Genomic DNA, 68629 nt, shown 5'->3' with positions numbered 1-68629 from the left:
GTGTACCTAATATGATCTCTGAGTGTATGCATTATTTGTATACATTTATGTATGCGAGTGTGGAGTAGTAGCCTTTTAAAGATGGTCAAACATGTATATTTACATTCATATTTGAAATGCTATCGCATTTTATTTTATTATATTTCAATAATAAAAGACATTTTTTTGGCCTAATCTCAGATTTCGGTGTGGTACCTGTTCCAAAACCTGGCCATCAGCGCGGATTACCCTTCTCTTCCACTACCGCCTGCGGAGTGGGGCAGCCCGGGGGACAGTGATCATGCGACCCTTTGGACAGGCGTGTCGGCGCTGCAATGGGGCCTTTCTGCTCCCAGGATTCTCCACGGCAGAAGTAGAGAAAGTCCTGCTCAAGCTGATTGGTAAGATCAAGAAGAACTGCTACGGTGAAGAGGAAGAAGACAACAGCTATTGCTGTTCCTCTGAGAAAGTGTGGACGAAGCCACACGAGAGTTCGCTGTGTGAGGCCTGTCGTCAAGGGATCTGTTGTGAGGAAGACTAGTCTCCACGGAGACTTTGTGGACAACAAACGGAAACATTTTGTATTTTTGTAATTCACTCTACTCATCACTACGTGATAATGTCACTTGTCTTGCTTGTCTGCAATTGTTACAAAATGCAGCTGCTAGGCTTTTAACTGGGACTAAAATAATATAGGCGGCACGGATGGTGCAGTGGGTAGCACTGCTGCCTCACAGCAAGGAGGTCCTAGGTTTGAATCCCAGTTGGCCGGGGCCTCTCTGTGTGGAGATTGCATGTTCTCCCCGTGTTTGCGTGGGTTTCCCCCACGTACTGTTGTACAGTCCAAAGACATGTAGGTTAGGCTGATTGGAGAGTCAAAATTGCCCATTGATATGAGTGTGTGAGTGAATGGTGTGTGTGCCCTGCAATAGGCTGGCGACCTTTCCAGGGTGTATTCCTGCCTTTAGCCCAATGTATGCTGGGATAGGCTCCAGAACCCCTCCGACCCTGTTCAAGATGAGCGGGTTAGGATAATGAAGAATAAAATAATATATTTTATTGGTTACTTACAAGGCACTTAATAGCCTAGCTGATACATACACTTCTGAACTTCTTTTATCTGCTTTTGCACAGGGATCTTCAGCATGCTCTGCTCTTAATTCTAAAGTCTAGACTGGTAACAAAAGGAGAACAGGCTTTTGCCATCAGGGCACCTGAACTGTGGGATTACTTGCCTAAAACATTCAATCAGGTTATGGGCCTGTGAAGTAATATAATGGAATTGTATGCATTCTGGATCAAATATGCACTATCCTTGGACTGTAGCTTAAAGTCTTCCCTGGTACTTGTTCTACCTGTATGTGGGATTGATGTTTGTATCATAAATTGCACAATAGTGTCTTTAATGTGCTCAGCTGTAAGACTGTTTGATGAAATAATTACACTTCGTAGACATATCTGCAATAAAATGACTGGATCTCACAACTGCAATGTCGCCTTGTTGCCACATGATGGTGGTAGAGAACTAACTATCTGCTATGGTCGCAGAGGTCACGAACTTACTGTATTGGTGCAGCAAAGTATAATTATATGTGATTAAACCAACTCCATATGCATCAATGCTGAACAGCAAAGGACAGACTAAATTCACAAATTCACAAAAGAATGAAGGAAAATCACTGCTGCAAGTCTCAAAGCAGATGTTTAGACTGGGAATTGCTGCTTGTGGGCATTTGTATTTTAAATTGTATTCGTGAATATTAACTCGTCCAATAGTTTAAATATTCAAATAAATGTTGCTGAACTAAAGTATTTGTCTTATCCAATTTCAATGTTTGCATGCCATGACTTCCTGATGTCTGTGATGTCATGTGACCTATCAGCGTCATCGGAGGCTGGATATCTTAATTTCAAGTTTCCCTACAAGCGATACTAATAGACAGACGTCAGGAAGTCATGGCATGCAAAGGATATGCAACCAAATACAGAACATGACTCTTTTATTTGACATTATGCTCATTTGTCTCAAACATTGAAATGGGGGACTACATATAGAAAGTGCTGCAATTACTACATGGTGAAACCAAAATGTAGAAAAATACATTTACATTTACATTTACATTTACATTTTTGTCATTTGGCAGACGCTTTTAATCCAAAGCGATTTACTAGTGCATAGGTTCTACCACAAGTCAAAGCATCACATCCAGAACTAGGAAAATACACCTGGAATGCTGTTCTAAACATATAGTCGTCATCATGAGTGCACATTTTTTTATTTATTTTTGAGGGGGGGGGGGGGGGGGATCAGGAGGGAGGACTAAGGTAGAGTTGGAAAAGGTGTGTTTTGACTCTGCGTCGAAATAGGGGGAGGGATTCTGCTGTCCTGACAGTGGTAGGCAAGTCATTCCACCACTGAGGAACCAGAACGGAAAACAGGCGTGAACGTGCAGCTCGACCGCCGGGTGCACGTAGAGAGGGAGTATAAAAAATATAATAAAAGCTCTGAGTCTGTGCTTTGACCATTTGCAAATTGTTTGATTAACAGAGAACAAACAAAGAAAATAAAATATGGAATCAGAAAAAGCAGAACACGACAATGTGATTCCAAACTTTTCAACGGTAGTGCAAGTAAGGACATAACTGGGGATGTGCAGTGAGCAAAACTATCACACTTCTGGTGCTCTGTGTGGCAGAATTGTGCCCCCATAGGTTTATACTGGCATCGCTGTCTCTATATATTACTATACTATCAGGTATGAGCATTCATAGAATGTGTCTCATCCGGAATTAACTTGTAAAATTAAGCAATATCACATGAGAGGGAGTGCTAGACAATAGATGATGCTTTAAACATTCAAAAGCAAAAGACTGACTAGTTAGCTGGCTACCACCCTAAAAAATAAGGAATGCCCCCGCCCCATCATAAAATCTGGACATACATGTTTGAGAGGTTACTGTATAAGGATAAACAACTTGAGAATTACAAGTTCTATCTGGGTTCTGAGTTTTGAGATATTGAGCTTCAAATATTCCAAAGTGAATGGGCTCCATCCAGATACGACTTTTAAATGTTGCAAATTCATTCATTATCCTAACCCGCTTATCCTGAACAGGGTCACGGGGGGGCTGGAGCCTATCCCAGCATACATTGGGCAAAAGGCAGAAATACAACCTGGACAGGTCGCCAGTCCATCGCAGGGCCCACACACCATTCACTCACACATTCATACCTATGGGCAATTTAGACTCTCCAATCAGCCTAACCTGCATGTCTTTGGACTGTGGGAGGAAGCCGGAGTACCCGGAGGAGGCCCACACAGACACGGGGGGGCGGGCATGCGGGCCCCGGCCGACGGGGATTGGAACCCAGGACCTCCTTCCTCTGAGGTGGCAGTGCTGCCCACTGCACCATCCGTGCCACCCCCAAATTAAGATAAAAGCACAAATATAACAGCCTCATAAAAGCAAACTAGCTAGCTAAATGAATATAACCAGAAATAGTCTAATAGCCCTTAAAAGGTTCTCCAATTTAAGTTAACCTAATGTTAGGCAAATATTTCCATTGTCTTGCCTGCAGGCCACACTCCATATCAGCTAAACAAAGCTACGAACGCCACATATGAACCGTGTTTATATGTGGTGTCTTGTTTTTCACTTAAATAGTCTATAGTATGTTGTAGGACAAATATGTTATCATAAATACAATGGAGTATAACATTTATGCTGTTTACGAGTAATAGAAACCTGACGTTTTGTGTACCGAAAGTGGTTTAACAGCAACAACGGAAAACGGATAGTTACGTTTCTAAGTTTCGTTTTCCATATTCCAGACGTAACGTGAGGGATGGACAACAATATGAGCGTATTTAACCGCTCGCAGACTTGAAGAAGTACATTTCAGAATTTGCTGTTTTGAAAGCCAACATCTTACGAACAGAAGAGGAACAGGATGGATACAGGTGCGTCTGTTGATAACAATTCTTTATTTAGGTTGGGAAATTATTGTTCGACATTTTTGTAACGATGAATATAACTGAATAAACAACGATTAAACATAATAAAGTAGCGACGTATGTCGAATATATGTTTAATTCTCCAGAATGGACTCCCACGCTGTGGAGTGATACTTTCAACCGAATGTTGCATGAAGAGTTGGACTACAATGACACCTGGGGATTTAAATTCAACTACAGCCTGCAAAATAATCTCTCTAACGAGGAGAGGAGGAGAGGGTGGAAGATCTACTGCAACTATGCCTACGGAAAGTACGTATGGCTGTTTTTTTTACATTTTATTTTTTTATAGAGAAAACATGAATGTACATACTGTTACTCAGGACTGTACACTTTATTTAGTATTAATTTGACTTATTTTGGACTTCTGCTGCCGTAGCCTATCCACTTAGAGGTTCGACGTGGTGTGTGTTCAGAGATGCTCTTCTGCATATCATTACATTACATTATATTTCATTAATGGCATTTGGCATCTTATCCAGAGCGACATACAGTTGATTCGACTAAGCAGGAGACAATCCTCACCTGGAGCCTTGCTCAACACCCAGTCATGCACCTTAACCACTAAGCTACAGGCCGCCTCTCTCATTAACAACGCGTTTCTGCCCACGGAACTGCTGTTCACCGGATGTTTTTAGTTTTTCGCACCATTCTCTGCAAACTCTCGCTCTGCTTTTATGCATTTAGTTGCTGCCACTTAATTGGCTGATTAAATATTTGCAAAAACAAGCTAGTGTACAGGTGTACCTAATATGATCTCTGAGTGTATGCATTATTTGTATACATTTATGTATGCGAGTGTGGAGTAGTAGCCTTTTAAAGATGGTCAAACATGTATATTTACATTCATATTTGAAATGCTATCGCATTTTATTTTATTATATTTCAATAATAAAAGACATTTTTTTGGCCTAATCTCAGATTTCGGTGTGGTACCTGTTCCAAAACCTGGCCATCAGCGCGGATTACCCTTCTCTTCCACTACCGCCTGCGGAGCGGGGCAGCCCGGGGGACAGTGATCATGCGACCCTTTGGACAGGCGTGTCGGCGCTGCAACGGGGACTTTGAGCTCCCAGGATTCTCCACGGCAGAAGTAGAGAAAGTCCTGCTGAAGCTGATTGGTAAGATCAAGAAGAACTGCTATGGTGAAGAGGAAGAAGACAACAGCTATTCCTGTTCCTCTGAGAAAGTGTGGACAAAGCCACACGAGAGTTCGCTGTGTGAGGCCTGTCGTCAAGGGATCTGTTGTGAGGAAGACTAGTCTCCATGGAGACTTTCTGAACAACGAACGGAAAAATTTTGTATTTTTGTAATTCACTCTACTCATCACTACGTGGTAATGTCACTTGTCTTGCTTGTCTGCAATTGTTACAAAATGCAGCTGCTAGGCTTTTAACTGTTACTAAAATAATATAGGCGGCACGGATGGTGCAGTGGGTAGCACTGCTGCCTCACAGCAAGGAGGTCCTAGGTTTGAATCCCAGTTGGCTGGGGCCTCTCTGTGTGGAGCTTGCATGTTCTCCCTGTGTTTGCGTGGGTTTCCTCCCACAGTCCAAAGACATGCAGGTTAGGCTGATTGGAGAGTCTAAATTGCCCATAGGTATGAATGTGTGAGTGAATGGTGTGTGTGCCCTGCGATGGACTGGCGACCTGTCCAGGGTGTATTCCTGCCTTTCATCCAATGTATGCTGTGATAGGCTCCAGCCCCCCTGTGACTCTGTTCAGGATGAGCGGGTTGGGATAATGAAGAATAAAATAATATATTTTATTGGTTACTTACAAGGCACTTAATAGCCTCGCCGATACATACACTTCTGAACTTCTTTTATCTGCTTTTGCACAGGGATCTTCAGCATGCTCTGCTCTCAATTCTAAAGTGTAGACTGGTAACAAAAGGAGAATGGGCTTTTGTCATCAGGGCACCTGAACTGTGGGATTACTTGCCTAAAACATTCAATCAGGTTATGGGCCTGTGAAGTAATATAATGGAATTGTATGGATTCTGGATAAAATATGCACTATCCCTGGACTGTAGCTTAAAGTCTTCCCTGGTACTTGTTCTACCTGTATGTGGGATTGATGTTTGTATCATAAATTGCACAATGGTGTCTTTAATGTGCTCAGCTGTAAGACTGTTTGATGAAATAATTACACTTCGTAGACATATCTGCAATAAAATGACTGGATCTCACAACTGCTATGTCGCCTTGTTCCCACATGATGGTGGTAGAGAACTAACTATCTGCTTTGGTCGCAGAGGTCACGAACTTACTGTATTGGTGCAGCAAAGTATAATTACATGTGATTAAACCAACTCCATATGCATCAATGCTGAACAGCAAAGGACAGACTAAATTCACAAATTCACAAAAGAATGAAGGAAAATCACTGCTGCAAGTCTCAAAGCAGATGTTTAGCCTGGGAATTGCTGCTTGTGGGCATTTGTATTTTAAATTGTATTCGTGAATATTAACTCGTCCAATAGTTTAAATATTCAAATAAATGTCGCTGAACTAAAGCATTTGTCTTATCCAATTTCAATGTTTGCATGCCATGACTTCCTGATGTCTGTGATGTCATGTGACCTATCAGCGTCATCGGAGGCTGGATATCTTAATTTCAAGTTTCCCTACAAGCGATACTAATAGACAGACGTCAGGAAGTCATGGCATGCAAAGGATATGCAACCAAATACAGAACATGACTCTTTTATTTGACATTATGTTCATTTGTCTCAAACATTGAAATGGGGGACTACATATAGAAAGTGCTGCAATTACTACATGGTGAAACCAAAATGTAGAAAAATATAATAAAAGCTCTGAGTCTGTGCTTTGACCATTTGCAAATTGTTTGATTAACAGAGAACAAACAAAGAAAATAAAATATGGAATCCGAAAAAACAGAACACGACAATGTGATTCCAAACTTTTCAACGGTAGTGCAAGTAAGGACATAACTGAGGATGTGCAGTGAGCAAAACTATCTCACTTCCTGGTGCTCTGTGTGGCAGAATTGTGCCCCCATAGGTTTAACCTGGCATCGCTGTCTCTATATATTACTATACTATCAGGTATGAGCATTCATAGAATGTGTCTCATTCGGAATTAACTTCTTTAATTAAGCAATATTACATGAGAGGGAGTGCTAGACAATAGATGATGCTTGAAACATTTATTTGGCTCTGCCAACAAAAATAGTTCCTTTGGAAATGTATTGGCTACTGTAAGTGTCACTGTTGCCAGGCAATGCTATTAACAAAAGCAAAGACTGACTAGTTAGCTGGCTACCACCCTAAAAAATAAGGAATGCCCCCGCCCCATCATAAAATCTGGACATACATGTTTGAGAGGTTACTGTATAAGGATAGACAACTTGAGAATTACAAGTTCTATCTGGGTTCTGAGTTTTGAGATATTGAGCTTCAAATATTCCAAAGTGAATGGGCTCCATCCAGATACCACTTTTAAATGTTGCAAATTCATTCATTATCCTAACCCGCTTATCCTGAACAGGGTCACGGGGGGGCTGGAGCCTATCCCAGCATACATTGGGCAAAAGGCAGGAATACACCCTGGACAGGTCACCAGTCCATTCACTCACACACTCATACCTATGGGCAATTTAGACTCCCCAATCTGTCTAACCTGCATGTCTTTGGACTGTGGGAGGAAGCCGGAGTGCCCGGAGGAGGCCCACGCAGACGCGGGCATGCGGGCCCCAGCCGACGGGGATTCAAACCCAGGACCTCCTTGCTCTGAGGCGGCAGTGCTGCCCACTGCACCATCTGTGCCACCCCCAAATTATGATAAGAGCAAACTAGCTAACTAGCTAAATGAATATAAGCAGAAATAGTCTAATAGCCCTTAAAAGGTTCTCCAATTTAAGGTAACCTAATGTTAGGCAAATATTTCCATTGTCTTGCCTGCAGGCCACACTCCATATCAGCTAAACAAAGCTACGAACGCCACATATTAACCGTGTTTATATGTGGTGTCTTGTTTTTAACTTAAATAGTCTATCTATAGTATGTTGTAGGACAAATACGTTATCATAAATACAATGGAGTATAACATTTATGCTGTTTATGAGTAATAGAAACCTGACGCAGGTTTGTGTACCGAAAGTGGTTTAACAGCAACAACTGGAAACGGATAGTTACGTTTTTAAGTTTCATTTTCCATATTCCAGACGTAACGTGAGGGATGGACAACAATATGAGCGTATTTAACCGCTCGCAGACTTGAAGAAGTACATTTCAGAATTTTCTGTTTTGAAAGCAAACATCTTACGAACAGAAGAGGAACAGGATGGGTACAGGTGCGTCTGTTGATAACAATTCTTTATTTAGGTTGGGAAATTATTGTTCGACATTTTTGTAACGATTAATATAACTGAATAAACAACGATTAAACATAATAAAATAGCGACGTATGTCGAATATATGTTTATTTTTCCAGAATGGACTCCCACGCTGTGGAGTGATACTTTCGACCGAATGTTGGATGAAGAGTTGGACTACAATGACACCTGGGGATTTAAATTCAACTACAGCCTGCAAAATAAGCTCTCTAACGAGGAGAGGAGGAGAGGGTGGAAGATCTACTGCCACTATGCCTGCGGAAAGTACGTATGGCTGCTTTTTACTTAAAAAAAAAAAAGGATTTATAGAGAAAACATGAATATACATACGGTTACTCTGTACTGTACACTTTATTGAGTATTAATTAGACTTATTTTGGACTTCTACTGCTGTAGCCTATCCACTTAAGAGGTTCGACGTGGTGTGTGTTCAGAGATCCTCTTCTGCATACCATTACATTACATTACATTACATTTCATTAATGGCATTTGGCATCTTTGTAATGTTTCTGTATTTGTCCTGTATGTATTCATGTTTATTATTGTTAATTATTAATTTGTCATAGATCATTGGTTAGTGTTTTCCATTACAGTTCTCATTTGTCTTCCCCTGTTTTGTCTGCGTCTGAATATTTTCTAGCCGAGTCACTCCCCTGTGTGCGTGTCCCACTATTCGGGTGTTTACGGAATTTTCGGGTTTTCAAGAAATTCCTTCCCAACTCGCGATTCTTACTTCCTGCTTTTTCTTGGTAGTTAAATGTTGTAACGCACGATTCTTACTACTACTAATCTAGGTTTTGTCCAGTACTAATCTGATTAATACACTTACTGACTGTCTAACTAACTAACTAACTAACTAACTAACTAACTGACTAACCATCACTTTTATTGGGTAGTTTAGAAATATTCACGTAACTAACTCACTAACGCATTCTCTTAGTATTTCTGCACTGTTCTGTAACTCCACCTCCCCATGCTATCCCTGATTACTCGTTTAGTTTCAGCGAAGTGTTCGCACCTGTCTCTAACTATCACTACGTATTCAAGCTATGCAAATGTCTACTCCCTAACCCGGAGCCGTATGTTTTACATGTTGGTTACGTGTATCCAGTCCGCGTCTTCGTCTCCCCTCTATGATTATGTTACTACCCCATTATGTTTCCCGACCTGTTGTCTATTTGTATAGCCCACCTTTTCCCCAGCCCCGCCTAGATTGTTACCTTCCCTCATGTATTTAAACCTCAGTCTCTGCATTGTTCCTTGTCAGAACGTTGATCAGTCTTAGTGCTGAATACCGCGTAAGCTGAATTCTTGAGATTCTTGATAGACACCCCTTTGCCTTTTGATTTCCGAGCCTGCCTTGCCCTTTTGTTTTGTTTGCCTTCCTGCTTTTCTGGTTTTTTGACATTCTGCTTTGTTTTCTGATTTCGATTTTTGCTTTCGCCCTTCTATACTTTAGCCTTTTGATTTTCTGGATTTTTGACCCCCTCGCCTGTTTTCGACTATTCTTTTGCCTTTCGTTTTTGTCATTGTATTGGATCTCCTGGCTACGATTTCGGACTAATAAACAACGATTTTGGATTATCTTGTGGTCTGTGTTTGGGTTCTCAGAGCCGTACATAACAATCTTATCCAGAGTGACATACAGTTGATTAGACTAAGCAGGAGACAATCCTCACCTGGAGCCTTGCTCAACACCCAGTCTTGCACCTTAACCACTACGCTACAGGCCGCCTCTTTCATTAACAACACGTTTCTGCCCACAGAACTGCTGTTCACCGGTTGTTTTTTGTTTTTCGCACCATTCTCTGCATACTCTTGCTCTGCTTTTATGCATTTAGTTGCTGCCACTTAATTGGCTGATTAAATATTTGCAGAAACAAGCTGATGTACAGGTGTACCTAATATGATCTCTGAGTGTTTGGATTATTTGTATACTTTTCTATATGAGTGTGTGTAGTAGTAGCCTTTTAAAGATGGTCAAACATGTATATTTACATTCATATTTGAAATGCTATCACATTTTATTTTATTATATTTCAATTATGAAAGACATTTTCTTTGGCCTAATCTCAGATTTCGGTGTGGTACCTGTCCCCAAACCTGGCCATCAGCGCGGATTACCCTTCTCTTCCACTACCGCCTGCGGAGTGGGACAGCCCGGGGGACAGTGATCATGCGACCCTTTGGACAGAAGTGTCGGCGCTGCAACGGGGACTTTGAGCGCCCAGGATTCTCCACGGCAGAAGTAGAGAAAGTCCTGCTCAAACTGATTGGTAAGATCAAGCAGAAATGCTACGGTGAAGAGGAAGAAGACGGCAGCGATTCCTGTTCCTCTGAGAAAGTGTGGACGAAGCCACACGAGAGTTTGCTGTGTGAGGCCTGTCATCAAGGGATTTGCTGTGAGGAAGACTAGTCTAGATGGAGACTTTCTGAACAATGAACGGAAAAACATTTTGTATTTTTGTAATTCACTCTACTCATCACTACGTGATAATGTCACTTGTCTTGCTTGTCTGCAATTGTTACAAAATGCAGCTGCTAGGCTTTTAACTGGGACTAAAATAATATAGGCGGCACGGATGGTGCAGTGGGTAGCACTGCTGCCTCACAGCAAGGAGGTCCTAGGTTTGAATCCCAGTTGGCCGGGGCCTCTCTGTGTGGAGTTTGCATGTTCTCCCCGTGTTTGCGTGGGTTTCCTCCAGGTACTCTGGTTTCCTCGCACAGTCCAAAGACATGCAGGTTAGGCTGATTGGAGAGTCTAAATTGCCCATAGGTATGAGTGTGTGAGTGAATGGTGTGTGTGCCCTGCGATAGGCTGGCGACCTGTCCAGGGTGTATTCCTGCCTTTCGCCCAATGTATGCTGGGATAGGCTCCAGCCCCCCGCGACCCTGTTCAGGATAAGCGGGTTAGGATAATGAAGAATAAAATAATATATTTTATTGGTTACTTACGAGGCACTTAATAGCCTAGCCGATACATACACTTCTAAACTTCTTTTATCCGCCTTTGCACAGGGATCTTCAGCATTCTCTGCTCTCAATTCTACAGTCTTGACTGGTAACAAAAGGAGAACAGGCTTTTGCCATCAGGGCACCTGAACTGTGGGATTACTTGCCTAAAATATTCAATCAGGTTATTGTCCTGTGAAGTAATATAATGGAATTGTATGGATTCTGGATAAAATATGCACTATCCTTGGACTGTAGCTTAAAGTCTTCCCTGGTACTTGTTCTACCTGTATGTGGGATTGATGTTTGTATCATAAATTGCACAATAGTGTCTTTAATGTGCTCAGCTGTAAGACTGTTTGATGAAATAATTACACTTCGTAGACATATCTGCAATAAAATGACTGGATCTCACAACTGCAATGTCGCCTTGTTGCCACATGATGGTGGTAGAGAACTAACTATCTGCTTTGGTCGCAGAGGTCACAAACTTACTGTATTGGTGCAGCAAAGTATAATGATATGTGATTAAACCAACTCCATATGCATCAATGCTGAACAGCAAAGGACAGACTAAATTCACAAATTCACAAAAGAATGAAGGAAAATCACTGCTGTAAGTCTCAAAGCAGATGTTTAGACTGGGAATTGCTGCTTGTGGGCATTTGTATTTTAAATTGTATTCGTGAATATTAACTCGTCCAATAGTTTAAATATTCAAATAAATGTCGCTGAACTAAAGCATTTGTCTTATCCAATTTCAATGTTTGCATGCCATGACTTCCTGATGTCTGTGATGTCATGTGACCTATCAGCATCATCGGAGGCTGGATATCTTAATTTCAAGTTTCCCTACAAGCGATACTAATAGACAGACGTCAGGAAATCATGGCATGCAAAGGATATGCAACCAAATACAGAACATGACTCTTTTATTTGACATTGTGTTAATTTGTCTCAAACATTGAAATGGGGGTCTACATATAGAAAGTGCTACTGTTAAATATTTGCGTGTGTGTCCAGAAAAGCTTGTTTGACTGCGGTTTCATCATGTTGAACCTATGGGGTGCCAGATGTAAAGTAAAACACATCACATTTATCCAGTGGTTTTTTCTTCTCCTCAGATTTAGCCTAAATACAGCATTTTCTTCAAGATTTAAGATAAATGATGCGAAGCCTCCGGAGCTAGTTCACAGACAACTCGAGAAGTACAATCTCTTAATTATTCATTATTGAAAAACGATTTAAAAAAAATTGTGAGCCCATCAACGATATTTTATAGTGCGGTAACAAAATAACCAGTTCACTTTATTTTCTGACAGTGCATTCCAGGACCACTCTGAACAACATGGGAAATGTAATGAAACATGGTGGTTGAATGTGACACTTGCCAGTTGTCTGGAGGCAACAATAAAACAAATGTTCATTTTTTATTATTATTCAGTTATTTAAATGTATTTTAAAACTTATTTTTCTAAGCCTAAATTTCCCACTATAAAAGTTCACCCAAACTGCCTGGGTGTGGTAGTGAGAACTGTCAATGAGCTATGATTGACAGACCGTGCCTCCACTTTACACACATTGTTGTTTGTTACTATAGCTACCTCCATGATACACACTCCTCTTGAGAGACTGAATTTTCACAAGATATCTATAGCTAAGGTAAGGACACTGACTTTTCCAATAATATTTTTTTCTAGCTAGCCAGCCAAATTAAGATAAAAGCACAAATATAACGCCCTCATAAAAGCAGACTAGCTAGCTAGCTAAATGAGTATAACCAGAAATAGACTAATAGCCCTAAAAAGGTTTTCTAGTATAAATTAACCTACTGTTAGGCAAATATTACCATTGTCTTGCCTGCAGGCCAGCGGTGCAAACTATGGGTCAGGAGTTATAGGGGAGGGATAAGGGGAGTGGTTATTCTCGTGTGACGCACTAGGAGGAGAACATTCTCAACTGGACATTGGCATATTTAATACTTTCATCGTGTTTCTTCAATGCCCTCTTGTGCAAATTGCATATAAAAACCTAGAAAGTGTGACCAAGTTACTAGTTTAAGACATTTTTATAGATAACAGTTCCCCACAAGTGATAAGTTAGAAGGTAGCTAAGTTAGCCAAATTGTAAGCAAAACACTTGACCAACCGAAGTTTTCTAGGGAACGTACACTTTATTAAGTGCAAAGGCAGGCAAAGTGCAAAAGTGCCTTTGCGCACGCAAAGTGCCTTTCACAATGCTTTTCGTGCCTGATTTGGTCTGTGTGCAGTTACGTTAAGGTTAAGGTGCTGTCTTTACGTACCCGTTATTCTGAACGCAATCTTCACCCCCAGAGCACATTTAATACATACATACAGTACCAGTCAAAGGTTTGGACACACCTCGGCTCTTTCTGTTTTTTCCTTTGAATGTTTTATTTCCTTTGTTTGTAATCAAACAATTCATACGTGGTCAAAGTGCAAATTCTCAGCTTTTATTAACGGGTATCTTTGTACATATTGGTTTCTCCATGTAGTATCTACAATACTTTCACTTTGACCACATATGAATTGCTTGATTACAAACAGTGGAAATAAAACATTAATCAAAAAAGCCAGAAAAAGTAAATAATAAAATAATAAAATAAAAATATTTTATTTAAAAATAAAATAATAAAATAAATATTTGAAGGCACATTCGACATTGCATATCAACTAAGTACAAAGCAAACGCCACATGGGCTATTATCCGTGTTTTGATATACGTAAATGTCTGGCCTTGTTGGCATCAAGTTTGCTGACTCAAGTTTGTAAATCGACAATGTTTTTTTTTTTACTACAGCAACGAAACTTACGATTCAAGTTTCGATTTCCAGGCTCCTGATAAAAAGGACTGACAGCAGTATGAGCTGCGCAGTAGCCCATGTAATTGTTCACAAATATGAAAAAGTAATCTTTCATCCTAGCTGTCTCGAAAGCGTACATTTTACGAACAGAATGGGCACAGGTGCGTATGATGACAATTATTAAATTTAGTTGACAAATATTGTTTGACATATTTGTAGTGAATGAAGAACCGACAAAGTAAAGTAATAATAAGGCATTATAACGCATTTTTTTTTTCCAGAATGGACTCCCATGATGTGGAAAAATAATTTCACCGAAATGTGGGAAAAAGAGTTGGATCACACTGATATTTGGGGGTTTCAATTCAACTACAGCATCCAAGCGAAGCTCTCTGTAGAGGAGAGGAGGAGGGGATGGAAGATCTGTTGTCACCGTGCCTATGGAAAGTACGTATGGCTACATCTGTCTCTGAGAAAATACTATTATATTGTCTACATTGTGACCATCTTTAACCATCATCAACAAGTAAAAAAACAAACAAATACATGAATGAATAAATGAGTGTGAGAGCAGCGTGTTGTATATTATATTATTAGATCAAAATCTAAGGAGAATGTAAGGTTTCCTAACGATACCAGGGTTATCTCTCTACTCAAAATATGTGTCCCATTTCATTTTGAGTGGCACAAAACGCAACTTGTCATCTTATATTTAAACACTTTAAAACTGTATTTTTACTCTGCACATTAAGACATACAGACCATGAAAGCTAATACAATAACATGTAGCCGCGAACGCAGCGGATGTGGTTTTTTTGTCAGTTGATTTCAACAGTGGTGGCGCAACAGAAGATGAAAGCCTAAAACAGCCAAAACATTTTTACATAAACATCAATTTTATGTGAAATTGGCCGTCGGGAACTTACCACTGATTACAAGAGAACGGGTCACATACTGTATTTATTTATATACTGAGATCTTTGATGAACTGACCATTTTGTGGCAGTCCTGACTCCTGCGCTGGTGGTGAATTTCAGATCAGGAGGGAGGAAAAAGGTACAGTCTGAAAAGGTGTGTTTTCAGTTTGCGTCAAAATATGGGGAGGGATTCTGCTGTTCGGACAGTGGTGGGCAGGTAATTCCACCACTGAGGAACCAGAACAGAGAACAGGCGTGAACGTGCAGCTCTAACACCTGGTGCTTATAATGAGGGGACCACAAGGTGACCAGAGCTGGCAGCCCAAAGTTATCTTGCTGGAGTTTAGGGAGCAATTTCAAATTTAACCAATGTTATGTGTAGTGGGGGTGGGGGGGTTTTAGGTTGTAAAAATGTTGCAATTTTTGTTTATTTGTTGACATTGAATAAAAAACTTTTGTCAGATTAGACAATACACGTTCTCTTTCACTGTTAATACACATGTCCATGTCTCCTATTATCCTCCTATGTAAAATGAATGGATAACTATATTTCATTGTCATCTGTAGTGCTATTAGCTTGCTGAGAATTTTGGTTGGTTCCATTGAAATGTTAACATCTCAATAATGATATTGTTTATTATTTAAAAGTATGTCTTGTGCCAGTCAGGGGTGCCAATAATTCTGGAGCCCACTGTATATTTATATTAATACTTTTTCCTGCCTGGTACTTAAAATGCACAATACTGTCCTTAAGCAGCTCTACTTTAAGGCTTTTTGATGAAATATAATTCCCTTTGTAGACTTGTGAGCAAAAACATGACTGGATCTCACAATTGCAATATCACCTTGTTCTGCCACATGGGGGCACTACAGGATAAAAATAAAAACGTAGTAGCGCTCGATGTTACAAAGCTCCAAAGTATACTAAGTATACTAAGACTACTAAGTATGCTTTTTTAAAGACTCTTAACACAGGTAGCACAACAGCAATCAATGTACAACATACAAAATGTAATCAATGACAACATCTTTCAAAATTCAAGAACACAACCACAAGCAAAACAGCACAATTGAGTTAGATAGCAATTTGACGCCACAATACAATATTGAAATATATTGAAAATCTGAAAGTAAAAAAATTAGACCGCCACAGAGTGTTAGCAGACAATGCTATATTTGCCAATTCCTAAAATGTAAGTTTGACAGCCATTCCTGAGAAAAATCTAGTCATTGAAGCGGCTCCATACTGTCCCCTTGAGAGGAACTCATGTAAAGGAACAGAGGTACCAAGATGTCCAGGTAAGATGTCAGATGATGGCAGTAATTGGCCCATACAATACGGAGTGCCTCATGTCATTTCTGGGTGACCTCTATGTAAGGCTTGTCCCATGTGAGGAAAGGGGGCACGTGAGGTGAAATGTGCAAACATTCGTACGAACACATACTGTATATACACAAACATTCTATAATAACACTAATTGACGCGCCCCCCTCCTCCCTCAAACATTTTTGAAAACATTAATCTACATACTGCACCATCATTAACCATCTCTGGTGTTTATGGATATATGTATATATTTATATGCTATGTATGTATGCATTCATTCATGCATGTATGTCTACATTTCTATAAGTGAATGTATAGGACTGGTGTTTAAAGCTTTATTTAACACTTCTATTTTTACAATGTATATTTATTGATATATTGAAGAAATAAGTCATTGCAGACAGCAGATGGATGAATGATTGTCGTCACAAAGTGTAGTCCATCGATGAACTGTCCATAATTTTGTGACAGTTCGGATAAAATACGGAAGTCAGTGTCTGGACCTGACTGAGCTGTTTTATTAATTATTAAGAGTCTGAGGCTAAATATGCAGTCTGTACAAGCTCACGGTAATCTCTATTCATAAAGACGACTGAGCGAAATGATTGAGTTTAGTATGCGTTTGCTCACTGGCATTATCTCCAATACAAGCATTATTTTACAAAAACGTCTTCTTGTTGCTTTTGTCAATCCTTCAACGACAGAACAATGCCACCATGTGGTTCCAATGCTGACCTGTATGTTTTAAGTCGGTTTTTGTTTAAAAAAAAAAAATGAAATAACAAAAATACTGAAATAGATTTTCTTGGGCCTAATCTCAGATTTCGGTGTGGTACCTGTTCCAAAACCTGGCCATCAGCGCGGATTACCCTTCTCTTCCACTACCGCCTGCGGAGCGGGGCAGCCCGGGGGACAGTGATCATGCGACCCTTTGGACAGGCGTGTCGGCGCTGCAACGGGGACTTTGAGCTCCCAGGATTCTCCACGGCAGAAGTAGAGAAAGTCCTGCTCAAGCTGATTGGTAAAATCAAGAAGAACTGCTATGGTGAAGAGGAAGAAGACAACAGCTATTCCTGTTCCTCTGAGAAAGTGTGGACGAAGCCACACGAGAGTTTGCTGTGTGAGGCCTGTCGTCAAGGGATCTGTTGTGAGGAAGACTAGTCTCCACGGAGACTTTCTGAACAACGAACGGAAACAATATGCATTGGCGTAATTCTCTTCTCATCATGAACGGATAGACTAGCTTGTCTACAATTGATGCTACATGCAACTTCTAGGCTCTTACCTGAGACTAAAAAAAGGTATCACATCTAGGTATTAGTCACTTTGCAATGGCTTCCGATTGCTTTCAGAATTGATTATAATATTTTATTTATGATTACTTAAGGTACTTAATGACATAGACCCTACATACATTTCTGAACTTTTGTCTCTCTTTGTTCAGAGGTGTAAGCCAATGCAGCTCTGCCCTCAGTTACAAAGTCGAGGCTGGTAACAGAAGGAGATCGGTCTTTAGCCATCAGGGCACCTGAACTCTGGAATGACTTACCTAAACCAACATTTGATCATGCTTTGGGCCAGTGAACTAATTTAATGCAATATCCCTATTGCTTAAAATTGTCCCTGGTACTTGTATGTGGGATTGATGTTAACCTGCACAGTGCTATATATTAATCTGCTCTGCTAAAAGGCTTCTTGATTAATATGATTAAACTTGGTAGACCTTTTGCAAAATATAACTGGATCTCACAACTGCAATGCCGCCTTCTGCTAGAGGGTGGTGTTAGACAACTAACAATTTAATTTCAATTGCACAGAGGTCACAAGCATACTACATTGGCACCCCAAATGTGATCAAACCAACTCCATATGCAAGAAATCATGAAAATTCACGTCTCAAATGACCATGTCATGGCCTAACCCCTCAGGAAGAATAAATGGAGGGTGTAGCAGATGTTTGGACTCGGAATTGCTGTTTATGGGTTTTTTAAATTGTATTTGTGAATATCAAATATTCAAATAAATATGCTCAGTTAAAGCAAGTGCATTTCTTATAACCAAAATAGTAAATGTATGTAACACTTATCCAAAGCGCTTTACAATTAATGCCTCACGTTCACTTATTCATACACATGCGCACCAAGGGCGATAGGCTGCCATGTAACACACCAACTAGCTCATCTGGAGCAATTGGGGGTTAGGTATCTTGCTCTGGGACGCTTTGAGACAGCTATGGTAGGGGATTTCCCACTGTACAAATCAAATTTGTTTTCAAAATAATGAGCCAAAATTCAGTGTTTGCATTCATTTTGTATACATTCTTTCAACAGATATTGGATTATATTGGATTATATTACACATTTTCTGAATCGCTTTGCCCCATTTCTCGCAACAATTTTTATGTTCTCAAAACAGTAGATGCATTTGTCAAAACAATTTATGCATACAGCTCAATATTATGGTTCACCTCCAAATGCTACCTCACTCAAAATATTTAACTTTAACTTAAAGTAAAATAATTGTTTCAATGAATTAGTCAGTGTCATGAAAATGAAAAGTCCCTTTATCATTGTTTGAAATCAAGACAGTCAAGATGGTTGGACATATTGTAATTAGGACAGTGCGTACTGGAAGAACATTTGTTGCAGTAACTTCAAATCATTCTCTCTTCCTGTAATACAATATTTCACAAATGTAAAAGACCGTTTGCAAGACATTGGCCAACTATTTGACTTATTGAGAATCAATTTTGTTACTGTGACAGTGCAATAGAGTAATTGGAAAACACAACAATGCTGGGGAATCAGTTGAAAATCACCAATACATCACAGCATAGTTTGAGTATTCTTTATGAACTTCCAAGCATGCACTTACTCTAAACTAAAATACTATGAAGAATTACAATATCCATCCATCCATCCATTATCTGAACCCGCTTATCCTGAACAAGATCGCAGGGGGACTGAAGCCTATCCCAGCATACATTGGGCAAAAGGCAGGAATACACCCTGGACAGATCGCAGGGCACACACACCATTCACTCACACACTCATGCACTCATTGTCATGGTGGGAGGTTATTCCTGTTGTTGCCACTAGAGGACTAAGGATCATTGGTTCCACCTGTTCCTTTTTAGCACCAGGGGAATTACCTTCCTGAGAGTATTTAAGACCAGCGGGTTTCAATGCTTTTGTGTTAACCGTTCGCCCTTGACATGAAGCCGGTAAAAGCACCTGGTAGACTCTGCACTAATACGAGTCAGGTTCGGTGCTGGTGGGTTATTCGCTAAAAAACAGAATTTATGAGAAATGGTAAGGAAGGCGTTCAGCTGAGAGTGTTTATGTGCTGTCGCCTTCCTCAAGGGTTTTGTTTTTCTTTGGACTCGTGTGAGTCGGCGGTAGAGGGACGGTGTCCCCGGCACATGTATTTTGGTTTGCGTTTTGTCCCGAGCTGCATCTCAAGGTTTTTATTTTCATGCCTGGTCTTTTTCTCGCCAGGTTGTATTTTATTTTTGTTTCTTGGTCTGTGACCATTTGTGCCCAGCTACTGGCACACATCCTGAGTTATTGGTTCGCCCTGTTAAGGGTTGTTTTCTGTTTCCCATAACCGTTTTTTGGGCTATTTCTGTTCCCCCTTTATAAGTTTTGTGTTTATTTCTTTTCCCGGGAGAAGTCCTCCCGTGGCTGTGTACCCCTACCTCTGTCTACTAGTCTAGAAGGGTTCTAGCATTGGTCGCCCTTGGGTCTCCGCCCCGCTCGCCACCTTACACTCATACCTACGGGCAATTTAGATTATCCAATCAGCCTAACCTGCATGTCTTTGGACTGTGGGAGGAAACCCATGCAGACACGGGGAGAACATGCAAACTCCGCACGGAGAGGCCCGGGCCGACCGGAATTCAAACCCAGGACCTCCTTGCTGTGAGGCGGCAGTGCTGCCCACTGCACTGATATTCATGATTTTAATTCTGTGTGAATAAGAGATGTCTGCTTGTGTAAATATCCCCTTTGAGAAAATTCGAGGGATGCAATGCTACATTTCTTCACTGAACTCAAACATGTTTTGGTAATAAGAATCCATCTCTGAATCCATGCCTGAAATATAATGGATGCATGTGCAAGTTAATTGTATCTGATATTCTCATGGATTTATGTTCATGCTGGTTTGTGCAATGTGATGGGTAAGGGGCTACATAATAATATTTCCTTATTCTTTTATGCTTGGAAATCACTTAAGGAAAATGCTTTGTATTTGCTGCTGTGGGTACAAAAATGATGATCAGTCAAAGTAAGAAATTATATCACAGTAAAATCTGATTCTGTGATTCAGTCCAGCAAAGCTGAGAGTGACTTTCACTGCATCTGAACAGAAACGGCTTTAATGACGTAAATGCTGATGTGTATATTGAGCTCAAATACCTCTGAAAGTAGTAGATCATTGCTCCACATGAACTGATACACTGTGTGATCCTGTGATGTTGTGGTACAGAAGTGTGTGTGGTTCAGCAGCAGCTCTGCTAGGGGTTCTGTGTGTGACACAGAGCAGCTCCTCTTCAGCACAGAGAGGTGTGTATTCACGGCTGTAGCTCATTGTGGCCCCCTACAGCCCTGCTGACAATAATGCTGTCCCAGATCAGTGGCTCCCCCCTCAGCACCTGCAGTAGGTCCCAGCTGCAGCAGTGCAGTCTCTGTGCAGTCTGACTGAGGGAGGTTTTTGTACGGCTCTGTATCACTGTGGAACGGGATGTACCCGTGCTGACAGTAATAATCTCCTGCATCTTCAGCCTGGACTCCAGTGATTTTCAGTGTAAACTGAGTCCCAGATCCACTCCCACTGAATCGATCAGGAATCCCAGACTCGCGATTTGTGGAATAATAAATCAGAAGTTTAGGAGCCTGGCCAGGTTTCTGCAGGTACCAGTGGAGGTAGCTGCTTACACTCTCACTGGCTGTACAGCTGATAGAGACAGTGTCTCCCTGCTGAACAGCCTGAGCAGCTGGACTCTGAGTCATAACTATATCAGCCATCGATTCTGGAAAAAAAAGACATGGTAATGAATGCCATTGCAAATATACATTGTCAAGCAATGTACGATATTTTGGTATATTTCACAAGACAACAACGGCAACTGTTGTGATCTGGCGGAAACAAATAAATAACCTTAGGTGATTTGCTTATAGTTAAAATAAGCAAAATCTCAAGTTAAAATGGACCCATCTGTCTCACCCTGTACAAGGAGCCCCAGTGTCACCAGCAGTAGAAAGACTGACATCATCATAATGCTGCCTGTGTCGGTGTCTGTGAAAGGACTAGACAGTCACTTATCAGTACTGGGGGTCTTAAAGTGTGTGGAGCAGTGAGGCAGGACAGGTATGCAAAGCCCCTTCCTCTACACAAATCCTGTCACACACAGTTAGAGGAGCTCTGATGTGTGAACAGCAGTGGGTCCACAGAGGGCTGGGACATGTGCACTATGCACTGGTATTTTTACATATTGTGATGTGGGGACTGGATGCCCTGCCCAGCTGTTCTTGTCTTTCTCTCTCTCTCCTGTCACCTCTCTTTCTTCCCAGTGTCTGCAGGAACATGAACAGCAGACGAAGGCCAGAGTGGAGCAGCTCAGATTTTCACTGCTTGACTTTAGAGTTTCTGAAATATGACCACAAGGCTCTGATGTAGCCCCCCCATGTCTCAGTTTCAACACAAGCGGGCAGCATTACACAGTTTCAATATCCCTAAATGTGTTTACATTGCAGGTTTTAATGCGATATATGTGCCATTGATTGAAGGTAACTAAAATATGCACTTTCCTTAAAATCAGGAGTTCTGTTGTGTGTAATTTCTCAGTGAGCAGTACATACATTTGGTCTATATTTAAATGCTAATCTGCATTGCTTCTGCATAAACAGTTTGGCAAGTTCAGCAATGAGTAATGTTAACTTGCCAAAGTCAAGCTGCTCAGGAAAAATGTAATGTACTCATCGTATGTGCTGTTACCCAGCACTACTTTACTGCAGTGCACAAACTGAGCAGCACAGCCACTGTGCTGGAGGCCTGTCCATCTTGTGCAGTTGACACAGAAAGGAAGCAGCAGCCTGCAGATGACCAAATAACCAGAGAGACTCTTGATGAGAACAACTGAACAACACAATCCCCCCTTTCTGATCAGCATTATGACCACTTACACACTGGCCTGTGGAGCTGCTGGTCACAGTCAGCAGCAGCATCAGGATTCAACACCAGATGGAAACTTCCACTTTCATATCAGTGGGATTATCTCAGTTGAGGTGGCCATAGGTTCATGGTAGATTATTCCACGGCAAGGAAAACAGCATCGTCATGAATACAGGCCCAGACACAGATAGCAAGGTGAAATTGAATGCCTGCAATAATGGATTTCATAGAGGTCAAATGAATGAGAATGTACAAATTATCTTTTGTACGTACCCCCATAACTGCAAGAGCCAAGTTTTCATGAAATCACTAAAGATTTACCAATTTTGAACTGTATCAAAATAATAAAATGTAATTTCAGTGATTAAGCAGCAAAGCCCAGAACGCAAGTAAGAGCAGCATTCTTCAGTTTAATGATTTGAACACGTTGTGCAAATAAATCATGATTTAAGACATCTAGAGACTCCTTATGTGTCCTGTAGTCACACATGCAGATCAGACTCATCTTCAGCTGAACAGGGTGATGTACTCCAGTGTTATGCCGGGGGGAACAGAGGAACCAAAAGCAGACACGGGTGCAGAAAATGGCAAGTTTACTTGCAGGTGAAGGGGCAGAGCATAGTCACAAAACAGGCCAAGGTCAAAAACCAGGGGGTCAGTCCAACAATGCAAAGGTACAGAAATGCACAACAACGAAAGAATAGTCCAGGGAAGCAGGCAGGGGTCAAAACCAGAAATCCAATCAACAGGGGTAAGGACTCAGGAACAAGGGGGCTAGAACTGGGGGAAGGCATAAAGGGGTCGGGAACAAAAAACTGGACAAGACGAACTAGCCGCGTACAACGGAAAAGGACAGGAATAAATACACAGGGGAATGAGACAAACTAGGCGGGGCATGGGAGTGAGGGCAGTCTAACAAATAAACATCAGGTGAGACACATGAAAGGGTAATAGGACAATAACGAGGGGTTAAACAAAAACGCGGACTGGATTCACAATGACACACATGTAATACAAACAGCTCCGGACTAGAGAGTAGACAATTGCAGAGAATCAGGAGATTCAGAGATAGAGAGACAGGTGCGAATACTTCGTTGAAACAAAGCAAGTAATCAGTGATAGAATAGGGAGGTAGAGTTACAGAACAGAATTAAAACTGGAGATGCGTTAGTAAGTTAGTTAAGTGATTTAAATTACAAATACCCAAAACTAGTGAATGTTAGTTTGTAAGTTTGACAAACATATTAGTGTGTTAGTATAATTAGTACTGTACAAATTCTATGTTAGTTGGGATTAGTATATTAGTGCTATGTACAAACATGAAATGGAGAGAAAGCAGGAAGTAAGGAATGCAAGATTGGAAAGAAGATTGAACCCCGGAACTACCGTAAACACCCGAATAGTGGGGCACGCAGACAAAGGAGTGACTGGACTAGTAAACATTCAGACTCAGACATCACAGGGGAAGACGAGTGCAAAGACTAATGAATGTAAACAGAACACCAGACATGAATATGAAAAATATTAAATTACAAGACTAAAGATAATAAACAATGATAAACTAACACACAGAACACAGGAACATAACATCCAGAGTTGCAGTCTTGCTGATGTTCATGATTTTAATCCTGTGTGAATCACACACAACTGGGACTTTTATATATCCTGTCCTAAAGAATTACAGATTAAAAATAAATTTTTTCTTGGAATACTAATCCAGAACAGAGTCCATGTCTGAAATAGAACATGTGCATGTGCAACTGCTTGATGTGGATAAATCCCTCATTTACTGACATGTGACTTTGTCATGCAGTTACATTCATTCCATTTTGTGCAAACTAAAATGATTAAAGGTGAGAAATCAGATCATGTTCATACATTAAATTGGGAGAATATTGCTGAGAAATGTTATTTGTATGACACAACCCCACAATGACTCTTTTCAACTATTTTTATAAAAATGATGATCAGGCAAATTAAATTATATTGCAGAAAATAGAAAAACCAATAGTCCTCTGATTTAGTGAAGCACAGCTGAGATGTGACCTGGATCTCATCTGAATAGAAACACCTTTACTGATATCAGTATTGAACTGGATATACCTATCCAAAACTAATCAATTTGTAATAAAACTCATTGCACCTCTGGGAGAAAGCACATATCCTCTGATTTTGGGTGAACTCAGAGCACCTGAGTGATCATTGCTCCTTGTGAACTGATATACGATGTGACTCCTGTGATGTTGTGCTACAGAAGTGTGTGTGGTTCAGCAGCAGCTCTGCTAGGGTTATATATATGGCACAGAGCAGCTCCTCTTCATTACAGAGAGGTGTGTATTCAGGGCTGTAGCTCATTGGTGCCCCCTATAGGCCAGCTGGCAATATGTCCCAGATCAGTGCCTCCCTCCTCAGCACCTGCAGTAGGTCCCAGCTGCAGCAGTGCAGTCTCTGTGCAGTCTGACTGAGGGATGTTTTTGTACGGCTCTGTATCACTGTGTGAACAAGCTGGAGCCCTGCTGACAGTAATAATCTCCTGCATCTTCAGCCTGGACTCCAGTGATTTTCAGTGTAAACTGAGTCCCAGATCCACTCCCACTGAACCGATCAGGAATCCCAGACTGCCGACTTGTGGACGAATAAATCAGAAGTTTAGGAACCTGACCAGGTTTCTGCAGGTACCAGGCGAGGTAGCTGCCCACACTCTGACTGGCTGTACACCTGATAGAGACAGTGTCTCCCTGCTGAACAGCCTGAGCAGCTGGACTCTGAGTCATAATTACATTTGCCATGGATTCTGGAAAACAAAACATGAAAATGAATGCCAATGCAAATTATTATTATGAAGCAATTTACAATATTCTGGTTAATTTGACCAGAAAACAATATCAACTTATAAACAAGAAAATTATAACCAAATATAACCAAAATCTCAAGTTAAAATGGATCACCTTGTACAAGGAGCCCCAGTGTCACCAGCAGTAGAAAGACTGACATCATCATAATGCTGCCTGTGTCAGTGTCTGTGAAAGGACTGGACAGTCACTGATCAGTACTGGGGGTCTTAAAGTGTGTGGAGCAGTGAGGCAGGACAGGTATGCAAAGCCCCTTCCTCTATACAAATCCTGTCACACACAGTTAGAGGAGCTCTGATGTGTGAACAGCAGTGCGTCTATAGAGGGCTGAGACATGTGCACTATTCACTGCGATCTTTACAGATTGTGATATTATTATCATTTCATCACAGCCATAAGTGTGACTTTTTAAAACAGTCTTTTTCCCATCTATCACAGTTTGGGATGACAAATCATGTCTTGCGACATTGGCTCAGGTGGTAAGAGCTGTCGTCTGGCAGTTGGAGGGTTACCAGTTCGATCCCACCCTGGGTGTGTTGTAGTATCCCTGAGAAAGACACCTAACCCCCAAATGCCCCTAACAAATTTGTTGATGCCTTGCATGACAGCCAATTGCTTTTGGTATATGAGTGTCAGTGTGTTTATGAATGGGTGAATGTGTAGCATCAATTGTAAAGAGCTTTGGGTGAAGGCACTGTACAATTCACAGTCAGCAGCAGCACCGTCAGGATTCAACACCAGATGGAAACTTCCACTTTAATTTCAATTATATTATCTCAGTTGAGGTGGCCATTGGTTCATGATTGATTTTTTTAAAGCAGTATTCTAAGTAGGTTGTCCATGTTCCTCAGTGCCTCTGGGATGTGGAAATAGCAGGAATCTGTGACAGCGTCCAAAGAGGAGGTGAAGCGCTCATCTGCTCATGTCTCACTGCTACACCTGCCACAGTCTCATCATTTATCATTTCTTCTGAATCTATGAGCATTGGTCACAGAATGTGTACTGAAACATATTTAATATTAATGATTCAAACTTAATGAAGGGAATACCCTACCCACTTAAGATGATCAGCTTTCAGAACACCTTCTTAATTGTAGTTCCAACATTCTCCAGCAGGTGACTTGATAACACTACACAGTCAGTGGGATCAACGATCCACAAAACTGCAGGTTTTTGTACAGCCAATTCATCAGACTCAATCACTGTGGTGGACTTTCGGTGGCGGGACCAAACTGGAAATCGGCAGTAAGTGGCTACACAACAAGGCTTTTAAACATTTTCCGCAAAATGAAGATTTTACCAGCTGTAATATGTTCATACAAAAATATATATAACATTCTAAATTCCACATGCATCTCATTCTTTCGTCTGTACTTCAGCTACACAGCAAAATAAGTCTATTCACGTGAATATCTCAGTAGATTAGATTAATTACTTTTGCGTAGTATAAGCTTTATACAAACCAAAGGGCATGTAACACATTTTACGCATGGTTGCCATATTTGAAAAGCTGGCTGAAATCAGTAAGAATTGGAAAAGGTGAAGGAAGCCTGTGTTTCTCGAGTATGAGGTTTTTGTACGGCTGGTGAATGAGTCTGTATCACTGTGGTGGACTTTCGGTGGCGGAACGAAAGTGTCAGTTGGACGTAAGTAATTTCTTTTTGATTCATCCATATCGATCCTTTTGCTTTCTTTTTTAATTTGCTGTATTTTTCCGGCGTTAGATCGAAAATAAAAATGCGAATAATTATATTGATGCGTTGAAAAAATATTAGTAAGACTGGCTACAGATTTCAAATTATTCTCAATATAGCCCACTTTTACTTCAGACAGTCTTTATTGTGTTTGATGTATGGATTCCATAACTTTGGTATTTTGTGCTCGAGATGAAGTAATTTAATTGCACTGGCTCACTTAGCGTCCCAAAGAACACAGCGGCTCTGTAGGATTTTGAACAATTAGCCTCCGCATCTGTGTAGCCAAATGTTATTTATGGCACGGTCTGCGGAACAAATACAATGTCGTTGTATCTTTAATTAAGAAATTGAAATATACAAATATTTAATGAAATGTCCCATTATTATTTCATCGACATACTGTGGCCGGATTATTCGTGATACAATTTATGGTTTTATTTCTGATTAAATCCGTCCGTCTTACATTGTGTTATTTAGGATATTTATGATTATCAGATGATCATATTATTATATGAACAACATATGTATTACATTGCATTAAATCTACATTAAATCCCAGGCTCATATCGTAAGATTCTTTAACCTACGGCATAGCCTATAACGGTGGTTTGAAATCTAAAGATGAAAATAAATGTATTCAACATTTCCATTTAATTCATTTCTGTCGGGGCAACTCACATATTTAAATAAACGTATTTATGTTCAAGTAAATGATTATAGGTTTGGAGCTACCATGCACTATCCTATACAGCGTAAAGGGAGCAAAATACATCTCTCTAATAAGCAGGGGTGTCCTGGAACCCCCAAGTAACTAGAAACAGATCCAAACAACTGGTGTAGCTGGATGGTGGATGGTGAGCTGGGGTGGTGACGAAATGAGTTGTGTTAATGTGATTAGAGGATCATGGACGTGAATGCGATCGCTGAAGCTGACTGTTGGTCAGCTGTGGTAGAGTTCCCTGACTGAATTTGCTCTGCGCATTCCATGCGCGTTGCTCATTTCGACGGTCAGTAGTTATTTTGCTGACGTTTTTTATCTAAAGCGACTTACAATTTCTGCCACTAAGCAATATGTTTCATGAAAATTCTTCATTTTATTGTTAGAGTGCATTTTAGTTCATGAATGAGAAGGAAAACGAAGGAAACCTCATGAAATGTGGTGAATTCATTCGGTTTTCAGTGTACAATACAATTATGTATTATCCATTTTTTATGCAGTAGTGCTTTTCGTGTATTTTTAGAATAATGTGACTACAGCAACAGGACACAGGTCAAGCTGTTAAAGAGTTTCATCAGTTCATCAGTAATAATAATAATAATAATAATAATAATAATAATAATTGAACACAAGTGGATTGAACATTTAACAATGTCAGTGCGTTTCATAGTACACAGTGTGACACAAATATGGAAAAACTCACTTCAGCCCCTGCCAATGTGTGACAGCTCATATTCTCTGTATCTCATTATTGTGAGGACAGGATGATTGACACATGGGGCTGTGTCCACTCTCTGACCTCACTTCTCTGCTGTGTCTCCCAGGTGACACAGTTCCCGCCCTCACAGTCCTGCCCCCCTCCAGTGTGAAGATAGAGAAGGGAAAGGCCACACTGGTGTGTCTGGCCAACAAGGGCTTCCCCTCAGACTGGACTCTGCGCTGGAAAGTGGACGGTGCCAGCAGGAGCTCGGGCGTGGCCGGGAGCGTGGGGGTCCTGGGGAAGGACGGTCTGTACAGCTGGAGCAGCTCCCTGACTCTCAGTGAGGAAGACTGGATGAAGGCAGGGTCACTGACCTGTGAGGCCACAAAGGGCTCCCTGTCTGCCCCCCCTCAGACACTGAGCAGAGCCCACTGTTCTTAGTAGGCCGGGTGGAGGCCCAGCTCACACACTGTGATCACACTGTTTTTACCCTGTTCTGCTCCTTACTGCTGTCACACTGAGCTGAGCCTGTGTGTGAATCCTTCCTCCAGCCTGAGCTTTCAGTGCTAATATCTGACATGTGCTCTGCTTGTGTTCTTCAGCAATATGCAAACATGCATTCTTATTTGTGTTTGTGTGATTTTGGCAATAGCTGTTAAATCAACATCATTGACATAATAAAGATTATTTGAAGAGATGCTGTTTCAGTGACTGTTATTATAAAAAATAGACTTTTCTGATTCTGGTAATCCTATTGTTCTTGGGCAAAATCAGCACTGATTCCTTTACGTCAGCCCTTTCTCTGATGAATTCACACTCTTGCTGAAAATATTTTAACAATACACCCAAGAATAAACAGTTTTTCAATGGAGCAAAAGATGACACAAACTGACAAAGAAGAGACATGTATGAACCAATGGTATGAATGGGAATGGATAGTCATCACTGGATTGGTGAAGCATAGTTGATATAAACTTCATGGAGGAGAATGTGTATTGCACACATGAATGAATGCTATCTAGTGTTCATTTATTTTCTTATTTAATTTCCTTCACAATTATTTCTATATCCAAATATAATTATTAGAGAACATCTATAAAAATATAGTTATGTAAAGAATAGGGTTTCACTCCACACTTACAGCCATTCATTGTGTATTATTTATGCAGAACATTATAATTATTCTTAGATAAAAGCAGGTGATAAAGTCTTTATATGTGAACATGTGACCGTGCTGAGAGAGCAACATCCTCTCCTAACCATGAGTTGATGTTGGTGCAGTACTCTGTGGCTCCTAACAGTGGAGGAGCTGCTTGTGTGAGAGTGTGTGTGGCTCCTAACAGTGCAGGAGCTGCTTGTGTAAGAGTGTGTGTGGCTCCTAACAGTGCAGAAGCTGCTTGTGTAAGAGTGTGTGTGGCTCCTAACAGTGCAGGAGCTGCTTGTGTGAGAGTGTGTGTGGCTCCTAACAGTGCAGGAGCTGCTTGTGTGAGAGTGTGTGTGGCTCCTAACAGTGCAGGAGCTGCTTGTGTAAGAGTGTGTGTGGCTCCTAACAGTGCAGGAGCTGCTTGTGTAAGAGTGTGTGTGGCTCCTAACAGTGCAGGAGCTGCTTGTGTAAGAGTGTGTGTGGCTCCTAACGGTGCAGGAGCTGCTTGTGTGAGAGTGTGTGTGGCTCCTAACAGTGCAGGAGCTGCTTGTGTGAGAGTGTGTGTGGCTCCTAACAGTGCAGGAGCTGCTTGTGTAAGAGTGTGTGTGGCTCTCAGTATGTGTGAGCAGCAGCTCTGCAGCTTCACCAGCTCCTACACCAGCAGCACTGATCATGGGAGTGGAGTCAGGAGCTCTACAGAGACACCCTCAAACGGACCAGAACACAACTCCAGCTCTGTACAGTCTTTGTGTTCTGACCCAGCTTCTCAGGAGCAGCTGATATGGCCTGGTTTATAGTGGACTCAGAGACTAGATAAGAGAGTGTGTGACATAACTGATCTGGAGTCAGTTAAGGAGGGGCAGCCCCAGCTCTGGGGGCCTGCTGACAGGAGCAGTGATGTGTGCAGTGGGCTCAGAGCAGTTCTGTACAGCAGGATGTGTGCTCAGCTCACACTAACCCCCTGGGGACGGCCCAGACACCTGGCCACAGTGCTGCTCTATTCTGAGATTGAGTCAGTCCCACTGAGGGACAGCAGAACCAGCCTGCCCCGCCCTGCACATGCAAATGTGAGTTTCACCCCCACAGCTCACAGTTTCTCAGCCCAAAATACCCAGCACTGAGACAGCTGTTTGAAGGAGGTGGAGGGGTCATTTCTGTAGTGAGGTGAGAAGGGGATGTGCTTTCCCCTTACAAATGTTTTAGCATTCATTTTTACCTGGAAAGAGTTTTTCTAACCAATAAAATAATGTTTCCTAGAAAGAGATTTTAGAGCTCAGTGATTTCATAATTTCATAATTCATGTCCTTATTTAATGAGCACATAATTGCTGTTTGGTGCTGCATCAAACCAACTTTATAGCATCAAAAGCATATGATTATAAACACAATACACACATACAGAGTTCAACATTGAATTCAAGAAGAAAGTACATTTCTTCAATAAAGACAAGTTCATGATTTATACAGTAACGAAACACAAAAATGGATTAAACTAATAGAGGTTTCTGGTATGCAATCATAATAAAACATAAGTACATAACATATGTTCGCATGAAGTTGATAATATTTCCATCCGCACTTTGTATTGTACAAAAAGTATTATATGATTTTAAAATATGATACATATTATTTAAATATAGACTTGGCTGTGATAGAGTTCTGCTTCAGTCACCTCAGTGTTTTAATTATGATTTCAAATATGAAATGTAATCCAATGTGTTCCTCTACACAAATATCCATGTGCATTTTTTTTTCCTTGAAAGGGCTTTTGAGGATGTTGGGTTGTGTTTATTGTTTCAGTGAAAATACATCAGTATCTCCAGAGAAGGCCTTCATTGGTTGTGTGCTAGAGAGGTGTATTAGAGAGGGAAGACTGAACAGTGAATGAACCCCAGAGTAGAATTACACAGGAGTCACTTCCCTGAAACAGTCCATATATGGTAGGGTGACAAAAACGTTAGGTTGATTGACAGCTATATCCAGAAACATGCCTTATCTGAAATATAAATACAGTATGTCAATGAAACAAGTCAATAACTTTGATGTCTGAATATAAGCACATTAATACAGTAGAAGTCAGACATACTGTAAGTGCAAGCCAAAGTCAGCACTAATATTATTATCTTGAACAACTCCACATGCATGTATGTTATGTTAGATAAAAGAACATGGCTCATATTGACTTTAAAACTACTGCTGCCAAGATATGCAAAAAAAAAAAAAAAAAACAGATCATGGACATACACAAAGGTTTCCTCTCATGACTGCCCGGAAAGTCCAAGAACTCTGAATCTGACCAGCCAATCACAAGCCATCTTTGAAAGACATGCTATATAGTGCTTTTATCCAAACACAATCCATGTTCATCCTTAATCCTTGAACTAAATCATTACACTTTTATTACAATACAGCAGTAACTGTAGATATTGTGGGTTTATGAAGAGAGTGATGAAGTAATCACTCTCTGTATGATGTGTGTAAGACTCACATGCAGCCAGCAGTTACTAATGTCCGTTTTACACTGAACCAGCTGAACAGCTCAGACACTGAATCTACCGGCTCACATTGTGCACTCGGCACAGGCAGACTGCTGCCGAACAACCAACCAGAGGAGTCACTTTGCCTGGGTGAGAAAGAGACAACTGAGCTGAATGAAGCCCCCCCTCCTATGGTGACCATACTGATAATGACATGTTTACTGTTTCACACAGCTGGGCACTGCTGCCACTGCCATGGTCAGGGTTGTATATCAGACTGTAGTTTGTGCTCTTTTATTCTGGTGTTGGAGGATCAGATCAGAAGCAGCAGTGATGCTCTGGTAGGTCAGGGTGTGAAACAGCAGCCTGTGTAATGTGTGCTGGGAGAGCTCTGGACTGAGTGACTTCACTGTTCTGGACTGCTTGCTGTTCACTGCTGCTGGGTTATGTGACGTCTCGTGAGGAACTCTTGTACAATTAATTAATTTTCGAATGGGACAGTTCATGTCAGAGCACTGCTTCCAAACAAATACAAAAATGTACTTTGCCCAGGGAGTGATTGTGAAGCAAAGGCATTTTAAATTATTTTCAATAACATTTCTAATGAATGGTTTGTATACAATGTAATTATATTGGAGTGGCATTTTTCATTATAGATGATGAGAAATTGTATCATAACCGACAGAAGCTCATTCTTTTAGAGCAGTAGTGTCTCAGATCAGTGGCTCCCTCCTCAGCACCTGCAGTAGGTCCCAGCTGCAGCAGTGCAGTCTCTGTGCAGTCTGACTGAGGGAGGTTTTTGTACGGCTCTGTATCACTGTGTGAGTGGATAGCTGCTGTACTGCTGACAGTAATAATCTCCTGCATCTTCAGCCTGGACTCCAGTGATTTTCAGTGTAAACTGAGTCCCAGATCCACTCCCACTGAATCGATCAGGAATCCCAGACAGGCGACTTGTGGAAGCATAGATCAGAAGTTTAGGAGCCTGACCAGGTTTCTGCAGGTACCAGGTGAGAGCTACACTCTGACTGGCTGTACAGCTGATAGAGACAGTGTCTCCCTGCTGAACAGCCTGAGCAGCTGGATTCTGAGTCATAACTATATCTGCCATGGATTCTGGAAAACAAAACATGAAAATGAATGCCAATGCAAATAAATATTGTCAAGCAATGTACATTATTCTGGTTACTTTAACCAGACAACAATGGCAACTGTTGTGAAAACAGTGTTGTGATAATTAAACAAAGGAATTATAACCAACTATAACCAAATTATAATTTATGACTATTACCAAAATCTCCAGTTAAAATATATGCATCTGTCTCACCCTGTACCAGGAGCCCCAGTGTCACCAGCAGTAGAAAGACTGACATCATCATAATGCTGCCTGTGTCAGTGTCTGTGTAAGGACTGGACAGTCACTGATCAAGTACTGGGGGTCTTAAAGTGTGTGGAGCAGTGAGGCAGGACAGATATGCAAAGCCCCTTCCTCTATACAAATCCTGTCACACACAGTTAGAGGAGCTCTGATGTGTGAACAGAAGCGGGACAAGTGTACTGTACTATTCACTGCTATTTTTATGTAGACAAACTTCCCAGTTTTAATGTGACTGTTTCTGATGTTTTATTGCACATTTTTATTATTTTAGTTGATGACTGACTGAACAGGTGCTAAGATTATATTGTAGAAAATATAAAATAACTTATTTGGTGTTCCGGTGGCAGGTTCTAACACAAAAAAACTAAACAAAAGAGCCAGGCATCTATAATGAAACAATGTATTTACATGACAATTAATGTAAAAATCAAATGTTGCACTATTGTGTTTCCTGATTTCTGTGCAAATGTTTTCTTTCTCTGTATTTCATGGAGTCATGTTTAGACAACTGGCTAAGAAGTGGCTGCTGTCTAAGAAATTGGGAAACAGAGGTCACCATAGAAAACATATTACATGTTTTATCCCAGGTTTTGTGCTAATCTGTAGTTCCTCCTTCAATGCTAGAGCATACAGAAAGAATGCTCTTCCCCACATGTAGCCAGCAGTTACTAATGTCCATTTTACACTGAACCAGCTGAACAGCTCAGACTCTGAATCTGCCGGCTCACATTGTGCACTCGGCACAGGCAGACTGCTGCCGAACAACCAACCAGAGGAGTCACTTTGCCTGGGTGAGAAAGAGACAACTGAGCTGAATGAAGCCCCCCCTCCTATGGTGACCATACTGATAATGACATGTTTACTGTTTCACACAGCTGGGCACTGCTGCCACTGCCATGGTCAGGGTTGTATATCAGACTGTAGTTTGTGCTCTTTTATTCTGGTGTTGGAGGATCAGATCAGAAGCAGCAGTGATGCTCTGGCAGGTCAGGGTGTGAAACAGCAGCCTGTGTAATGTGTGCTGGGAGAGCTCTGGACTGAGTGACTCCACTGTTCTGGACTGCTTGCTGTTCACTGCTGCTGGGTTATGTGACGTCTCGTGAGGAACTCTTGTACAATTAATTAATTTTCGAATGGGACAGTTCATGTCAGAGCACTGCTTCCAAACAAATACAAAAATGTACTTTGCCCAGGGAGTGATTGTGAAGCAAAGGCATTTTAAATTATTTTCAATAACATTTCTAATGAATGGTTTGTATACAATGTAATTATATTGGAGTGGCATTTTTCATTATAGATGATGAGAAATTGTATCATAACCGACAGAAGCTCATTCTTTTAGAGCAGTAGTGTCTCAGATCAGTGGCTCCCTCCTCAGCACCTGCAGTAGGTCCCAGCTGCAGCAGTGCAGTCTCTGTGCAGTCTGACTGAGGGAGGTTTTTGTACGGCTCTGTATCACTGTGTGAGTGGATAGCTGCTGTACTGCTGACAGTAATAATCTCCTGCATCTTCAGCCTGGACTCCAGTGATTTTCAGTGTAAACTGAGTCCCAGATCCACTCCCACTGAATCGATCAGGAATCCCAGACAGGCGACTTGTGGAAGCATAGATCAGAAGTTTAGGAGCCTGACCAGGTTTCTGCAGGTACCAGGTGAGAGCTACACTCTGACTGGCTGTACAGCTGATAGAGACAGTGTCTCCCTGCTGAACAGCCTGAGCAGCTGGATTCTGAGTCATAACTATATCTGCCATGGATTCTGGAAAACAAAACATGAAAATGAATGCCAATGCAAATAAATATTGTCAAGCAATGTACATTATTCTGGTTACTTTAACCAGACAACAATGGCAACTGTTGTGAAAACAGTGTTGTGATAATTAAACAAAGGAATTATAACCAACTATAACCAAATTATAATTTATGACTATTACCAAAATCTCCAGTTAAAATATATGCATCTGTCTCACCCTGTACCAGGAGCCCCAGTGTCACCAGCAGTAGAAAGACTGACATCATCATAATGCTGCCTGTGTCAGTGTCTGTGAAAGGACTGGACAGTCACTGATCAAGTACTGGGGGTCTTAAAGTGTGTGGAGCAGTGAGGCAGGACAGATATGCAAAGCCCCTTCCTCTATACAAATCCTGTCACACACAGTTAGAGGAGCTCTGATGTGTGAACAGAAGCGGGACAAGTGTACTGTACTATTCACTGCTATTTTTATGTAGACAAACTTCCCAGTTTTAATGTGACTGTTTCTGATGTTTTATTGCACATTTTTATTATTTTAGTTGATGACTGACTGAACAGGTGCTAAGATTATATTGTAGAAAATATAAAATAACTTATTTGGTGTTCCGGTGGCAGGTTCTAACACAAAAAAACTAAACAAAAGAGCCAGGCATCTATAATGAAACAATGTATTTACATGACAATTAATGTAAAAATCAAATGTTGCACTATTGTGTTTCCTGATTTCTGTGCAAATGTTTTCTTTCTCTGTATTTCATGGAGTCATGTTTAGACAACTGGCTAAGAAGTGGCTGCTGTCTAAGAAATTGGGAAACAGAGGTCACCATAGAAAACATATTACATGTTTTATCCCAGGTTTTGTGCTAATCTGTAGTTCCTCCTTCAATGCTAGAGCATACAGAAAGAATGCTCTTCCCCACATGTAGCCAGCAGTTACTAATGTCCATTTTACACTGAACCAGCTGAACAGCTCAGACTCTGAATCTGCCAGCTCACATTGTGCACTCGGCACAGGCAGACTGCTGCCGAACAACCAACCAGAGGAGTCACTTTGCCTGGGTGAGAAAGAGACAACTGAGCTGAATGAAGCCCCCCCTCCTATGGTGACCATACTGAGAATGACATGTTTACTGTTTCACACAGCTGGGCACTGCTGACACTGCCATGGTCAGGGTTGTATATCAGACTGTAGTTTGTGCTCTTTTATTCTGGTGTTGGAGGATCAGATCAGAAGCAGCAGTGATGCTCTGGCAGGTCAGGGTGTGAAACAGCAGCCTGTGTAATGTGTGCTGGGAGAGCTCTGGACTGAGTGACTCCACTGTTCTGGACTGCTTGCTGTTCACTGCTGCTGGGTTATGTGATGTCTCGTGATGAACTCATGTACAATTCATTCATTCATGAATGGGACATGAAACTGCTTCCAAACAAATATAAAAATGTACTTTGCCAAGGGAGTGATTGTGAAGTCATTTGAAATTATTTAAAATAACATTTCTAGTTAAAGGTTTATATACAACGTAATTAAATTTGAGTGGCATTTTTCATTATAGAGGTGTATTAGAGAGGAGAGACTGAACAGTGAAATAAACCCAGTGTAGAATTTACACAGGAGTCACTTCCCTGAAACGGTCCATGTATGGTAGGGTGACAAACTATTTAGGTTAATTGACAGCTATATCCAGAAACATGCCTTGTCCGAAATATACATTTGTAAATGAAACAAGTCAATAACTTTGATGTCTGAATATAAGCACATTAATACAGTAGAAGTCAGACATACTGTTAGTGCAAGCCAAAGTGAGCACTAATATGATTATCTTGAACAACTCCATATGCTTGTATGTTATGTTAGATAAAAGAACATGTGTCGAGGACCCGGCCCTAGGCCCGCCTGATGAGAGATTGACAGGAGGATGGGTTAGGCAGGAATGCATTGTTAACCCCTCGCACACGCCATTGAGGTGGTAGTAAGAACGCCCGTAAGAGGAAAAATATGCAGTTCAGAGCTAATGAGCAGCCCTAATTGTCAGCAGAGGAGTCTGAAGTCGGGGGACTTAGATTTAGAGTACTAAGGAGCAAGGTTAAAGGTCTGACTGAGGCCATGCATAGAATGAGTTCCAGCATGACCTTGGAGGAGATTCAACATGCTGAGCGAGCAGTCGGGGAATACCCCAACCCTACAGGGGAGGAGCATAATGCCTGGTTAAAGCAAAAAGATGAGGAAAACAATATAGATGATGGGGAAATGATAATCTGATCATTCATTGGATAGATTCAAAGGACCGACTGTAGAGGAGTTGGGTGATGAATTACACTTGGCTATTAATTGGATGTCCTTTGTAGATTTCTTAAGGCGCAACAAGAAAGTGCACCTGAAGAATGTATTGAGATGGTGGAAACTCCCTATTGGAGAGGTATATGACGTCAAAGTCTGGAGAAAGTCCAAGGAGAGACTCTGACAGGGAGACAAATAACAGTGATGAATAGGCTCATTAAAAAAGTTGCATAAGAGCTAGTGTTTTCCCATTCGTACTTCTGTACAAGTTTCAGGATATATAAGGAGTGAGCTTTTAGACGTTAAAAAGCAGAAAAAAGAAGAAGAAGAAGAAGATAGAAGAAAAAACCCTCTTAGGATTTCGCTGTTGAAGATATCTAAGGGCTGTTGAGGAGAGAGCAACTCAGGACAGCTGTGGTCAAGCTGGATATGGAGAACGGAGTGACGTACGCATTGCGGACTCAGCCCAAGAGTTGTGGCAACAGGACTGATGTCGAAAGAGCAACGCAGAACAACTATAATCAAGCTAATTATAATCTATATTACTTGTAGAAGTAGGAAAAGTAGCACATAGAAGTTCAACGTTATAAGTTTCCTTTCATTTTTATGTCTTTTATTTTTCAGTAAGTTACTATATAAGGTAGAAAAAATGTAGAGAAATTTTAGAGTGTTGATGCACATAATATTCTAGGAATAGTTTCTTTTAACTTCCAGAAGGGGAAGCTATAGGATAAGGTAAAGGCCAAAGAAGATGGATATTTGAGGGGTGTACCTTGAATTTAACATCTGGTGGAAAGGTGAATTAGAAAGGGGTTATATGAACCTTGTATGTGATTAGCAAACTGAAAGATGATCTTCAACCTGTCAGCTGTATAACTCTATTCTTTTGATTCTTTTGATTATAATAAAGCATATCTGACTATAATCATATGTGATAAAGGGTCTTTTAGAGGAATACAGTGAATACAGGAAATCTTATACCAGATTTGCATCACACCCTTCACTTCGAGACTGAGATGGAAGTTCAGTCGAACTTACCAGGGCTCCGTTCGGAGTACTTAAAGGAAAAGAGAGTTTGTCCCTGAGACACCTCCCCGTGGGGTACTGCTCGTGGGAACGTGAGGTCTGAGCTCGGCAAGGGGTCCGTGGCTCACGACACATGGCTCATATTCACTTTAAAACGACTGCTGCCAAGATATGCAAACCCCCCCCCAAAAAAAAAAAACAGATCATGGACATGCACAAAGGTTTCATCTCATGACTGCCAGCAAAGTCCTAGAACTCTGAATCTGACCAGCCAATCACAAGCCATCTTTGAAATTATATGCTATAAAGTGCTTTTATCCAAGCCACATTCCATATTCATCCTTAATCCTTGAACTAAATCATTATTATATTATTATATTTTTATAACAATACAGCAGTTACTGTAGGTATTGTGGGTTTATAAAGATAGTGATGCAGTAATCACTGTCTGTATGGTTTGTGTAAGACTCCTTATGTGTCATGTAGTCACACACACACAGATCAGTCTCATCTCCACTCCAGCAGAACATAGTGATGTATGCCACAGTGGCAGCTTTGCTTGATGTTCAGAATTTTAAACCTGTGTGAATCAGAAACGTGTGGACATATCCTGTCCTTGAGTATTCCAGGTTAAAAATGTAACATTGCTTCACAAAACTATTACAAAACTGGTAATACTAATCCAGAACAGATTCCATGTCTGAAATAGAACACATGCATGTGCAACTGCTTGATGTGGATGAATCCCTCATTAACTGACATGTGACTTTGTCATGGAGTTACATTCATGCCGTTTTGATCACAGTAAAATTATATAAAACATGGAAAATATGGCTAAAAGCTATGGATTGACTGTTTGGTCAGACAAAAATCCTATTCTCAAAGCAATTCATTTGAAATCCCACTCATTGCACCTCTGGGTAAAAGCACACATCCTCTGATTTTGGGTGAACTCAGAGCACCTGGGAGATCATTGCTCCTTGTGAACTGATATACGATGTGACTCCTGTGATGTTGTGCTACAGAAGTGTGTTTGGTTCAGCAGCAGCTCTGCTCAGGGTTCTGTGTGTGACACAGAGCAGCTCCTCTTCAGCACAGAGAGGTGTGTATTCAGTGCTGTAGCTCATTCTCGCCCCCTACAGGCCAGATGGCAATATGTCCCAGATCAGTGCCTCCCCCTCACCACCTGCTGTAGGTCCCAGCTGAAGCAGTGCAGTCTCTACGCAGTCTGACTGAGGGAGGTTTTTGTACGGCTATGTATCACTGTGTGAGCGGATTGGTGTTGCCCTGCTGACAATAATAATCTCCTGCATCTTCAGCCTGGACTCCAGTGATTTTCAGTGTGAACTGAGTCCCAGATCCACTCCCACTGAATCGATCAGGAATCCCAGACTGGCGACTTGTGGAACGATAGATCAGAAGTTTAGGAGCCTGACCAGGTTTCTGCAGGTACCAGGCGAGGTAGCTGCTAACACTCTGACTGGCTGTACAGCTGATAGAGACAGTGTCTCCCTGCTGAACAGCCTGAGCAGCTGGACTCTGAGTCATAACTATATCTGCCATGGATTCTGGAAAACAAAACATGAAAATGAATGCCAATGCAAATAATTATTGTGAAGCAATTTACAATATTCTGGTTAACTTGACCAGACAACAATGTCAAATTATAAACAAGTAAATTATAACCTAATATAACGAAAATCTCAAGTTAAAATGGATCCATCTGTCTCACCTTGTACAAGGAGCCCCAGTGTCACCAGCAGTAGAAAGACTAACATCATCGTAATGCTGCCTGTGTCAGTGTCTGTGAAAGGACTGGACAGTCACTGATCAGTACTGGGGGTCTTAAAGTGTGTGGAGCAGTGAGGCAGGACAGGTATGCAAAGCCCCTTCCTCTATACAAATCCTGTCATACACAGTTAGAGGAGCTCTGATTTGTGAACAGCAGCAGCTCTGCAGCTTCACCAGCTCCTACACCAGCAGCACTGATCATGGGAGTGGAGTCAGGAGCTCTACAGAGAAACCCTCAAACGGACCAGAACACAACTCCAGCTCTGTACAGTCTTTGTGTTCTGACCCAGCTTCTCAGGAGCAGCTGATATGGCCCGGTTTATAGTGGACTCAGAGACTAGATAAGAGATTGTGTGTGACATAACTGATCTGGAGTCAGTTAAATAGGTGCAGCCCCAGCTCTGGAGGCCTGCTGAGAGGAGCAGTGATGTGTGCAGTGGGCTCAGAGCACTTCTGTACAGCAGGATGTGTGCTCAGCTCACACTAACCCCCTGGGGACGGCCCAGACACCTGGCCACAGTGCTGCTCTATTCTGAGATTGAGTCAGTCCCACTGAGGGACAGCAGAACCAGCCTGCCCGCCCTGCACATGCAAATGTGAGTTTCACCCCCACAGCTCACAGTTTCTCAGCCCAAAATACCCAGCACTGAGACAGCTGTTTGAACATGAGGAGGTGGAGGGGTCATTTCTGCAGTGAGGTGAGAAGGGGATGTGCTTTCCCCTTACAAATGTTTTAGCATTCATTTTTACCTGGAAAGAGTTTTTCTAACCAATAAAATAATGTTTTCTAGAAAGAGATTTTAGAGCTGAGTGAATTCATAATTTCATAATTCATGTCCTTATTTAGGCGGCACGGATGGCGCAGTGGGTAGCACTGCCGCCTCACAGCAAGGAGGTCCTGGGTTCGAATCCCCGTCGGCCGGGGCCTCTCTGTGCGGAGTTTGCATGTTCTCCCCGTGTCTGCGTGGGTTTCCTCCGGGTACTCCGGTTTCCTCCCACAGTCCAAAGACATGCACGTTAGGTTGATTGGAGAGTCTAAATTGCTCGTAGGTATGAGTGTATGAGTGTGTGAGTGAATGGTGTGTGTGCCCTGAGATACTGGCGACCTGTCCAGGGTGTATTCCTGCCTTTCGCCCAATGTATGCTGGGATAGGCTCCAGCCCCCTGCGACCCTGATCAGGATAAGCGGGTTCAGATAATGGATGGATGGATGGATGTCCTTATTTAATGAGACCATAATTGCTGTTTGGTGCTGCATCAAACCAACTTTATAGCATCAAAAGCATATGATTATAAACACAATACACACATACAGAGTTCAACATCGAATTCCAGAGGAAAGTACATTTTTTCAATAAAGACAAGTTTATGATTTATACAGTAACGAAACACAAAAATGGATTAAACTAATAGAGGTTTCTGGTATGCAATCATAATAAAACATAAGTACATAATATATGTTCGCATGAAATTGATAATATTTCCATCCGCACTTTGTATTGTACAAAAAGTATTATATGATTTTAAAATATGATACATATTATTTAAATATAGACTTGGCTGTGATAGAGTTCTGCTTCAGTCACCTCAGTGTTTTAATTATGATTTCAAATATGAAATGTAATCCAGTATGTTCCTCTACACAAATATCCATGTGCATTTTTTTTTCCTTGAAAGGGCTTTTGAGGATGTTGGGTTGTGTTTATTGTTTCAGTGCAAATACATCAGTATCTCCAGAGAAGGCCTTCATTGGTTGTGTGTTAGAGAGGTGTATTAGAGAGGGAAGACTGAACAGTGAATGAACCCCAGAGTAGAATTTATACAGGAGTCACTTCCCTGAAACAGTCCATATATGGTGGGGTGACGAAAACGTTAGGTTGATTGACAGCGGTATCCAGAAACATGGCTTATCTGAAATATAAATACAGTATGTCAATGAAACAAGTCAATAACTTTGATGTCTGAATATAAGCACATTAATACAGTAGAAGTCAGACATACTGTAAGTGCAAGCTGTAAAACCCCACAGCTAACCCAATGACGGAATTTAGCGGGGGCCGAAGGGGGTTTTGCGTGCTTGTCCTTCTGGCGTTGCTGGGAGAACATTAGTTGGGTTATCCTCCGTACAAGAACAGAGCACAATTATGTTTAAGAATATACTGGGTCCGTTGCCATGGGTCGGATATGGATTGACCTGCCCCATATCCCACTTACAGCTGGCCGGAAACGGATCAGTACAATTCTTAATATTCTCCGTTCTCAAACGGGGCCGTATTGTACGCTTAGTGGTTACTATAGTTTTACTTGTTTATCTGACTCCATTTAAAATATAATTTAGAAATTTGGGTTTGCAACTTACGCGGACCTCGGGAGTGATTACATTCGACTTGTACCTGCGCCACCATTACTCAATAGATGCTCCCGGGATTAGCATTACTGCTGAAATCTCAGTTCGGTGGAGAACTCAGAGGCTGCGGGTCCAGTCAACACAATACATGCCATGATAGTTGCGAGCCCAGGTTGGCGTAGCATTAACTGGGCTCCTTAGAGCTAATTTGGCAGGAACCAGCGCCGTAACACCCAAGGGTTCCCTTCGCACCAAATCACAAGAGCCGTGCGTCACCCGACCCTTTAAGGGACAGAAATTGCTGGCCGCACAGCTTAGAACTACCACATGTGTACCGCCCCGCCGATCGGTCGGTCTTCGGCCACCATTTCCCCCTGAGTATTCAGTTGTAACTTAGGCTGAAAAGGTACAAGATGAATTAGAGTCATGGAGATCACGCAAGTTCCAAACAAAATAGTTTATTCGCAGACAGGTAGGTTATTAGCTTTAGAATATCACAATCAAGTATAAAATACACAAATTAAGAATAGAGATAGAGTAAATAATCATACCTAGCCTGCTTGGACTACACACAAACACAGAGTATAGAATATGCCGTGTGGAAAGTCGAATACGATCTTCCGCTGCTACACATACATACATACATACATACATAAGACATGTTGTGTGGAAGTCGAATACGATCTTCCTGATACTTACATACACGTACAATATGCTGTGTGGGAAGTCGAATACGATCTTCCCAGATTGGTCTGTCTCCCTTGCTTTTATGCCAAATCATACGTTTGAAACCAGGCGGCAGTGCCATAAATCAACCTGGAGGGGTGGTCAAATCTGGAATTTAGACCCCCACAGTTGGGGGTTGTTGAGTAGGGAAAATGAGATGATTACCAGGAGAGGACGTGTACGTTTTCCCTTGGGATACTGAAACTATAGTTTATTAAATTCCATTTGGTATGAAATGTATCTCATCCGATTCCTTGATTTTATCAGATCACATCCATACCAAACAGATTACCCTTATGTTTTATTATGTTGCAGTTATCATGAAACTTCCATTACATAAGACTTAATGCAATAATACAAGGATCACATGGGCAATGTTTTCAAGGTGTTACCGGGTCTATTACTATAATAGCAGTTTTGAATATTTAATCCAAGAGAGCAGTCACCTGTGTAATGACAGCAGTGCCCAAATGAGGGCACTGTGGCATTGTCCGGAGTCTTCCCCCTTGGAAGTGACCAGGTATGGGGTCACAGGGAGGTCACCAATGTTCGGGAGGATTCTTTTCCCATGACCCAACTGGCCTTGGACCACTCATACATCTTAACTCCCCAACAGGTAGTCTAAACAACATTGAAACCCCAGCTCTCAGGCCCCTCACAAATGGCAGCCCTTCCTGACCTTAACCACTATGCTACAGGCCGCCCCATCATATCTATGAATGCTGTAGTTGGGAGTTTTCATGATAACTGCATTATGCTGTAAATATGTCTTTGTGCCTCTCATGGTAATATACCTTTTGGATAAACCTGATTTGGGTGAATGAAAGGAAAGGAGACATCCCAGACTGTTTGGTTTCTTCTCCTTATCTCCGAAATCCAGGCCTTAGTTCTTGACCCTAAAAGTGAGTCACCCATCTATAATTTACAGCCAGGCCCACCAGGCAGGGGGCTAAAACACATGGCTTCTACAGAGACAGCTTTTGCCCAGTTTCCCCTCAGCTCCTGAATGGTTATGATATCAACGGTAGACTGTTACAAAAACTAAACCATTACACCAGTCGCACTGAACCAATCAGAATAACACCAAACATTACTATATTCTGACCTGGGATTATCATGAAACATCTTTATACCATCTCCAATATTCCTGTTCTGGAATGTGAGAAAAGGGGGCCCCCAGGGCCCAAGAAGGCGCCTCTAAGAATCCTTCTCTAGCTCTCCCCCACAGGCATGTGTGCCAATGGTGGGGGCTAACAATTTATGCTCCAGGAGGGGGAAGTCAGCAAGCTGACCAGCGCATGAGACAAAATGTTACTTATGACTGGCTTACAAAGCCAAAGTCAGCACTAATATTATTATCTTGAACAACTCCACATGCATGTATGTTATGTTAGATAAAAGAACATGGCTCATATTGACTTTAAAACGACTGCTGCCAAGATATGCAAAAAAAAAAAAAAAAAAGATCATGGACATACACAAAGGTTTCCTCTCATGACTGCCCGGAAAGTCCTAGAACTCTGAATCTGACCAGCCAATCACAAGCCATCTTGCAAAGATATGCCATATAGTGCTTTTATCCAAGCCACATTCCATATTCATCCTTAATCCTTGAACTAAATCATTACAGATTTTTATAACAATACAGCAGTTACTGTAGGTATTGTGGGTTTATAAAGATAGTGATGCAGTAATCACTGTCTGTATGGTTTGTGTAAGACTCCTTATGTGTCCTGTAGTCACACACACACAGATCAGACTCATCTCCACTCCAGCAGAACATAGTGATGTATGCCACAGTGGCAGCTTTGCTTGATGTTCAGAATTTTAAACCTGTGTGAATCAGAAACGTGTGGACATATCCTGTCCTTGAGTATTCCAGGTTAAAAATGTAACATTGCTTCACAAAACTATTACAAAACTGGTAATACTAATCCAGAACAGATTCCATGTCTGAAATAGAACACATGCATGTGCAACTGCTTGATGCGGATGAATCCCTCATTAACTGACATGTGACTTTGTCTTGGAGTTACATTCATGCGGTTTTGATCACAGTAAAATTATATAAAACGTGGAAAATATGGTTTAAAGCTATGGATTGACTGTTTGGTCAGACAAATGCACCATGAACAACGATTCAACTACTTTTCCATAATCATAATGATGATCAAGCCAATTAATTACTTTATATCACAGAAGAAAAAAAATACAGAACTATGATTCAGTCGAGCACAGCTGTGATATTGTCTAGATCTCACCTGAGTAGAAACAGCTTTAATGACATAAATGCTGAACTGAAAATCCCATTCTCAAAGCAATTCATTTGAAATCCCACTCATTGCACCTCTGGGTAAAAGCACACATCCTCTGATTTTGGGTGAATTCAGAGCACCTGGGTTATCATTGCTCCTTGTGAACTGATATATGATGTGATCCTGTGAAGTTGTGGTACAGAAGTGTGTGTGGTTCAGCAGCAGCTCTGCTAGGGGTTCTGTATATGACACAGAACAGCTCCTCTTCAGCACAGAGAGGTGTGTATTCAGTGCTGTAGCTCATTCTCGCCCCCTACAGGCCAGATGGCAATATGTCCCAGATCAGTGCCTCCCCCTCACCACCTGCTGTAGGTCCCAGCTGCAGCAGTGCAGTCTCTACGCAGTCTGACTGAGGGAGGTTTTTGTACGGCTCTGTATCACTGTGTGAGCGGATAGGTGTTGCTCTGCTGACAATAATAATCTCCTGCATCTTCAGCCTGGACTCCAGTTATTTTCAGTGTGAACTGAGTCCCAGATCCACTCCCACTGAATCGATCAGGAATCCCAGACTGGCGACTCGTGGAATAATAAATCAGAAGTTTAGGAGCCTGACCAGGTTTCTGCAGGTACCAGTGGAGGTAGCTGCTTACACTCTGACTGGCTGTACATCTGATAGAGACAGTGTCTCCCTGCTGAACAGCCTGAGCAGCTGGACTCTGAGTCAGAACTATATCAGCCATGGATTCTGGAAAACAAAACATGAAAATGAATGCCAATGCAAATAATTATTGTGAGGCAATTTACAATATTCTGGTTAACTTGACCAGACAACAAAGTCAAATTATAAAGAAGTAAATTATAACCAAATATAACGAAAATCTCAAGTTAAAATGGATCCATCTGTCTCACCTTGTACAAGGAGCCCCAGTGTCACCAGCAGTAGAAAGACTAACATCATCGTAATGGTGCCTGTGTCAGTGTCTGTGAAAGGACTGGACAGTCACTGATCAGTACTGGGGGTCTTAAAGTGTGTGGAGCAGTGAGGCAGGACAGGTATGCAAAGCCCCTTCCTCTATACAAATCCTGTCACACACAGTTAGAGGAGCTCTGATGTGTGAACAGCAGTGGGACATGTGCATTATTTTTACCCAGACAAACTTCCCAGTTTTAATGTGACTGTTTCTGATGGTTTAAGTGCACAATTGTATTATTGCAGTTGATGACTAACTGAACATGTGCTATGATTGTATCGGATAAAACATGCGTTCAATAAAAAGAACATTTTAGGTTTTGCGGTGGTAGGTTCTAAAAGTGAATAACATCAGTTATAAATCAATAATTATACCGTGTATTTATAAGACAATTCATGAAAAAGTCAAATGTTGCACTATTATGAGTATTTCTTGATTTCACTAAAAATGTCTTCTTTCTCTGACTTTCATGGAGTCATATTTAGACAACTGGTTAAGAAGTGGCTGCTATTTAAGAAAGTGAGAAACAGAGGTCACCATAGAAAACATATTCCATGTTTTATCCCAGGTTATGTGCTAATCTGTAGTTCCTCCTTCAATGCTAGAGCACACAGAAAGCATGCTCTTCCCCACATGCAGCCAGAGTTACTAATGTCCATTTTACACTGAACCAGCTGAACAGCTCAGACACTGAATCTGCCAGCTCACATTGTGCACTCGGCACAGGCAGACTGCTGCCAAACAACCAACCAGAGGAGTCACTTTTCCTGGGTGAGAAAGAGACAACTGAGCTGAATGAACCCCCCCCTCCTATGGTGACCATACTGAGAATGACATGTTTACTGTTTCACACAGCTGGGCACTGCTGCCACTGCCATGGTCAGGGTTGTATATCAGACTGTAGTTTGTGCTCTTTTATTCTGGTGTTGGAGGATCAGATCAGAAGCAGCAGTGATGCTCTGGCAGGTCAGGGTGTGTAACAGCAGCCTGTGTAATGTGTGCTGGGAGAGCTCTGGACTGAGTGACTCCACTGTTCTGGACTGCTTGCTGTTCACTGCTGCTGGGTTATGTAGCGTCTCGTGATGAACTCATGTACAATTCATTCATGAATGGGACATTTCATGTCAGAAAACTGCTTCCAAACAAATATAAAAATGTACTTTGCCAAGATAGTGATTGTGAAAAAAAGTCATTTGAAATTATTTTAAATAACATTTCTAGTTAAAGGTTTATAGACAATGTAATTAAATTTGAGTGGCATTTTTCATTATAGATGATGAAAAATTGTATCATAACCGACGGAAGCTCGTTCTTTTAGAGCCGTAGTGTCTCAGATCAGTGGCTCCCCCTCACCACCTGCAGATGGTCCCAGCTGCAGCAGTGCAGTCTCTCTGAAGTCTGACTGAGGGAGGTTTTTGTACGGCTCTGTATCACTGTGTGAGCGGAAAGCTGGCACTCTGCTGACAGTAATAATCTCCTGCATCTTCAGCCTGGACTCCAGTGATTTTCAGTGTAAACTGAGTCCCAGATCCACTCCCACTGAATCGATCAGGAATCCCAGACTGGCGACTTGTGGAAGCATAGATCAGAAGTTTAGGAGCCTGACCAGGTTTCTGCAGGTACCAGTGGAGGAAGCTGCTTACACTCTGACTGGCTGTACATCTGATAGAGACAGTGTCTCCCTGCTGAACAGCCTGAGCAGCAGGACTCTGAGTCAGGACTGTATCTGCCATTGATTCTGAAAAACAAAACATGAAAAATGAATGCTAATGCAAATAAATATTGTCAAGAAATGTTGAACATTTTGGTCAATTTGTCAAGAAAACAATGGCAAATGTAATCAACTATAACAAAATTATAAGTTATAATTATAAACTTAATTTAAAGTTAAAATTGACCCATCTGTCTCACCCTGTACAAGGAGCCCCAGTGTCACCAGCAGTAGAAAGACTGACATCATCATAATGCTGCCTGTGTCAGTGTCTGTGAAAGACCTGGACAGTCACTGATAAGTACTGGGGGTCTTAAAGTGTGTGGAGCAGTGAGGCAGGACATGTATGCAAAGCCCCTTCCTCTAAACAAATCCTGTCACACAGTTAGACTGTGTAAGACTCCTTATGTCTCCTCTAGTCACACATGCAGTTGGAGGATTACCGGTTCGATCCCACCCTGGGCGTGTTGTAGTATCCCTGAGCAAGCCACCTAACCCCCAAATGCCCCTGACGAGCTGGTTGATGCCTTGCATGACAGCCAATTGCTGTTGGTGTATGAGTGTCAGTGTGATTGGGTGAATGAGAAGCATCAATTTTAAAGTGCTTTGGGTGAAGGCACTGTACAATTCACAGTGAGCAGCAGCACCATCAGGATTCAACAGCAGATGGAAACTTCCACTTCCATATCAGTGGTATTATCTCAGTTAAGGTGGCCATTGGTTCATGATTGATTTTTTAAAGCAGTCTTATAAATGAGGCCTGAAAAAGATTAAGAAACACACAAATTTAAAAGGAATAATTATAATTGTGGCTGGAATCTGTGACAGCGTCCAAAGAGGAGGTGAAGCGCTCATCTGCTCATGTCTCACTGCTACACCTGCCACAGTCTCATCATTAATCATTTCTTCTGATGCTATGAGCATTGGTCACAGAATGTGTACTGATATGTATTTAATATGAATGATTCAAACTGAATGACGGGAACACCCTACCCACTTTAGTTGATCAGCTTTCAGAACACCTTCTTAATTGTCGTTCCATGATTCTCCAGCAGGGGACTTGCTAACACTACACAGTCAGTGGGATCAACGATCCGCAAATCGGGCAGGTTTTTGTACAGCCGATTCATCGGACTCAATCACTGTGGCGGACTTTCGGTGGTGGGACCAAACTTGAAATTGGCAGTAAGTGGTTACACAACAAGGCTTTTAAACATTCCGCAAAATGAAGATTTTACCAGCTGTAATATATTCATACAAGAACTGTTTCCAAAAATATATATAGCATTGTAAATTTCACTTGCATCTTATTCTTGAGTCCGTACTTCTGCTAGACAGCGAAATAAGCTATAATCACATTAAAATCTCAGCAGAGGTGATATATCACATTTGCGTAGGATACGCTGTATACAAAGGACATGTGACAACTGTTAAAAATGGCTCATTTTAAAAGCTGCATGAAATGAGAAAGAATGGGAAAAGGTGAAGGAAGCCCGTGTCTCTTGAGTAAGAGGTTTTTGTACGGCTGGTGAATGAGTCTGTATCACTGTGGTACACTTTCGGTGGCGGAACGAAGCTGTCAATTGGACGTAAGTCATTTTTCTTTTTGATTCATCCATATCGATCCTTTTGCTTTCTTTTTTAATTTGCTGTATTTTTCCGACGTTAGATTGAAAATAAAAATGCGAATAATTATGTTGATACGTTAAAAAATATTAGCAGGGCTGGCAACAGATTTAAAATCCTTTTCAATATAGCCCACTTTTACTTCAGAGAGTCTGTCTTTAATGTGTTTGATGTACCGTACCGATTGACAGATGGATTCTATAACTTTGTTATTTCGTGCTCGAGATGAAGTAATTTAATTGCATTGGCTCACTTGGCGTCGAAAGGATCACAGCGGCTCTGTAGGATTTTGAACAATCTGCAATCCACAAGGATTTTTCGCCTCCGCATCTGTGTCGCGGCACGGTCTGCGGAACATCTTCTCTTTCTTAGTAATGTGAAATAAAATGTCGTCGTATCTGTAATTAAGAAACTGAAATATCTCAATTTAATGAAACACAATATGTCCCAGGATATATTTACATCGACATGTACTATTAGTGTGGCCGGATTATTCTTGATACACTTCATGGTTGTATTTCTGATTAAATCAGTCCGTCTTACATCGTGTTATTTATGATATTTAGGATAAAATCATATTATTATATGAACAACACATTTATTACATTGCATTAAATCTAAATTAAATCCCAGGCTCATAACTTGCCTACAGCATAGCCTATGACAGTGAATTCCAAAGATGAAAATAAATGTATTGAAGATTTAATTTAATTGATTTCTGTCAGGACAACTGACATATTTAGATAAACATATTAAAAGTAAATGATCTTTGGTTTGGAGTTGAATGGATCTGTTACACGCGCCCTACCGTGCACTATCCTATAAAGGGTACAGGGAGCACAATACATCTCCCTACTAAACAGGGTAGAATCGGAACCCCCAAGTACTGTGAAACAGATCCAAACAACAGGTGGTAGCTGGGTGGTGGACGGTGAGCTGGAGTGGTGATGAAATGAGTTGTTTTAATGTGATTAGAGGATGATGGACATGAATGTGATCGCTGAAGCTGACTGTTGGTCCCTGACTGAATTTACTCTGCGCATTCAATGCGCGTTACTCATTTCGATGCTCAGTAGTTATTACGCTGACGTTTTTTTATCTAAAGCATTTTTATTCAACACTTTTAAAATTTTTCATTTTGTTGTTAGAATGCGTGTTTGGTTCATGAATGAGAAGGAAAACGAAGGAAACCTCATGAAATGTGATTAATTCACTCGGTTTTCAGTGTAAAATACAATTACGTATTATCCATTTTTTATGCAGTAGTGCTTTTCGTGTATTTTTAGAATATTGTGACTACAGCAACAGGTCACAGGTCAAGCTGTAAAAGAGTTTAATCAGTTCATCAGTAATAATAATAATAATAATAATAATAATAATAATTGTACACAAGTGAATTGAACTTTTAACAATGTCAGTGCGTTTCATAGTACACAGTGTGACACAAATATGGAAAAACTCACTTCAGCCGCTGCCAATGTGTGACAGCTCATATTCTCTGTATCTCATTATTGTGAGGACAGAATGATTGACACATGGGGCTGTGTCCACTCTCTGACCTCACTTCTCTGCTGTGTCTCCCAGGTGACACAGTTCCCACCCTCACAGTCCTGCCCCCCTCCAGTGTGAAGCTAGAGAAGGGAAAGGCCACACTGGTGTGTCTGGCCAACAAGGGCTTCCCCTCAGACTGGACTCTGCGCTGGAAAGTGGACGGTGCCAGCAGGAGCTCGGGCGTGGCCGGGAGCGTGGGGGTCCTGGGGAAGGACGGTCTGTACAGCTGGAGCAGCTCCCTGACTCTCAGTGAGGAAGACTGGATGAAGGCAGGGTCACTGACCTGTGAGGCCACAAAGGGCTCCCTGTCTGCCCCCCCTCAGACACTGAGCAGAGCCCACTGTTCTTAGTAGGCCGGGTGGAGGCCCAGCTCACACACTGTGATCACACTGTTTTTACCCTGTTCTGCTCCTTACTGCTGTCACACTGAGCTGAGCCTGTGTGTGAATCCTTCCTCCAGCCTGAGCTTTCAGTGCTAATATCTTACATCTGCTCTGCTTGTGTTCTTCAGCAATATGCAAACATGCATTCTTATTTGTGTTTCTGTGACTTTGGCAATAGCTGTTAAATCAACATCATTGACATAATAAAGATTATTTGAATAGATGCTGTTTCAGTGGCGGTTATTATAATAAATATACTTTTGTGGTCCTGGTAATCCTATTGTTCTGGTGTAAAGTCGGCACTGATTCCACTTAGTCAGCCCTTTCTCTGATGAATTCTCACTCTTGCTGAAAATATTTTAACAATGCACACAAAATTCGAAACACATAAACTGACAAAGAATAGATATTTTTGACCCATTAGTGTAAATGTGAATGGATAGTGATATCTCTGTGGATTGGTGCATTGTAGTTTAAATAAACTCTATGGAGGAAAATGTGTATTGCACACAATAATTCATGTTACCTGAGTGTTTCTTTCTGATTTAATTTACTTATAGAATCAACCACAATAATTTATATATCCAAATATCATTCTAATAGGATATGGTTTCACTACGCACAGCCTTTGTGTTCTGACCCAGCTCCTCAGGAGCAGCTGATATGGCCTGGTTTATAGTGGACTCAGAGGCTAGATAAGAGAGTGTGTGACATAACTGATCTGGAGTCAGTTAAGGAGGGGCAGCCCCAGCTCTGGAGGCCTGCTGAGAGGAGCAGTGATGTGTGCAGTGGGCTCAGAGCAGTTCTGTACAGCAGGATGTGTGCTCAGCTCACACTAACCCCTTGGGGACGGCCCAGACACCTGGCCACAGTGCTGCTCTATTCTGAGATAGAGTCAGTCCCACTGAGGGACAGCAGAACCAGCCTGCCCCGCCCTGCACATGCAAATGTGAGTTTCACCCCCACAGCTCACAGTTTCTCAGCCCAAAATACCCAGCACTGAGACAGCTGTTTGAACATGAGGAGGTGGAGGGGTCATTTCTGTCGTGAGCTGAGAAAGGGATGTGGTTTCTTCTTACATCTGCTTTAGTATTAACTTTTACCTGGAAAGAGATTGTGTAACCAATCAATTAAATTCTAGATAGAGTTTTCAGAGCTGAGTGATTTCATAATTCATGTCCTTATTTAATGTGCACATAATTGTTGTTTGTGCTGCATCAAACCAATTTTATAGCATCAAAAGCATATGATTGTAAACTCAATACACCTTTAGATTTCAACATTGAATTAAAGTAGAAAGTCCATTTTTTAAATAAAGACAAGTTTATGATTTGAATTTTATACAATAAAGAAACACAAAAATGGATTAAACTAATAGAAATTGAATACTGGTATGCAATCATAAGAATAAATAAGTACATAATATATGTTCGCATGAAGTTGATAATATTTCCATCCGTACTTTGTATTGTACACAAAATATTTTATGATTTGAAAATATGATACATATTATTTAAATAAAGACTTGGCTGTGATAGAGTTCTGCTTCAGTCACCTCAGATATCGCCTGGATCTCATCTGAATAGAAACACCTTTAATGACATAAATGATGATGTGTGATTTGAACTGAAAATCCCATTGTCAAAGCAATTCATTTGAAATCCCACTCATTTCACCTCTGGGAGGACTCATACATCCTCTGATTTTGGGTGAACTTAGAGCACCTGGGTGATCATTGCTCCTTGTGAACTGATATACGATGTGACTCCTGTGATGTTGAGGTACAGAAGTGTTTGTGGTTCAGCAGCAGCTCTGTTAGGGGTTCTGTATATGACACAGAGCAGATCCTCTTCAGCACAGAGTGGTGTGTATTCAGGGCTGTAGCTCATTCTCGCCCCCTACAGGCCAGCTGGCAATATGTCCCAGATCAGTGCCTCCCCCCTCACCACCTGCAGTAGGTCCCAGCTGAAGCAGTGCAGTCTCTGTGCAGTCTGACTGAGGGAGGTTTTTGTACGGCTCTGTATCACTGTGTGAATGGAGAAGTGTAGTGCTGCTGACAGTAATAATCTCCTGCATCTTCAGCCTGGATTCCAGTGATTTTCAGTGTATACTGAGTCCCAGATCCACTCCCACTGAAACGATCAGGAATCCCAGACTGGCGACTTGTGGACGAATGAATCAGAAGTTTAGGAGCCTGGCCAGGTTTCTGCAGGTACCAGGCGAGCGAGTTGTACACACTCTGACTGGCTGTACAGCTGATAGAGACAGTGTCTCCCTGCTGAACAGCCTGAGCAGCTGGACTCTGAGTCATAACTATATCAGCCATGGATTCTGGAAAAAAATACATGATAATGAATGCCATTGCCAATAAACATTGTCAAGCAATGTACGATATTTTGAGACAACAACGGCAACTGTTGTGATCTGGAGCAAACAAATAAATAATAATCAAGTATAACCTTAGGTGATTTGCTTATTGTTAAAGTAACCAAAATCTCAAGTTAAAATTGACCCATCTGTCTCACCCTGTACAAGGAGCCCCAGTGTCACCAGCAGTAGAAAGACTGACATCATCATAATGCTGCCTGTGTCAGTGTCTGTGAAAGGACTGGACAGTCACTGATCAGTACTGGGGGTCTTAAAGTATGTGGAGCAGTGAGGCAGGACAGGTATGCAAAGCCCCTTCCTCTACACAAATCCTGTCACACACAGTTAGAGGAGCTCTGATGTGTGAACAGCAGTGGGACAAGGTACTATTGACTGCTATTTTTACCAAGACAAACTTCCCCATTTTAATGCAACTGTTTCTGATGTTTTATTATGCAATTTCATTTTTGTAGTTGATGACTGACTGGATATGTGGTATGATTGTATTGTATAAAATATTATTCAATAAAATAACTTGTTTGGTATTCTGGTGGCAGGTTCCAAAATTGAATAACATTAGGCAGGCATGAGTAATTATATGGTGTATTTACATGACAATTAATGTAAAAGTGAAATATTGGGGGGTGGGCAGGGTACACGATGGTGTGTGCTGCTCTTCCACCCAAGCCATGAAGTAATAAATTGTCTTCATTGGGGGAGCAAGATAGCGAACAACCACATAACACTCCATAAACATGGTTTAAGAGAGCAGGGTACTTCATTATATTTTAAAGTCTCTAAAAGGCAATATTCAGACTAGTTATCCAACAGTTGATAGGTATGTGTAGCATTGGGTATTAGTCAAGAGACTATTTGCGTTTAGGCTATGTTGTAGCCTACTCTAAGGGAGCGGGGTTGAAGGACCAATCAAAACCAAGTTGGGTTCTAAAAGCTACCCACAAGAGGAGGAAGAAACAATAAAAGGAATAGGTAACTCTCTGGCACTTAGCCAACCAATAGAGTGACCAATCAAAACAGTCGAGAAGTCTAATATTAGTTGAGCAAGGAAATAAGAAACTATAGGGAAATGCAACCTCACGTCCTACTAATTACGGTGACCGTAAGACCAGGCGAGTAGGAAGTGGGTACATTAATATTGACACAAGTACAATACGCTCCACGGCTCCACCACCAGTGCGGGAGAACAAAGAGGAAGGGAGATAAATACATGAACAGCCACGAGGATCTCCCATATAGAACTCTGGGCGATCAGAGATTCACACCGCTCCTACTGGGAGGAGCGATACTCCAAAACATGTGTATTTAACCTTGTGCAAAACATAAGACAGACCTGCACTTAACCCTTTAATGTCCTCACCAAGTAAAGAGCCATGGAAAACATGATATGCTCCACCAAACGGTCAAGCAGAACATTAAAGGTTTAAAAAGGAAATGAAACGTATAATCATCTCCAGAAAGAGACCCATGTGGAAATAACCTAACTACACAACCCACCACGAAGACCTCCTACTTAGATCCCCGGGTACCTAAGGTGCGCAAGGTTCCCTCTCATAAGGACAGGACCTCCAATAATGGTGTATAGCCTTAGTGCAATACGTAAAATAACCAACACTAACTATGACAATAATGAAAACACTGTGTTTTGAATAAAGTGGCAAAAGAAACACCTCGCTATGAAGAAACAAACGTAAAGCAGCTCTCAGCCTAGGAAACAGCACGTCACGGCAAAACGACACACTGCAGTGCCAAGAAAAAGGTCCACATACAGACAGGGAGAAAATTGTGCTCTCCCTCACACCTGCCAGAAGCAACAGAAAGTCTGAGCCAATCATCTTAATTACAAGCGGGTGTCAATTCATCCACCATCCACCTTAAACGCGGTGGACAAACAGTTTATGAGAGCAAGCATGCAGCAAAAGGGTGCAATAAACCTCCACCATAACATTCTAGACAGAAGGACGATTCTGATGGGGTCTCAATTCCCAGAGGAATCCCGTCCTCCAGCTGTCACGTGTCTGACAGTTGTGCACCAAAAATAACATGTGAAAGTGAAGGTGAGGCAGACCGTCATCATTCCCCTAAGATGATGAAGAATTGCTGCGCGCTCAGCTCCCATATCCAATATCATCACGGGGAAATGACTCTATTCAGTCCACACCTCACATTAGTGCACAAACAAAACTAAAATACTAACAGTGCAAAAGAAGTAACAAACAAGCACCGACTCTAAGAACGACTGGGCTGGAACATCTGTTCCTGATTAGCCAATCCTCGCGCAATCAGTGATGATTGACTGCAGGAGGGAGACATGAATGTGACAGGACCTGCCTCTAGTGGCTCTAAGAGGTAATTCCCAACTAAGCAGGGCAACCCATGACACCTACACAATATGAACATTATTTGTATAATACAGTCTCCCACTCAAATACAACATTCACCAAAGAAAGTGTGATGGCCCAACCTCTACCCAACCTCTACACACTGCCGTTAAGATCGCAGACACTTGTTATGCCCAACCTCTACCCAATTCCAGAACAACTCACATACTTAGATGAACATATTAATGAATACGGAAGAAAATGGTTTTAAGTTTGGTGCTGGGTGGATTTGTTTCAGATACTAACATGCATGGACCAGGGTGCACAACCCCATCTAAAGGGAGCACAATACATTTCCCCAACTAAACAGTGGAGTACCAGAACCTCCAACATAGCAGATCATCCAGTGGCCAAAACCCTGTAGTATGTGTATACCAGAGCACCTGCTGCTTCCTGATACATCAGGACGTCCAAATCCATCATGTCCCCATTAACTACTGCAGAAGCAGCCTGGAGACACCGGGGCCGGATAAGAACATGCTAAATGGGGTCAGTGTCCAGCAAGTAAAAGTGTAAATATGGAAGAAAATGTAGATGCTCCCATTTGAGCTTGAGAGAAGCCCTTGTTATAGGGCCGAGTGTAGCAATCAGAAGCAGCCAATGACGATCAGCATGATTTAGAGCGTGGCTGTGAGAACTAACGAGCTGCCATGCTAGCTGACTGATTCTAAATGAGCAGGGAATTCTGGCGGGATGAGGCAGCACTCCACGGCACGGAAAACAGTTTAGAACTCAGAGCACCCGGGTGATCATTGCTGATATACGAGTATAACGCTATAAGACCAGTACTGCGGGTCTTACAGTGTGTGGAGCAGTGAGGCAGGACAGGTATGCAAAGCCCCTTCCTCTATACAAATCCTGTCACAAACAGTTAGAGGAGCTCTGATGTGTGAACAGAAGCGGGAAAAGTGTATTGTACTAGTCACTGCTATTTTTAGCTAGCAAACTTCCCAGATTTTATGTGACTGTTTCTGATGTTTTATTGCACATTTTTATTATTGTAGTTGATGACTGACTGAACATGTGCTAAGATTCTATTGTAGAAAATATAAAATAACTTATTTGGTGTTCCGGTGGCAGGTTCTAACACAACAAAAAACTAAACAGCCAGACATCTGTAATTAAACAGTGTATTTACATGACAATTTATGTAAAAGTCGAATGTTGTACTATTGTGAGTGTTTCCTGATTTCCGTGCAAATGTCTCTGTTCTCTGTATTTCATGGAGTCATGTTGAGACAACTGGCTAAGAAATGGCTTCTGTTAAAGAAATTGGGAAACAGAGGTAACCATAGAATACATATTCCATGTTTTATCCCAGGTTATGTGCTAATCTGTAGTTCCTCCTCCAGTGCTAGAGCACACAGAAAGCATGCTCTTCCCCACATGTAGCCAGCAGTTACTAATGTCCATTTTACACTGAACATGCTGAACAGCTCAGACTCTGAATCTGCCAGCTCACATTGTGCACTCGGCACAGGCAGACTGCTGCCGAGCAACCAACCAGAGGAGTCACTTTTCCTGGGTGAGAAAGAGACAACTGAGCTGAATGAAGCCCCCCCTCCTATGGTGACCATGCTGATAATGACATGTTTACTGTTTCACACAGCTGGGCACTGCTGACACTGCCATGGTCAGGGTTGTATATCAGACTGTAGTTTGTGCTCTTTTATTCTGGTGTTGGAGGATCAGATCAGAAGCAGCAGTGATGCTCTGGCAGGTCAGGGTGTGAAACAGCAGCCTGTGTAATGTGTGCTGGGAGAGCTCTGGACTGAGTGACTCCACTGTTCTGGACTGCTTGCTGTTCACTGCTGCTGGGCTATGTGACATCCTGTGATAAACTCATGTAGAATTAATTCATTTACAGATGGGATTTCATGTCAGAGCACTGCTACCAAACAAAAACCAAAATGTACTTTGCCCAGGCAGTGATTGTGAAACAAAGGCATTTGAAATTATTTTCAATAACATTTCTAATGAATGGTTTGTATACAATGTAATTAAATTTGAGTGGCATTTTTCATTATAGATGATGAAAAATTGTATCATAACCGACGGAAGCTCATTCTTTTAGAGCCGTAGTGTCTCAGATCAGTGGCTCCCCCTCACCACCTGCAGTAGGTCCCAGCTGCAGCAGGGCAGTCTCTGTGCAGTCTGACTGAGGGAGGTTTTTGTATGGCTCTGTATCACTGTGTGAGCGGATAGCTGCTGTACTGCTGACAGTAATAATCTCCTAGATCTTCAGCCTGGACTCCAGTGATTTTCAGTGTAAACTGAGTCCCAGATCCACTCCCACTGAATCGATCAGGAATCCCAGACTGCCGACTTGTGGACGAATAAATCAGAAGTTTAGGAGCCTGACCAGGTTTCTGCAGGTACCAGGCGAGCGAGCTGCCCACACTCTGACTGGCTGTACAGCTGATAGAGACAGTGTCTCCCTGCTGAACAGCCTGAGCAGCTGGACTCTGAGTCAGGATTTTATCTGCCATTGATTCTGAAAAACAAAACATGAAAATGAATGACAATGCAAATAAACATTGTCAAACAATGCACGATATTCTGGTTAATTTAACCAGACAACAATGGCAACTGTTGTGAAACTGAAAACAGTTTTGTGAAAATTAAACAAAGGAAGTATAACCAACTATAAGCAAAATTAAAATTAAAATTGATCCATCTGTCTCACCCTGTACAAGGAGCCCCAGTGTCACCAGCAATAGAAAGACTGACATCATCATAATGCTGTTTGTGTCAGTGTCTGTGAAAGGACTGGACAGTCACTGATCAGTACTGGGGGGTCTTAAAGTGTGTGGAGCAGTGAGGCAGGACAGGTATGCAAAGCCCCTTCCTCTATACAAATCCTGTCACACACAGTTAGAGGAGCTCTGATGTGTGAACAGCAGTGGGTCTATAGAGGGCTGGGACATGTGCACTATTCACTGCTATTTTTACATGTTGTTATATTTTTATTATTTAATCATAGCCTATTTTAAAGTGTTTTCCTGACATTTTAAAACAGTCTTCTTCCCATTCATCTTAGTTTGGGATGATAAATCATATCGGAAGTCCTACATCCTGTATGGACTATCCTCCCCTGTAGGCTATTGGACTGGATTTTATTTGGGCTACATTATTATTATCTGAGTTGAGGTGGTCATTGATTCAGGATTGATTTTCTAAAGCAGTCTTCTAAATGAGTTCTGAAAAAGACTAATAAATACACAAATGTAAAAGGAATAATTCTAATAACATGGCTGTCCATGTTCCTCAGTGCCTCTGGGATGTGGAAATAGCAGGAATCTGTGACAGCGTCCAAAGAGGAGGTGAAGCGCTCATCAGCTCATGTCTCACTGCTACACCTGCCACAGTCTCATCATTTATCATTTCTTCTGATGCTATGAGCATTGGTCTATGTGTACTGATATGATATGTATTTAATATTACTGATTCAAACTTAATGACGGGAACTCCCTACCCACTTAAGATGATCAGCTTTCAGAACACCTTCTTAATTGTAGTTCCAACATTCTCCAGCAGGGGACTTGCTAACACGACACAGTCAGTGGGATCAACGATCAGCAAGACGGGCAGGTTTTTGTACAGCAAATTCATCAGACTCAATCACTGTGGTGGACTTTCAGTGGCGGGACCAAACTGGAAATCGGCAGTACGTGGCTACATAACAAGGCTTTTAAACATTTTCCGCAAAATGAAGATTTTACCAGCTGTAATATATTCATACAAGAACTGTTTACAAATATATATTTAGCATTGTACCCCCCAAGTACCGTGAAGCAGATCCAAACAACAGGTGGTAGCTGGGTGGTGGACGGTGAGCTCGAGTGGTGATGAAATGAGTTGTGTTCATGTGATTAGAGGATCATGGACGTGAATGTGATTGCTGAAGCTGACTGTTGGTCAGCTGCGGTAGAGTTCCCTGACTGAATTTGCTCTGCGCATTCCATGCGAGTTGGTCATTTCGACGCTCAGTAGTTATTTAGCTGACGTTTTTTTTTAAATCTAAAGCGACTTACAATTTCTGCGACTAAGCAATATGAAACACTTTTAAAGTTTCATTAAAATGTTTCATTTTGTTGTTAGAGTGCGTATTTAGTCCGTGAATGAGAAGGAAAACGAAAGAAACCTCATGAAATGTGATTAATTCACTCGGTTTTCAGTGTGCAACACAATTATGTATTTATCTATTTAAGTGCTTTTCGTGTATTTTGAGAATAATGTGACTATACAGCAACAGGTGACAGGTCAAGCTGTAAAAAAGTTTCATCTGCTCATCAGTCATATTTTCGGATGATAATAATAATAATAATAATAATAATAATAATAATTGAACACAAGTGGATTGAACATTTCAGTGCGTTTCATAGTACACAGTGTGACACAAATATGGAAAAACTCACTTCAGCCGCTGCCAATGTGTGACAGCTCATATTCTCTGTGTCTGATTATTGGATGATTGACACATGGGGCTGTGTCCACTCTCTGACCTCACTTCTCTGCTGTGTCTCCCAGGTGACACAGTTCCCACCCTCACAGTCCTGCCCCCCTCCAGTGTGAAGATAGAGAAGGGAAAGGCCACACTGGTGTGTCTGGCCAACAAGGGCTTCCCCTCAGACTGGACTCTGCGCTGGAAAGTGGACGGTGCCAGCAGGAGCTCGGGCGTGGCCGGGAGCGTGGGGGTCCTGGGGAAGGACGGTCTGTACAGCTGGAGCAGCTCCCTGACTCTCAGTGAGGAAGACTGGATGAAGGCAGGGTCACTGACCTGTGAGGCCACAAAGGGCTCCCTGTCTGCCCCCCCTCAGACACTGAGCAGAGCCCACTGTTCTTAGTAGGCCGGGTGGAGGCCCAGTTCACACATTGTGATCACACTGTTTTTACCCTGTTCTGCTCCTTACTGCTGTCACACTGAGCTGAGCCTGTGTGTGAATCCTTCCTCCAGCCTGAGCTTTCAGTGCTAATATCTGACATGTGCTCTGCTTGTGTTCTTCAGCAATATGCAAACATGCATTCTTATTTGTGTTTCTGTGACTTTGGCAATAGCTGTTAAATCAACATCATTGACATAATAAAGATTATTTGAATAGATGCTGTTTCAGTGGCGGTTATTATAATAAATATACTTTTGTGGTCCTGGTAATCCTATTGTTCTGGTGTAAAGTCGGCACTGATTCCACTTAGTCAGCCCTTTCTCTGATGAATTCTCACTCTTGCTGAAAATATTTTAACAATGCACACAAAATTCGAAACACATAAACTGACAAAGAATAGATATTTTTGACCCATTAGTGTAAATGTGAATGGATAGTGATATCTCTGTGGATTGGTGCAGTGTAGTTTAAATAAACTCTATGGAGGAAAATGTGTATTGCACACAATAATTCATGTTACCTGAGTGTTTCTTTCTGATTTAATTTACTTATAGAATCAACCACAATAATTTATATATCCAAATATCATTCTAATAGGATATGGTTTCACTACGCACAGCCTTTGTGTTCTGACCCAGCTCCTCAGGAGCAGCTGATATGGCCTGGTTTATAGTGGACTCAGAGGCTAGATAAGAGAGTGTGTGACATAACTGATCTGGAGTCAGTTAAGGAGGGGCAGCCCCAGCTCTGGAGGCCTGCTGAGAGGAGCAGTGATGTGTGCAGTGGGCTCAGAGCAGTTCTGTACAGCAGGATGTGTGCTCAGCTCACACTAACCCCTTGGGGACGGCCCAGACACCTGGCCACAGTGCTGCTCTATTCTGAGATTGAGTCAGTCCCACTGAGGGACAGCAGAACCAGCCTGCCCCGCCCTGCACATGCAAATGTGAGTTTCACCCCCACAGCTCACAGTTTCTCAGCCCAAAATACCCAGCACTGAGACAGCTGTTTGAACATGAGGAGGTGGAGGGGTCATTTCTGTCGTGAGCTGAGAAAGGGATGTGGTTTCTTCTTACATCTGCTTTAGTATTAACTTTTACCTGGAAAGAGTTTGTGTAACCAATCAATTAAATTCTAGATAGAGTTTTCAGAGCTGAGTGATTTCATAATTCATGTCCTTATTTAATGTGCACATAATTGTTGTTTGTGCTGCATCAAACCAATTTTATAGCATCAAAAGCATATGATTGTAAACTCAATACACCTTTAGATTTCAACATTGAATTAAAGTAGAAAGTCCATTTTTTAAATAAAGACAAGTTTATGATTTGAATTTTATACAATAAAGAAACACAAAAATGGATTAAACTAATAGAAATTGAATACTGGTATGCAATCATAAGAATAAATAAGTACATAATATATGTTCGCATGAAGTTGATAATATTTCCATCCGTACTTTGTATTGTACACAAAATATTTTATGATTTGAAAATATGATACATATTATTTAAATAAAGACTTGGCTGTGATAGAGTTCTGCTTCAGTCACCTCAGTGTTTTAGTCATGTTTTAAAATATGAAATGTAATCCAATATGTTCCTCTACACAAATATCCACAAACAATTTTTTTTCCCTTGAAAAGGCTTTTGAGTAAGCTGGGTTGTGTTAATTGTTTCAGTGCAAATACATAAGTATCACCAGAGAAGGCCTTCATGGGTTGTTTGTTAGAGAGGTACATTAGAGAGGAGAGACTGAACAGTGAATGAAACCCAGAGTAGAATTCACTCAGGAGTCACTTCCCTGAAACAGCCCATATATGGTAGGGTGATAAAAACTTTAGGTTGATTGACAGCTATATCCAGAAACATGCCTTATCCGAAATGTAAATATGTCAATGAAACAAGTCAATAACTTTGATGTCTGAATATAAGCACATTAATACAGTAGAAGTCAGACATACTGTAAGTGCAAGCCAAAGTGAGCACTAATATTATTATCTTGAATAACTCACAATACACATACACATGCATGTATGTTATGTTAAATAAAAGAACATGGCTCATATTGACTTTAAAACGACTGCTGCCAAGATATGCAAAAAAAAAATGGACATACAGAAAGGTTTCCTCTCATGACTGCCTGGACAGTCCTAGAACTCTGAATCTGACCAGTCAATCACAAGCCATCTTTGAAAGATTTGCTATATAGTGCTTTCATCCAAGCAAATTCCATGTTCATCCTTAATCCTTGAACTAAATCATTACACTTTTATTACAATACAGCAGTAACTGTAGATATTGTGGGTTTATAAAGAGAGTGATGCTGCAATCACTGTCTGTATGATGTGTGTAAGACTCCTTATGTGTCCTGTAGTGACACATACAGATCAGACTCATCTCCACTCCAGCAGAACATCGTGATGTAAACGCACAGTGGCAGTTTTGATGATGTTAATGATTTTTTAAATTCCAGATTTAAAATTTTTCATTGGTTCACAAAACTATTACAAAACTGGTCTTAGTAATCCAGAACGGAGTCCATGTCTGAAATAGAATGCATGCATGTGCAACTGCTTGATGTGGATAAATCCCTAATTTACTGACACGTGACTTTGTCATGGAGTTACATTCATGCTGTTTTAGTCACAGTAAAGTGATTGAAGATGGGAACTCAGAAGATCATTTCATACTTCAAACATGCAAAATATGGTTTAAGCTACAGATTGACTGTTTTGTCAGACAACTGCACCATGCACAACTATTCAACTATTTTTCCATAATCATAACGATGATCAAGCCAATTAATTACTTTATATCACAGATATGACAAAAACAATAAAACAACAACTATGATTCAGCTCAGCACAGCTGAGATATCGCCTGGATCTCATCTGAATAGAAACACCTTTGATGACATAAATGATGATGTGTGATTTGAACTGAAAATCCTATTGTCAAAGCAATTCATTTGAAATCCCACTCATTTCACCTCTGGGAGGACTCATACATCCTCTGATTTTGGGTGAACTTAGAGCACCTGGGTGATCATTGCTCCTTGTGAACTGATATACGATGTGACTCCTGTGATGTTGAGGTACAGAAGTGTTTGTGGTTCAGCAGCAGCTCTGCTAGGGGTTCTGTATATGACACAGAGCAGATCCTCTTCAGCACAGAGTGGTGTGTATTCAGGGCTGTAGCTCATTCTCGCCCCCTACAGGCCAGCTGGCAATACGTCCCAGATCTGTGCCTCTCTCCTCAGCACCTGCAGTAGGTCCCAGCTGCAGCAGTGCAGTCTCTGTGCAGTCTGACTGAGGGAGGTTTTTGTACGGCTCTGTATCACTGTGTGAATGGAGAAGTGGAGTGCTGCTGACAGTAATAATCTCCTGCATCTTCAGCCTGGATTCCAGTGATTTTCAGTGTATACTGAGTCCCAGATCCACTCCCACTGAAACGATCAGGAATCCCAGACTGGCGACTTGTGGACGAATGAATCAGAAGTTTAGGAGCCTGACCAGGTACTGCAGGTACCAGGCGAGGTAGCTGTACACACTCTCACTGGCTGTACAGCTGATAGAGACAGTGTCTCCCTGCTGAACAGCCTGTGCAGCTGGACTCTGAGTCATAACTATATCAGCCATGGATTCTGGAAAAAAAGACATGATAATGAATGCCATTGCCAATAAACATTGTCAAGCAATGTACGATATTTTGAGACAACAACGGCAACTGTTGTGATCTGGAGCAAACAAATAAATAATAATCAAGTATAACCTTAGGTGATTTGCTTATTGTTAAAGTAACCAAAATCTCAAGTTAAAATTGACCCATCTGTCTCACCCTGTACAAGGAGCCCCAGTGTCACCAGCAGTAGAAAGACTGACATCATCATAATGCTGCCTGTGTCAGTGTCTGTGAAAGGACTGGACAGTCACTGATCAGTACTGGGGGTCTTAAAGTGTGTGGAGCAGTGAGGCAGGACAGGTATGCAAAGCCCCTTCCTCTATACAAATCCTGTCACACACAGTTAGAGGAGCTCTGATGTGTGAACAGCAGTGGGACAAGGTACTATTGACTGCTATTTTTACCAAGACAAACTTCCCCATTTTAATGCAACTGTTTCTGATGTTTTATTATGCAATTTCATTTTTGTAGTTGATGACTGACTGGATATGTGGTATGATTGTATTGTATAAAATATTATTCAATAAAATAACTTGTTTGGTATTCTGGTGGCAGGTTCCAAAATTGAATAACATCAGGCAGGCATGAGTAATTATATGGTGTATTTACATGACAATTAATGTAAAAGTGAAATATTGGGGGGTGGGCAGGGTACACGATGGTGTGTGCTGCTCTTCCACCCAAGCCACGAAGTAATAAATTGTATTCATTGGGGGAGCAAGATAGCGAACAACCACAAAACACTCCATAAACATGGTTTAAGAGAGCAGGGTACTTCATTATATTTTAAAGTCTCTCAAAGGCAATATTCAGACTAGTTATCCAACAGTTGATAGGTATGTGTAGCATTGGGTATTAGTCAAGAGACTATTTGCGTTTAGGCTATGTTGTAGCCTACTCTAAGGGAGCGGGGTTGAAGGACCAATCAAAACCAAGTTGGGTTCTAAAAGCTACCCACAAGAGGAGGAAGAAACAATAAAAGGAATAGGTAACTCTCTGGCACTTAGCCAACCAATAGAGTGACCAATCAAAACAGTCGAGAAGTCTAATATTAGTTGAGCAAGGAAATAAGAAACTATAGGGAAATGCAACCTCACGTCCTACTAATTACGGTGACCGTAAGACCAGGCGAGTAGGAAGTGGGTACATTAATATTGACACAAGTACAATACGCTCCACGGCTCCACCACCAGTGTGGGAGAACAAAGAGGAAGGGAGATAAATACATGAACAGCAACTCTGGGCGATCAGAGATTCACACCGCTCCTACTGGGAGGAGCGATACTCCAAAACATGTGTATTTAACCTTGTGCAAAACATAAGACAGACCTGCACTTAACCCTTTAATGTCCTCACCAAGTAAAGAGCCATGGAAAACATGATATGCTCCACCAAACGGTCAAGCAGAACATTAAAGGTTTAAAAAGGAGATGAAACGTATAATCATCTCCAGAAAGAGACCCATGTGGAAATAACCTAACTACACAACCCACCACGAAGACCTCCTACTTAGATCCCCGGGTACCTAAGGTGCACAAGGTTCCCTCTCATAAGGATGTTACCTCCAATAATGGTGTATAGCCTTAGTGCAATACGTAAAATAACCAACACTAACTATGACAATAATGAAAACACTGTGTTTTGAATAAAGTGGCAAAAGAAACACCTCGCTATGAAGAAACAAACGTAAAGCAGCTCTCAGCCTAGGAAACAGCACGTCACGGCAAAACGACACACTGCAGTGCCAAGAAAAAGGTCCACATACAGACAGGGAGAAAATTGTGCTCTCCCTCACACCTGCCAGAAGCAACAGAAAGTCTGAGCCAATCATCTTAATTTCAAGCGGGTGTCAATACATCCACCATCCACCTTAAACGTGGTGGATTAACAGTTTATGAGAGCAAGCATGCAGCAAAAGGGTGCAATAAACCTCCACCATAACATTCTAGACAGAAGGACGATTCTGATGGGGTCTCAATTCCCAGAGGAATCCCGTCCTCCAGCTGTCACGTGTCTGACAGTTGTGCACCAAAAATAACATGTGAAAGTGAAGGTGAGGCAGACCGTCATCATTCCCCTAAGATGATGAAGAATTGCTGCGTGTTCAGCTCCCATATCCAATATCATCAAGGGGAAATGACTCTATTCAGTCCACACCTCACATTAGTGCACAAACAAAACTAAAATACTAAAAGTGCAAAAGAAGTAACAAACAAGCACCGACTCTAAGAACGACTGGGCTGGAACATCTGTTCCTGATTAGCCAATCCTCGTGCAATCAGTGATGATTGACTGCAGGAGGGAGACATGAATGTGACAGGACCTCCCTCTAGTGGCTCTAAGAGGTAATTCCCAACTAAGCAGGGCAACCCATGACACCTACACAATATGAACATCCATCCATCCATCCATTATCTGAACCCGCTTATCCTGATCAGGGTCGCAGGGGGGCTGGAGCCTATCCCAGCATACATTGGGCGAAAGGCAGGAATACACCCTGGACAGGTCGCCAGTCTATCTCAGGGCACACACACCATTCACTCACACACTCATACCTACGGGCAATTTAGACTCTCCAATCAGCCTAACGTGCATGTCTTTGGACTGTGGGAAGAAACCGGAGTACCCGGAGGAAACCCACGCAGACACGGGGAGAACATGCAAACTCCGCACAGAGAGGCCCCGGCCGACGGGGATTCGAACCCAGGACCTCCTTGCTGTGAGGCGGCAGTGCTACCCACTGCACCATCCGTGCCGCCCAATATGAACATTATTTGTATAATACAGTCTCCCACTCAAATACAACATTCACCAAAGAAAGTGTGATGGCCCAACCTCTACCCAACCTCTACACACTGCCGTTAAGATCGCAGACACTTGTTATGCCCAACCTCTACCCAATTCCAGAACAACACACATACTTAGATAAACATATTAATGAATACGGAAGAAAATGGTTTTAAGTTTGGTGCTGGGTGGATTTGTTTCAGATACTAACATGCATGGACCAGGGTGCACAACCCCATCTAAAGGGAGCACAATACATTTCCCCAACTAAACAGTGGAGTACCAGAACCCCCAACACAGCAGATCATCCAGTGACCAAAACCCTGTAGTATGTGTATACCAGAGCACCTGCAGCTTCCTGATACATCAGGACGTCCAAATCCATCATGTCCCCATTAACTACTGCAGAAGCAGCCTGGAGACACCGGGGCCGGATAAGAACATGCTAAATGGGGTCAGTTTCCAGCAAGTAAAAGTGTAAATATGGAAGAAAATGTAGATGCTCCCATTTGAGCTTGAGAGAAGCCCTTGTTATAGGGCCGAGTGTAGCAATCAGAAGCAGCCAATGACGATCAGCATGA

The 68629-nt window shown here is 41.6% G+C and overlaps 3 protein-coding genes, 1 long non-coding RNA gene and 1 gene segment (V, D, J or C); all 5 read left to right on the top strand.

Moving 5' to 3' along the window:
• The window catches only part of LOC133137949 (receptor-transporting protein 4-like), a 2657-nt gene extending 916 nt beyond the window's left edge, over positions 1-1741 (top strand). For both annotated transcript variants that reach the window (XM_061256373.1, XM_061256372.1), the window contains one exon: positions 181-1741. In XM_061256373.1, the coding sequence (XP_061112357.1) occupies positions 181-520 (340 nt within the window). In that variant the 3' untranslated portion in view covers positions 521-1741. The remainder of the gene's footprint in view (positions 1-180) is intronic.
• Positions 1742-3814: 2073 nt separating this feature from the next.
• LOC133137850 (receptor-transporting protein 4-like) lies at positions 3815-6189 on the top strand. Of its 2 annotated transcripts, XM_061256234.1 has the most exons (3): positions 3815-3941; positions 4082-4247; positions 4917-6189. In XM_061256234.1, exons 1-3 carry the CDS (start codon positions 3932-3934, stop codon positions 5254-5256), a joined length of 516 nt encoding a protein of 171 aa, XP_061112218.1. In that variant the 5' UTR covers positions 3815-3931; the 3' UTR covers positions 5257-6189. The 2 variants fall into 2 exon arrangements, with proteins under 2 accessions (XP_061112218.1, XP_061112216.1); XM_061256232.1 differs by lacking the exon at positions 3815-3941 and having other exon boundaries at positions 4066-4247.
• Positions 6190-7885: 1696 nt separating this feature from the next.
• LOC133137008 (receptor-transporting protein 4-like) lies at positions 7886-18302 on the top strand. 3 transcript variants are annotated; one of them, XM_061254962.1, is made up of 3 exons: positions 7886-8315; positions 8456-8621; positions 17199-18302. In XM_061254962.1, exons 1-3 carry the CDS (start codon positions 8306-8308, stop codon positions 17536-17538), a joined length of 516 nt encoding a protein of 171 aa, XP_061110946.1. In that variant the 5' UTR covers positions 7886-8305; the 3' UTR covers positions 17539-18302. The 3 variants fall into 3 exon arrangements, with proteins under 3 accessions (XP_061110946.1, XP_061110945.1, XP_061110944.1); XM_061254961.1 differs by lacking the exon at positions 17199-18302 and adding an exon at positions 10434-11726 and having other exon boundaries at positions 7918-8315; XM_061254960.1 differs by lacking the exons at positions 7886-8315; positions 8456-8621 and adding exons at positions 14066-14294; positions 14415-14580.
• An 8164-nt stretch (positions 18303-26466) lies between these two features.
• LOC133137701 (immunoglobulin kappa constant-like) lies at positions 26467-61798 on the top strand. The segment is given in 3 exon segments: positions 26467-26519; positions 26949-27049; positions 61226-61798. Coding segments are annotated over 3 exon segments (471 nt in total).
• LOC133136570 (uncharacterized) lies at positions 49564-52150 on the top strand. The gene is made up of 2 exons (XR_009709541.1): positions 49564-49958; positions 51580-52150. It is a non-coding gene; the product is annotated as an uncharacterized LOC133136570 (long non-coding RNA).
• Positions 61799-68629: the final 6831 nt, after the last annotated feature.

Source organism: Conger conger, chromosome 9, assembly GCF_963514075.1.
Source record: "Conger conger chromosome 9, fConCon1.1, whole genome shotgun sequence".
Classification (NCBI taxonomy): domain Eukaryota; kingdom Metazoa; phylum Chordata; class Actinopteri; order Anguilliformes; family Congridae; genus Conger; species Conger conger.
Note: the sequence above shows the minus strand (reverse complement) of the source record. Positions and strands in the feature narration are given on the sequence as shown.

Bases quoted from the DNA above. Each gene is read 5' to 3' on its own strand.
- LOC133137850 (XM_061256232.1), top strand. From the start codon at position 4,066: ATGTTTAATTCTCCAGAATGGACTCCCACGCTGTGGAGTGATACTTTC. The intron at 4,248-4,916 runs GTACGTATGGCT...GCCTAATCTCAG, and splicing joins TGCAACTATGCCTACGGAAA to ATTTCGGTGTGGTACCTGTT.
- LOC133137008 (XM_061254960.1), top strand. From the start codon at position 14,192: ATGAGCTGCGCAGTAGCCCATGTAATTGTTCACAAATATGAAAAAGTA. The intron at 14,295-14,414 runs GTGCGTATGATG...TTTTTTTTCCAG, and splicing joins TACGAACAGAATGGGCACAG to AATGGACTCCCATGATGTGG. The intron at 14,581-17,198 runs GTACGTATGGCT...GCCTAATCTCAG, and splicing joins TGTCACCGTGCCTATGGAAA to ATTTCGGTGTGGTACCTGTT.